This window comes from Microcaecilia unicolor, chromosome 5 (assembly GCF_901765095.1).
Source record: "Microcaecilia unicolor chromosome 5, aMicUni1.1, whole genome shotgun sequence".
Classification (NCBI taxonomy): domain Eukaryota; kingdom Metazoa; phylum Chordata; class Amphibia; order Gymnophiona; family Siphonopidae; genus Microcaecilia; species Microcaecilia unicolor.
Window position 1 is genome coordinate 278,887,682 of NC_044035.1, and position 72,089 is coordinate 278,959,770.

The 72,089-nt window shown below is 41.2% G+C and overlaps 1 long non-coding RNA gene across 1 annotated transcript; it reads right to left on the minus strand.

The window, feature by feature from the left end:
* Positions 1-27,490: 27,490 nt before the first annotated feature.
* On the minus strand, positions 27,491-39,942 carry LOC115471094. Its single transcript, XR_003942277.1, has 3 exons — positions 39,931-39,942; positions 29,428-29,432; positions 27,491-27,573 (listed from the first exon to the last, which is right to left on the minus strand). It is a non-coding gene; the product is annotated as an uncharacterized LOC115471094 (long non-coding RNA).
* Positions 39,943-72,089: the final 32,147 nt, after the last annotated feature.

The window sequence follows — 72,089 nt, forward strand, 5'->3', positions numbered from 1 at the left end:
AGGTATGAAAAATATAACAGGGAGATCAGGAAGGCATTCTATATACTTCATACCCCCCTCCTTAATCTATTGTTACACTTTTAAACAATTTCTCCTTTAGAGAGTTAGTAATGCATCAGTATTCCCGCTAAAACTGGACCCTTCCCTGAGAGCTGATGACCAACTAAACTCCTTGGTTCTGACCACTCCAATACCACCCCAGGGTATTCTTAGAAAGGCCTTATAATTAGGGATCTTCTGTTTAATCCTTATCCTATCTCTTATTATTGGCCGGTTTATCTTTTCTTGACCAAGCTTTACCAACATCTTAATATTACATTTCTTTCTCACTCTCCCCAATCCTCTTTTCCTAATCATTTCTCCAGATGTCAGAGGTCACAGTTCTCTTGCCTGATTTATTTTTGGCTTCTTTTTGAATTTACCCAGGCCTTTCTGCCTTATCTTTTTTCCTGGTTTTTTGGCTCTGAGTTTCTTACCTTTATGCTTACGGGGTATACTCCTCTCAGTTCCCCTACCATAGACTTAAGTGAACCAGATTTTGGGTTTAATGTCTAGCAGCCTCTCCTTGCCACTTCCTTAAGAACTTAGGTTCTTAGTCCTTCTGACCCCCTGTCATTACCAGGCTTCTTACAAGACCTCAAACCCTACCCCCCCCCCCCTCAAGCCTTGGGACCTCTTGTCTGGATTTAGAGTAGGTCAGTGGCTCAGTTGCCATTTCTTTACTTGTTACCTTCACCCTTTAGGGTCTTTCTTTCCCCTTGGGATATATACTTTCCGGAGCCAACTCAGGCATGACCCCTCCTTAGGAATCTTTAGGGACTGCTTCTCCTCAAATAGCTGCTTCTGGACCCTCAATGATTTCAATTTCAAGTCTCTACTTCTTACCCTTCATCCTTGGCCATTCATTAGCCTGGGCCGGTTCGGCCTTAGACCTTTTTGGTTCTGAGGTTCTGCTCTTATCCTTTGCCCCTTCTTCCCCCTTAAATGGGTACAGATTTCTTTGTTTTGCCTAAGGGCAATTGCAGGGTTTTATCCCTTTCTTCCTGCAGTTGAGCCTCACCTGAGTTGCCTCCTGTTCCCTGGACCTTGCTTGAATTAACAAACCACTTATCTCCTCCAGGACCAGTATAAGCTCAAAACTCCACCCCCCCCCCCCCCATTCCAATCTGTTGGCTTCTTCTCTTAGCTTATTCTGGAGATCTAGAATACAGGCTTTTGCTTCCTGGAGCTCCTGTTCACTATCATTCCTTTCCTGGGAGAGTTCCTCCATACTATGGGTCAATGCCTGGCATTTATCTTCCAAAACCTACTTTATCTCTTTTAAACCCTCCTCTACTTCTATCATTTTAGCCAGTTGGGCTCTTAATTCCTCCTTAGACTGTCCATGTGATTCTCTCATCTCTAGAGTTTGGACATCATGCATCATTTTGGCTTCCTTCAGTGTACCTTCTTCTCCTAAGCTAACTCCTGGCTCAGGGCCCTCTATTCCTGATCCTGCTTCATTCAAACAACAGCATTTCTCTGATCTCTGCTGACTTCTTTAGCGAAGGTAATCTTTAAAGTCTGAGACATAATGATCACTGAGGAACAGACAACTCTGCCAAAAAATAGGCAAGCAATATTTCTACTATGAAAATGAAGGGCAAAAGAAGCACATGTGGAAAAGAAAACAGGCAATCACATAGCAGACCTTACTGTGGACTTGAGAGGTGATTTGCATAGGGCATGAGAAGTAAGTGCACTGAGTAGACTGACCTTATACTGTACTTTCATACTTTTATTAAATGCAAATATACAAGACATTGGTAATTTTAAAAATATTAGTTCTATTGCTGTGCTGAAATAATAATGCCCTTTTCAAATACTTATGCACAGGGGTCACAGATTTATCATTTTAAAATATATCTAGAATATTAACTACAATGAAACTGTACCTTCTAAATTCTGCCTGGGCATTACAATTTTTATAATTGAGCATTGCTATAGATAGAACTGTGAAAAGCTGCAGATTAAATGAACTGAAATGATTACAAATAATATGGTAGCTGATTACACACATTAAAGAAAGGAAATATGTCTGTGTGTTGCCTAAAACTGTACTTTATCTGTTTTGCATAAGTGAGGAGTCAGAAAGACAATCAGTAAAACTAAAGTTACCTTTTGTTGTTTCCTAAATTTCCTTGCTCTTCTTCATGGAGTCACTGTGGGGGAAAAAGAGGATCCACAGTGGATGCTCATAAATCTTTGAAAATGTGAAGAGTACAGACAGGTTTGAATCCACCTACACTAAATCAAATTCCCTGGCAGCTGCTGACAAAAATATAACAGTAGCACAGCTGAAGTCAAATCTCCAAAAGGATTTGAAATAGAGTGCGGCAGTCATGAGCATACAAAAATAAAACAGGGAGTTTCAATGAGTATGGAAAATATCTACCAATAGAATGCAGCTTACAAAAAAAAAAACAACAAAGATTTTGAGACCCTTTTACTAAGCTGTGGTAAGCACTAACGCGTACATACCATAGAGTACACTCAGGTACTCCGTGGTAGTTTTGGGATTGGTACACGCTTCCTATGTACTAAAAAATAGATTTTCTTTTTTAGCACTGGAGGCATGTCTGGGGGAGGAGAGTAGGCATGTACTGCGCTAATCGGTTAGCACAGCTACGTCACCACATACTAAACAATTAGCGCAGAATTGGTGCATGAGCCCTTACTTCCTAGAAAATAAGTGTTGATAAAGATATAGTGGAATTAGAAAAGGTGCAGAGAAGGGCGATGAAAATGATAAAGGGGATGGGATGACTTCCCTATGAGGAAAGGCTAAAGTGACTAGGGCTCTTCAGCTTGGAGAAAAGGTGGCTGAGGGGGAGATATGATAGAGGTCTATGAAATAATGAGTGGAGTTGAACAGGTAGATGTGAAGCGTCTGTTCATGCTTTCAAAAAATACTAGGACTAGGGGGCATGTGATGAAGCTACAATGTAGTAAATTTAAAACAAATCAGAGAAAATCTTTCTTCACTCAAGGTGTAATTAAACTCTGGAATTTGTTGCCAGAGAATGTGGTAAGGCGGTCAGCTTAGTGGAATTTAAAAAAGGTTTGGATGGCTTCCTAAAGGAAAAGTCCATAGACTGTTATTAAATGGACTTGGGGAAAATTCACTATTTCTGGGATAAGCAGTATAAAATGTTTTGTACATTTTTGGGATCTTGCCGGGTATTTGTGACCTGGATTGGCCACTTTTGCTAACAGGATGCTGGGCTCGACGGACCTTTGGTCTTTCCCAGTATGGCGATACTTATGTACTTAAGGGCTAATGGCCACGCACTAATGGGGAAATTATTGTGTGGCCATATATAGGGAAAATGGAGCCATTTTACTGCTGCACTAAGGGGCCCTTTTTTTCTAAGCCACGTAGGTACCTATGCGTGCCCAACGCATGCAAAATTGGAGTTATCGCCTGGTTACCACGTGGCCCTTGCGGTAATTTCAATTTTGACGCATGTCCGCTATACACATCCGAAAAATATTTTTTATTTTCTGATGCATGGCAACTATGCTCGCCATGTGCCCTTTGCCTGGATTGGCCGCTGTCGTGGATAGGATGCTGGGCTCGATGAACCCTTGGTCTTTTCTCGGCATTACTTATGTACTTATGTGTGTCAAGTGGCACTTGATGCACGTAGACCATTACTGCCCTGTTACAATGTGAGATATTACCGCTAGGTCAATGACTTTCAGTAAGGTCTCAGACCCAAAATGGATGCGTGGCAATTTTCATTTTGCCGCATGTCCATTTTCGGCAAAAATTTTTAAAAGGCATTTTTTGTAGGTGCGCTGAAAAATAATTCTGTGTGCACCCAAAACATACATCTACACTACCGCAGGCAATTTTTCAGTTCACCTTAGTAAAAGGACCCCTAAAAGTTCCTCAGCATGCGGGAAACATCTATGCTGGGGATAGCACTGGCCACTTTTAGCCCAGCATAGTAAAAGACCCCCTTTATTTGTTCTTGTTAGTATAGATTTGTAGCACAAATAAACAAAGAATAGGATGTGAATGTTCTTTTAATGAACATAGGATCATAATACCAGATTTATATAGTACTAAAAGTTTCTCTTTGTATCTACTATGTTATTAATTTTGAAACCAATAATTATAGCAAATCTAAACTGAAAGCTCAGTGGGGACAATTTTCAAACTATTTGCATTGGGACAAAGGTCTGTGTTTAATAAAATGCACAAGCACGCCAGTGCATGCTATCATTGTTAACACATGCTATTATTAGAATTTATTTTCTTAGATATTTATAAATTATAGATGTTGGTGTTTATTTTCCAGCTAATTTGTGGTTCTTTGAGGGTATACATATTGGTGTTTATTGGTGTTTTCGCACCACAGATAATATTCCTTGGTGACGTTTATGGTTTATTTCAACTTGTTTTACTGCCCTTCCTGAGAACATCACAAGGCAGTTCATAATCAAATTGGAAATAAAATAGGAAAGGAATGCCTAAAATTCATAGGAAAGACCATACTCAGTCTCAAGAAGAAGAAGAAGAAAACAAAACAAAAAAAAACACACACACACAGAAGGGGGTCAGTGGATTCAACAAATCACCACTGAATCCACTGAGTCAACTGAATATATACATTTGTGTCACTTAATTTTCAGTTCAGAAAAATGAACAGTGAAGGATACAAGAAAAGCCATGGGGTTGGTATTAGAAAACTAGGGGAAGTGCTGTTTTCCTCAGTGGTCATCTATTAAAACGTAAAATCAAAATGGATTTATTACTGCATGCAGTAGTAAATCCTATTGCACACTAAAAGGAGAATTCTAAAAATGGTGCTTAAAGTTAGGCACCAGGAAGATTCACACTAAGGGAAACTTTTTCTAAGCGGCGGTAAGCTCAATATGAGATTACTGCTCGTTAAACAGGAAGTACCGTCAGGCTACCGCAGCAGCCTGGTGATAGTTCCCACCCCCACTGCCACTGTGTTTATCCGGCTGTAATCAGGCAGTGCCGTGCGCTGCCTGGTTACCTCTGGGTTAGCGCAGGAACCCTTAATGCCACTCATTGGGTGGCAGTAAGTGCTCCCCCCCTGAAATGGCCAAGCGTCAAGTGCTTCACTTGCCACATGGCCATTTCTTAAAAAGCAATGCCTTTTACCTGCTACAGTAAAAGGGGGCCTCAGCGCCCATCAAAAACATGCACTGACACCAGAGCAGGCTCTTTTCTGATGCAGTTTAGTAAAAGGACTCCTACTATTACTACTTAACATTTCTAAAGCGCTACTAGGGTTACGCAGCGCTGTACAATTTAACATAGAAGGACAGTCCCTGCTCAAAGAGCTTACAATCTAAAGGACACATGAACAGTAAGTCTGATAGGGGCGATCAAATTGGGGCAGTCTGGATTTCCTGAAAGAGTTAGGTGCCGAACGCAGCATTGAAGAGGTGGGCTTTAAGCAAAGACTTGAAGATGGGCAGGGAGGGGGCTTGGCGTAGGGGCTCGGGAAGGTTGTTCCAAGCATAGGGTGAGGTGAGGCAGAATGAGCGGAGCCTGGAGTTGGCGGTGGTGGAGAAGGGTAATGAGAGGAGGGATTTGTCCTGTGAACGGAGGTTTCGGGCAGGAACATAAGGGGAGATGAGGGTAGAGAGGTAGTGAGGGGCAGCAGGCTAAGTGCATTTGTAGGTAAGAAGGAGAAGCTTGAACTGAATGCGGTATCTGATTGGAAGCCAGTGAAGTGACCTGAGGAGAGGGGTGATATGAGTATATCGGTTCTGGCGGAATATAAGACGTGCATCAGAGTTCTGAACAGATTGAAGGGGGGATAGGTGGCTAAGTGGGAGGCCGGTGAAGAGTAAGCTGCAGTAGTCAAGGCGAGAGGTAATGAGAGCAAGGACGAGAGTTTGGGTGGTGTGTTCAGAGAGGAAAGGGCAAATTTTGCTGATGTTAAAGAGGAAGAAGCGACAGGTCTTGGCTATCTGCTGGATATGCGCAGAGAAGGAGAGGGAGGAGTCAAAGATGACTCCGACGTTGCAGGCAGATGAGACGGGGAGGATGAGGGTATTATCAACTGAGATAGAAAGTGGAGGAAGAGGAGAAGTGGGTTTTGGTGGAAAGATGCTGAGCTCGGACATGTTCAGTTTCAGATGGCGGTTGGACATCCAGGCAGCAATGTCAGATAAGCAGGCTGATACCTTTGCCTTGGTCTCCACGGTGATGTCTGGTGTGGAGAGATACAGCTGGGTGTCATCAGCATAGAGATGATACTGGAAACCATGAGATGAGATCAGGGAGCCCAGGGAAGAGGTGTAGATTGAGAAGAGAAGGGGTCCAAGGACAGATCCCTAGGGAACACCAACAGATAGCGGGATGGGGGTGGAGGAGGATCCATGAGAGTGGATTCTGAAGTTGCGGTGGGAGAGAAAGGAGGAGAACCAGGAGAGGACAGAGCCCTGGAACCCAAATGAGGACAGTGTGGCAAGAAGTAAATCATGATTGACAGTGTCAAAAGCGGCGGATAGATCGAGGAGGATGAGGATGGAGTAGTGGCCTCTGGATTTGGCAAGGAACAGGTTATTGCAGACTTTAGAGAGTGCTGTTTCTGTCGAGTGTAGAGGGCAAAAACTGGATTGAAGTGGATCAAGGATAGCATGAGAGGAGAGAAAATCAAGGCAGCGGCTGTGAATGGCGCGTTCAAGTATTTTGGAGAGGAAGGGTTGGAGGGAGATGGGGCAGTAGTTGGAGGGACAGGTAGGGTCAAGTGATGTTTTTTTTAGGAGAGGTGTGACTACGGTGTGCTTGAAGGTGTCAGGGACAGTTGCAGAGGAGAGAGAGGTTGAGGATATGACAGATGGCGGGGGTGACAGTATGAGAGATGATGTTAAGTAGGTTGGTGGGGATGGGATCAGAAGAGCAGGTGGTGCATTTCGAGGAGGAAAGAAGGCGAGCAGTTTCCTCCTCGGTGATGTCGGGAAAAGAGGAGAAGGAGGCCTGGGTTGATTGGTTGAGGGAGAGGGTTGAAGGGTGAAGAGGAGGAGATGGCTTGGTAGTGAACTCAAGGTTGATCTTTTGCACCTTGTCGCGGAAGTAATCAGCCAGTGATTGAGGAGAGAGCGAGGGGGGGTGGGAGCGGAGGGCACTTTAAGGAGGGAGTTAAGAGTGGCGAAGAGACGACAGGGATTGGAGCTGAGAAAATTGGTCAATTGGGTGTAATAATCCTGTTTGGCAAGGAATAGGGAGGAGTGGAAGGAGGATAGCATGAATTTGTAATGAAGGAAATCTGAATGGGTGCGAGATTTCCTCCAGAGGCGTTCAGCAGATCGGGCGCAGGAGCGAAGGTAACAGATGCAAGGGGTCAGCCATGGCTGGGGAACAGTACGCTTAGTGGGACGGGAGGTGGATGGTGCAAGGGTGTCCAGAGCAGAGGAGAGAGTGGTATTGTAAGCGGAGACAGCCTTGTCAACAGACTCGGAGGACATGATGGAGGGGAGGAGAATAGAAATACTAGAGGATAGGGTGGGATGGTCAATAGCCTGGAGATTCCTGGAGGTAGTGGTTAAAGTTGGACGGGGCTGAGGGGGGGGTGAAGAAGTGTGAAGAAGATCAGGTGATGATTGGAGAGAGGAAGAGCTGAAGCGTGGAAATTGGAGGGAGAGCTGGAAGAGGAGAGGACGAGGTCAAGACAATGGCCGTCTCGGTGAGTAGGGGTGGTGGAGCATAGCTGGAGGTTGAAGGAGGACGTTAGAGTGAGGAACTGAGAAGTGTGAGGGTTGGATTGGTCATCAACATGTATGTTAAAGTCTCCGAGAATGAGGAACGGAGATAAGGGTTCGAGAAAAACGGAAAGCCAGGCATCAAAGTCGGTGAGGAAGGAAGAGAGGGATTTATTAGGGGGGCGGTAAATGACTGCCACTCTGAATGGCAATGGGTAGAATAGCCGGATGGAGTGTGCTTCAAAGGATGAGAAGCAGTGAGATTGCGGTAGGAGGAGGGGGTGGAAACTACAGGAGGGCGAGAGTATAAGCCCGACGCCTCCACCGCGGCCAGCTGGGCGGGGAGTGTGGGAGGAGAGATAACCTCCATGGCAGAGGGCCGCTACTGAGGCAGAGTCATCAGGGGAGAGCCAGGTTTCAGTTAGGGTGAGCAGTTGAAGGGAACGAGAGATGAAGAGATCGTGGGTGAAGGGTAGTTTGTTGCAGATTGAGTGGGCATTCCATAGGGCACATGAGAAGGGGAGGGAGGAGGGGGGAAGAAGGGGAATAGAGATGAGATTGGAGACATCATGGAATCGTTTGCATGGATAGGAGGAGGACAGATGAGGGGGGCCTGGATTAGGATTAATGTCTCCTGCGGATAGCAAGAGGAGGAGCAAGAGAGTGTGGAGGAGGGGAGGGGAGGTCGGGCGATGAAGGCGACGAAGACGGGATGCACTTAGGAGGAATGGTGATGGGTTAATGACAGGAAGGAAGTGTTGAAGGTTAAGAGCTATGAAGGAGGAGGGGGACAAGAGAGATGGTGAGGGATGGGGGTAGATAGGGTATTGCCGTAGCGAACAGGATGGGAGGGAACATGGGTGGGCAATGATTTCCAGTGGTAGACAGCGATAGGGGGAGGGGGAAAGATTAGGAAGGGACAGGGCAAGGAAGAGAATGTGGACAGGGGCCATAAGTAGTGATTGAGGTGTAACAGGTGTATGTGTAGTGACTGGGGTGTGAGGCAGATAGATAGAGCAGAAAACTCCTAAACTAGTTTTCAGCAAATGGCACAAAGCACAGAGCACCCTTCATAGAATACTAGTTTAATGTGGCTCTCATTTCTAACTTTAGCCGCTGCACTTATGCCTGCTGAAACCTGGTGTAAATGCTGGCACACAACTGACAGTTGGGCACGTAAATGACCCTATTCTATAACATGATGCCTAATTTCTGAGAATGCCCCTGACCTGCCCATGCCCCTTCCATGGCCATATGCCCTTCTGAGTTATATGCTGTAAAATTTAGGCATGCATTTTATAGAATAGGGGACAGGGCAAATCCATGTGCAAACCCAAAAGAGTGCAAATTAGCACCAATTATTTATTGTTAATGACTCATGAATTAGTTTATGCACAGATATAGAATCCAGGAGTTAGGCAATTATGCATTTTAGTAAATTTAGCCCAGTGAATAGGAATTTTGCATCCATGGACTTCTTGAGCTAAAACTATCGATGGACATCTTGAGGTAAAATTATGGGGCAATTCTGCAACTGGGCACTTCCATTTAGGTGCCCTAAGGCCCTGTAGCAGGAGCCTATTCTATAATGACACCTGGGCACCCAGTTTCCATTATAAAACAGCAGTGTAACTAGGATCAGAATGCCTATAAACCTGGCATAACTACAGGCACCTAAATGAAGCAGGGATGCACATAACGTACAGTTTGTCTTGCCACCATCTGAAACTTAATATGGCCAAGACTGAGCTTCTTATCTTTCCCCCTAAACACCTCTCTTCTTCCCCATTCTCTGTTTCTGTGGTTAACACTCTCAACAGCTCTTAACCTTGAGGTCATCTTTGAATCTTCTCTCTCTCTCTCTCTCTCTCTCTGCACAAATTCAACAGACAGCTAAAGCCTGTCATTTCTTTTTCTATAACATCACCAAAATTTACCCTTCCTTTCTGAACACTCTGCCAAAGTCCTTATCTATACTCATCACTTTAGGTTTAGATAATTGCAACTGGCTTCTCACAGGTCTCCCACTAAACCGGCCCTCTCCCCTTCTACTGCACAATTTATCTTAATCCAGTGTTGTTACACTCACATAACCCCTCTCTTCAGGTCACTTCATTGGCTCCCTATCCGTTTCCCCATACAGTTCAAATTCCTCCTATTGACTTAAAAGTGCATTCATTCTGCAGCTCCTCAGTATCTTTCCATTCTTATATCTCCCTACACCCCTCCCTGGGAACTCCATTCATCAGGTAAGTCTCTGTTATCTGTACCCTTCTCCTCCACTGCCAACTCCAGACTCCATTCCTTTTATTTTGCTATAGGAGTGATAAGTAGAAGTAGTAGTAGTAGTAGTAGTAATTGGGAGCCCCACCCATATCTCACCAATGCTCTACCCATGTATTTGCCCTCTTATATTTAAGTACTATGGGGTCCTTTTGCTAAGCTGCAGTAAGCACTAATGTGTGCTTTCCACAGAAAAAACAGTCTTACTGTAGGGTGTTCTCAGATGTCTTGAGGTAACTTTGTGATTGGTGCACCTTCCCACACACTAAAAAATACTTGGGGAGGATAGTAGGCATGTTCTGTGCTAATTGGTTAGCACAGCTTTATTGCCACACACTAACCAATTATCATGTGATTAGTGTGTGAGCCCTGACCACCTACAAAATACATGGCGGTAGGAGCTTACATGCTAATGTGAAAATTATCAAGTGGCCATTAATTCAAAAGATAGAAAAAGTGGCAATTTTGGCCATGCAGTAAAAATGGCCTTAACACGTGGGAATGACCTATGTAAGGATGAACTAAGGCCACTTTTTACCATAGTTTGGTAAAAGGGCTCCTATATCACTTATGCATGTTGTTTCATAATAGTGCTTAGGTGCTCTGCTGGCACTTTTACAGGTTAAGTCAAAGTATCCATGCATACGTACTAGTATTCATTACATTTACACATGAAAGGAGACATAAAGGTGAGCATCTAGATCATAACTGCCCTTAACTTGTGCACTTTCTCTCTGCAAAAACATTGCGTAAATCCCGGCATGTAGATTTAGGCACACTGGGCCATATTCTATAGCTGCACATGTAAATTCAGAATGCCCACAAAATGCCCATTTCCCCACCTATAAGGGGAAGGGGAAATGGGACTTGATATACTGCCTTTCTAAGGTTTTTGCAACTACCATGCCCCCTTTTGCCTGCGCACATTAGGAGTTAGGCACACTGCATTACAGAATGTGTTTATCGAATTGTGCACATAAATTCTAATTATTGACAATTAGTGCTCATTATTGCTTGTTAAGAGCTGTTATCAATGCTGATTAGCTTATTAAACCAATTTAAGTTAGGCACATTGTTATATAATATGATTGGATTTCGGCACGTTATATAGAATCCGGGGGTAAGCATCAATCTACACAGGCACATATAACTGGTCTAGAGCGTAAGTTCCATGGGGTGTTCAAATGGGAGGGGCATGGGCGGGGTTGCCAATTGACACACATAACTCAGAGAACGCTGTAAATTATGCATGCCCTTGCTGCACTAACGTACTAACAATTGCACTATGTCTATGGCAGGTGTAACTGATAGCATGTTACATTTTTGGTATACCAATGATAGCTTGTGCTAGTATTCAGTAACCAAATCTTGGTGCAAAGATCCCATTATAAAACTGGTGTTCAGCATACATCAATGGGCACAATATTGGCACACAAATGTATAGATGTACCCCTTAACCTTTCAAACAACACTTAACAAGAAGACAGTCTATGAAATTAACAACTAGAAGATTGAAATAATAAATTAGTTTTCCATGCAACATATAATTAAGCTGTGAAATCTGTTGCCAGATGATGAGGTATAGGTAAACAGGGGCATGTTTAATAAAGAACATTAAGATTTTGCATTTAATGTGGGTTAAGAGGCAAAAGCAATGCACCCTAACTGCTCAAGCTCTGCAGCAATATAGGGGGTGCCCAGGACTTCTCCAGCAGTTTGTGCAAAGACAAGCAATTTAACATGTTCACTTTCTTGCACTATGAGTACTTACGTATCTAACACCAGCTATTCAGGTGGTGTAGAGTGAACCCGCCGTTTTAACTGCACATTTGACAGTGCACACTATGTACTGTGTGCTGATCTCAATGTGCAGTCCACAATACTCTCTGCCCCATACTCTGCCGAGTTTCCATCATTTCCTGTGCTAAGTCATTAGTTTCTCTAAATGAGCTATGATAAATACTGTAGGTCTGCTTTTTGGGATCTGCCAGGTACTTGTGGCTTTAACTGGCCACAATTGCAGACAGGATGCTGAGCAGATTGGACCACGATCTGGTTCAACATGACACATTTTATGTTCTTATGTTTAGAAGTAAACCCTAATCCTTCTGGAATACTTTCAAAGACTTAATTAGGATAAGTTATTTTTGGCTTTTCATTTTGACTAATATATGCTTCATAGGGAATAGTGAAGGAGTAGCCTAATTGCTAGTGCAGCAGGTTAAGAACCAGGGGAACTGGGTTCAATTCCCACTGCGGCTCCTAATAACCTTGGACAAGTCACTTAACCCTCCATTTCCTCCAGCTCTGTTGCCTTCAGGTAGATTGTGATCCCATTAGAGACAGAGAAAGAATCTCTAATATGTAACCTGTTTTGGTTGTACCACAGCATATCAAGAATCTAATGTCTTAAAGTTATTTTCAAAACAGTATCATATTTAAATTTCTGGGTCATTTATTGAATCCAGAGATTTTCTAAAGAACTTGAAAACATTTGAAAAATTGAAGATTCAAAATACTACAATTATTTACCTAAGCTTCTCTATCTAAATAACAATGCCAGCTCTCTCAAATGGGTTTTTATAATTAATATTTGATGTTCCTGAAAGATGCTCACCTGCTGACAGACATCCTCTTGGGACTCAGGTAATGCAGTATCACATCAGCAGGGATGGCTGAATTTGATAACACCAGTTGTAACTAATTTGAGGTACACACAGACAAAGCTGAGAAATCAAATCAAAAGTTTTAAACAAAAGATCAATGGGGAAATTATCATGAAAGACCAAGAGGTCCACAGATCACACATTCAAACTAAATTCTCTTACACAGAGGAAGCATGGTCCTCTGTAATGCAGTAGTAAAACCATGATAATTAACTTTCATTATTACAAAAACTTTGGGATGCATTTAATTAAAATGTAGTAAGGTTTCAAGCTATAAGGGAGTGCCCACTCTCATCTCTCCTTACACTCCTCCCCGGGAACTCCGCTCACTGGGCAAATCTCTCTTATCTGCACCTTTCTCCACCGCTAACTCCAGACTCCGTTCCTTCTATCTTGCTGCACCGTATGCCTGGAATAAACTTCCTGAGCTGGTACGCCAAGCCTCATTTCTGGCCATCTTCAAATCTAGGCTAAAAACCCACCTCTTTGATGCTGCTTTTAACTCCTAAACCTAAACCTTCAACTGTCCCCTATGCTTGATATGTCCTGTCTGTCCTAACCCTTATCCCTTACTTGTCCTGTCTGTCTGTCATAATTAGATTGTAAGCTCTATTGAGCAGGGACTGTCTCTCCATGTTAAAGTGTGAAGTGCTGCGTACGTCCAGTAGCACTATAGAAATGATAAGTAGTAGTAGTCTTAGTAGTACCACTGGCTTTAACACTTTAACTAGGGACACTATAACATGGCTGACTGGAGTGAGGGGGTAAATATTGAGAATGGAATAGAGGAGATAAAGGAGTTAAGACAAGGAGTAGGATTATTAGATATGGTATTGTATAGTGAGAGCTGAGTAGATTAGAAGGGTTGCTGTGAAGGGTTTAGAAGCATATTAGATTGGTGAGTTGGTTGAAGCACTAGCTCCAATCAGCAAGAGGAGGGTGGTTAAGAGTTAGGGGAAAGTTTGACTGGGAAGGCATTAGGATCGGGAGTCTGAAGGGAAGAGGGGGGTCATCTGTCCACCTGCCCTGTGGGTAATGGGATGAGAATTTAGGTGTGGATAGTGGGATAGTGAGGCGAGGACAGGGTTGTGGGGTAGTAGGTTGTCACAGCTGTGGGGGCTTTGGACTATGGACTGTGGGGGAATTTTCCAAAACTGAGAGGCTAATGTGGTAGAGTGCTAATGTATGATATAAGCAGTGTGTTTTTTCTAGTGAAAAAGGTGCCGGTACTCAAATGTCAGGCAACCCTTCAGGGGTGGGGTGATGGTTGAGGGACCCACCCCACAGTACCAGTCACCCTGCAACTAGTCACAGTATCTATGACAAGGCAGAGCTCTTTCATTAAAACTTCTCAATAGAAATAGAATAAAATAAATCATAGAAAAGAAAATAAGATGATACCTTTTTTATTGGACTAACTTAATACATTTTTTGATTAGCTTTTGAAGGTAGACCTTCTTCGTCAGATCAAAAATAAGAAAATTTTGATAAGTAACAGCATATATAAGTGAAACATCAAAGTATTTGAGTGACATTGTCTGAAAGGATGAGAGAGGGGTAGGCTAGGTGAGAAACAAAAAGGGCTGAGAGGATAAGGGACATGGAGATATGCATGGTGATCAGAGAGTGGCAAAGCAGTGAAATTTCATGGTTTATAAGGGGCTAGAAAACCCAGATCTTTGTTAAGTCCTGTCTGGTGGGTGTCAAAATATTTAATCATTTTGACTTCAAAGGTCTTGTGTTCCTGTATTGTTTTGAAGTTTCCCTTAAGTATTCTCACCATAAAATCATTAGTACAGTGTTCTGGTTTTGTGAAGTGCTGTCCCACAGATGTAACATCCTGGTTGGCACTGGCATTTTTCATATGATGTCTATGTAAATTAAATCTGTTCATCAGCATTTGGCTTGTTTCTCCAATATAGCATCCTTCGTTACATTTTTTACACTGGATGACATATACTACATTGGAAGTGGACTAACACGGCTACCACATCTCTCTATTAAAATTTGTGGATCATGGGTCAATTTTAGCAGACAGTAGAAAAGGTGTCGGTATTCAGTACCCCCAAGTACCCCCTCAAAAAAAATCCTGGATATTAGGAATAGTTTATGTACAGCACTGTCATGGAACTAAGGGCCTGCGATGTGGGGGGAGGGAGGGGACAAGACAGGATCTTCTGTCACCACAGATCCTGACTAAGAGAGTTAAATTACTAAATGCTCATGGTTAGTTCGTTACTGACTAACTAATGTCTTGAATATTATGAATTCATATAGTTGAGGTTTGGAAAGTAAAGAAATATTTATTGTTAAAGTATTGAATAAAGCTGTGACTGGTTATTGCCAATTTGTATTTATTTATGGCGATGTTTGAATATGAAGAGAGTGCATAACTGTGAGTGCCTATCCTGCTTATTTTCAAAGGAGATCGCCGGCCATCTTCCGACACAAATCGGGAGATGGCCGGCTATCTCCTGAACCGAGCCAAATCAGTATAATCGAAAGCCAATTTTGGCCGGCTCCAACTGCTTTCCGTTGCAGAGCCAGCCAAAGTTAAAGGGGGATGTTTCTGCAGGGTATTTATTTATTTATTTATTTATTGCATTTGTATCCCACCTTTTCCCACCTATTTGCAGGCTCAAAGTGGCTTACATAGTTTTGTAACACAATTATTTTTGGATGTCAGGTACAATTATTGTAGTACAGAGGTTAGTTAAGGGAGAAGTAGAGAGTAGAAGGGAGGCGTTTATTAGGTATAGTGAACAGTAGGTTTTCAGCAGTGGATTAGTAAGGTTCTAGGTTTTCATTGTATGCTTTGTTGAAGAGATATGTCTTGAGCGATTTACGAAAGGTAGTTGTTTCGTTGATTGTTTTCAGGTTTCTAGGTAATGCGTTCCACAACTTTGTGCCCAAGTATGAGAAGGTGGTATCATGCATCGGCTTGTATTTTAGTCCTTTGCAGCTGGGGAAGTGCAGGTCGAGAAATTTTCGGGATGATTTTGTGGCGTTTCTGGGAGGTAGGTCCACAAGGTTCAACATGTAAGTTGGGGCGTCTGCGTGGATGATTTTGTGAACCAGTGTACAGATATTAAATGTAATACGTTCCTTAAGTGGGAGCCAGTGGAGTTTCTCTCTTAAGAGTTTTGCACTTTCATATTTAGGTTTTCCAAATATGAGTCTGGCTGCAGTATTCTGAGCAGTTTGGAGTTTCTTGATGTTCTCCTCTTTGCAGCCTGCGTATAGTGCATTGCAGTAGTCAATATGACTTACTAACATTGACTGTATCAGGGTATGGAATACGTATCTCGGGAAGAAAGGTTTTACTCTTTTGAGTTTCCATATGGAGTAGAACATCTTTTTCGTTGTGTTTTTCACGTGGTCATCGAGAGTAAGGTTTCGATCAATGGTGACTCCTAGAATCTTCAAGTTTTGGGAGACAGGCAGAGAACAGTATGATGTGGTTATGGTGGAGAAGTTTTTTGTGTTATGTTTTGAGGTAAGAACATGACATTGTGTTTTTTCTGCATTTAGTTTCAGCTGGAATGCATCTGCCCAGGAGTGCATTATTTGGAGGCTTTGGTTGATCTCGTTGGTTATTTCCTTTAAGTCCTGTCTGAACTGGATAGAAATCGTGACGTCATCTGCATATATGTAGGGGTTGAGGTTTTGATTTGCTAGTAGTTTAGCCAAAGGTATCATCATCAAGTTGAATAAAGTTGGTGAGAGGGGGGATCCTTGGGGTACTCTGCATTCAGGTGTATGGAAGGCGGGACAGGGGTGTGGTTATGAGATGGCCGGCTTCGGCCGATAATGGAAAAAAAGAAGGCCGGCTCTGACGAGCACTTCGCTAGCTTCAATTGGTCCATTTATTTTTAGGACCAAGCCTCAAAAAAGTGGCCCAACTGAGCAGATGACCACCGGAGGGAATCGGGGATCACCTCCCCTTACTCCCCCAGTGGTTACCAATCCCCTCCCACCCCCCAAAAAATCATTTTTTTGCCAGCCTCTATGCCAGCCTCAAATGTCATACCCAGCTCCATGACAGCAGTATGCAGGTCCCTGCAGCAGTTTTTAGTGGGTGCAGTAGAGGAGTGTGATAGCCGTGTTAGTCCACTCTTAAGGTTATCAATAGAACTCAAACAAAATAAAACATGGAAAAGAAAATAAGATGATACCTTTTTTATTGGACATAACTTAATACATTTCTTGATTAGCTTTCGAAGGTTGCCCTTCTACGTCAGATCGGAAATAAGCAAATGTGCTAGCTGACAGTGTATATAAGCATTACTGACAGGGTGGGAGGATGGAGGTGGGTACGAGGTATGTATGGGGACATCAAAGCATATCATTGATATTCTAACAGGATGGGTGTGGATAATTGAGGGGTGGGGTGATCAACAGAGACATACAGCTTTATGGTTTATAATGGGCTAGGAACCCCAGATCCTTGTTAAGTCCTTTCTGTTGGGTGTTAAAATATTCAATCATTCTGACTTCAAAGGTCTTACGTTCTTGTATGGTTTTAAAGTTACCTTTCAGGATTCTCACTGTGCAGTCACTGGTACAGTGTCCTGGTCCTGTAAAATGTTGACCAACAGGCGTGGGAACCCTACTGGCACCAGTATTGTTCATGTGATGTCTATGTAAATTGAATCTAGTGGGTGCAGTGCACTTCAGGCAGGTGGACCCAGGCCCATCCCCCCTACCTGTTACACTTGTTGTGGGAAATGTGAGCCTTCCAAAACCCACCAGAAACCCACTGTACCCACATGTAGGTGGCCCCCTTCACCCCTTAGGGTTATGGTAGTGTTGTACAGTTGTGGGTAGTGGGTTTGGGGGGGAATTGGGGGGCTCAGCACACAAAGTAAGGGAGGTATGCACCTGGGAGCAATTTTTGAAGTCCACTGCAGTGCTCCCTAGGGTGCCCGGTTGGTGTCCTGGCATGTCAGGGGGACCAGTGCACTACAAATGCTAGCTCCTCCCATGACCAAATGCCTTGGATTTGGCCGGGTTTGAGATGGCCAGCATCGGTTTCCATTATCGGCGAAAACCGATGCCGGCTGTCACGTTTTCAAAGCTGGAACTATATTTGTGAGCCCTCGGCAGCGGCAGGCAAAACCACCCCACACCAGAGGCAAGGCAGAACTCTGACAAACAGTGAGACTTCACCTGCACATGGCCACCTTTCACCAAGAGTTGAACCCCTGGCTGCAAGTGGCCGGCAGGGCTTACTGGGCAAGGCAGGACTGGATACCCACTAGGATGAACCAGGACTGAGGGTCAGAGGGGAAAGGAACATACAGGGGCAGCAGGGAAAGGAAGGGAACGCTAAAGGGCAGGACTGAAAGCTGCAGGCAGCCACTAAAACAGGGAACAAAACACTGTCAAACAAGACAAAGAACTGGAAGCTGCAGAGCAGCCACAAAGACACAAACAGACAAAGACTAAACACAAAACTATAACCCAGAGACAGGACTAGCAAACAAACAACAACCTAATCGAACTACCCACTGGCTAACTAAAACAGACAAGAGTCAAGGCAAGGAACTAGACTGAGCAGAAGTGCAAACAGCACCCCAACAAACCTCAGGGCCTTAGGCGATGCAAAGGCAAAGGCAGAGAATATCTAACTGACTAATAAGCCCAGCAGTAGCTGAGGCTCAGCTGCAGCAATCACCAGGCAACTACGGGTGCTGTGTAGGTTCAACCAAAGCAAGCAAGTCTGGCAGCCCGGAAGATCCGGACCGGACTGGGCTGAAATCTGGAACGGGTGACAAACCAGCCAGTTCAATGCAGCCACCAGGTCTGGCCACCAGGTGGCGAGATGACTGAGAGCCTGAAACATGGGCAGAATCGTAACACCGGCCATCTCAAACCCGGCCATCTCTGACATTTGGCCAGCCCCAACCGTATTATTGAAACGAAAGATGGTTGGTCATCTTTTTCGATAATGTGGTTTGGGACCGCTGTTTGCGGCGCCGGCCATATAGTTGGCCGGCGCCATTCGATTATGCCCCCCCATGTTATGTGTAACTGAAAAACCTCTGTGTTAAATTTTAGAGATGTTCCCAACAGTTTCTTTATTCAGTTAAATCAGTGATGTTATTGCTATGTGTTGACTTCATTACAGCTAATGTGATGCAGTTAGTTATGGGGCTTATTTTTTAAACAGAAAAACCATCCAAAAAGCAGTATAAAATATTTTTGAAACCCATTTAAAGATTTTCTTTTCTATTCAGTTTATCTGAAGTGCATCCAAATCACAAGAGGGCATGTTGGGGGCAAGATTTGAGCATTCTTAACACTTGAATGTTTTTCTGCCATAATGGAACAAAGCAAAAATGTCCAGGGCCTAAAACCTAGACATTTTGGGTTAGTCCTAATTTAATAACAATTAAGTCACAAAAATGTGTCCCAAATAACCACTGGAAGTATTAAGACATTACCCCCACCTTACTTCCCCAGTGGTCACTAACTCCTTCCCACCCCCAAAGATGTAAAAGAAACAGTACATACCAGGTTCTATGACAACTTCATAAGCTATAGTGAGTCCTATTAGAGCAGCAAGCAGGTTCCTGGAGTAGCTAGTGGTCAGTGCAGTTCACCGTGGAGATAGGATCCTAGGCTCATAACCCACTCTAACTGTTACACTTGTGGTGGAAAATGTGAGGCCTCCAAAACCCACCAAAACCCCACTGTACCTACATATAGGTGACACTTGCAGACATAAGGCCTATTATAGTGGTGTACAGTTGGGTACAGTAGGTTTTTGGTGGGACTTGGAGGGCTCATCATACAATATAAGGGGGTAACAGTGAAATGTGTACCTGGGATCTTTTATGTGAAGTTCATTGCAGTGCTTCCTAGGGTGCCCACAGCTCTGCTGGGATGGCCAGTCTACTATGAATGCTGGCTCCTATATCCCAATGGCTCGATTTTGTACATTTTTCACTTGGACTTTTTTTTTGTAATGGTCTGAAAAGATAGATGCACTGAGCACAGCAACATCTAGCAAACAACCATTTTTGAAAGAAACAAGATAGACGTTTTTCAGGTTTGAATATGGCTATGTTCGCTATTGGGTTTTAGACATTTTCTGCAAATCGTCCAAAGTTGGATTTAGATGTTATATTGTTATCAATAGAAATCAAACAAAATAAAACATGGAAAAGAAAATAAGATGATACCTTTTTTATTGGACATAACTTAATACATTTCTTGATTAGCTTTCGAAGGTCGCCCTTCTTCCTCAGATCGGAAATAAGCAAATGTGCTAGTTGACAGTGTATATAAGTGAAAACATTCAAGCATTACTATGACAGTCTGACAGGGTGGGAGGATGGGGGTGGGTAGGAGGTATGCATGGGGACATCAAAGCATATCATTGATATTCTAACAGGATGGGTGTGGATAGGTGAAGGGTGGGGTGATCAACAGAGACATACAGCTTTATGGTTTATAATGGGCTAGGAACCCCAGATCCTTGTTAAGTCCTTTCTGTTGGGTGTTAAAATATTCAATCATTCTGACTTCAAAGGTCTTATGTTCTTGTATGGTTTTAAAGTTACCTTTCAGGATTCTCACTGTGAAGTCACTGGTACAGTGTCCTGGTCCTGTAAAATGTTGACCAACAGGCGTGGGAACCCTACTGGCACCAGTATTGTTCATGTGATGTCTATGTAAATTGAATCTTGTCTTAAGCATCTGGCTTGTTTCTCCAATATAGCATCCTTTGTTACATTTTTTACACTGAATGATATATACCACATTGGAAGATGAGCAAGTGAAAGATCCCTTTATGTTGAATATCTTTCCTTTGTGGATGACTTTGGGGTCCTGTGAAACATTTTGGCATAGTTTGCAACTGGATAAATTACAGGGAAGTGTGCCCTTCTGTTCCTTTTCCGACTGTGATGGAAGTTTACTTATGATTAGCTTGTGTTTTAAGTTGGGTGGCTGTCGGAAGGACAGTACTGGTGGGGATGGGAATATCTCTTTCAGTAATTCATCCTCCTGGAGTATAGGTTGTAGATCTCTTATGATTTTCCTTAATTTTTCCAGCTCTGGATTGTATGTCACTACAAGGGGGATTCTGTCTGTGGCTTTTTTCTCCTTGTACTGTAGCCGATTCTCCCTGGGTGTTTTGAGGGAGGAGGCAATATTCTTGGAGATTATTTTGGGGTTGTAGCCTTTCTGTTTGAAGGATGCACTCAGGCTTTTAAGGTGTCTGTCTCTGTCCCCTGGGTCAGAGCAGATAAGGTGGTATCTTGTGGCTTGGCTGTAAATGATGGATCTTTTTGTATGTGAAGGATGGAAGCTGGAGTTGTGGAGGTAGCTGCATCTGTCTGTGGGTTTCTTGTATATAGATGTTTGTATACAGCCATCACTGATTGAGACCGTGGGAAGTAGTCAATTTTGAATCTGATTGTAGGATGGTATGTATTGAAAGCAGAATAAAATTGTTTCAGAGTTTCTTCACCCTCCGTCCAAATCATAAAAATGTCATCGATGTACCGGTAGTATTTTAGAGGTTTGGTCTGGTGTGTATTCAGAAATGTCTCTTCCAGCTCAGCCCTAAAAAGGTTGGCATATTGGGGTGCTGTCCTGGTGCCCATCGCAGTGCCCATTATTTGCAGATAGATATCATTGTTAAAGCGGAAGTAGTTGTGAGTTAAAATGAATTTGATTAATTTTGTAATAGTTTCTGGTGAGTATTGATGGTCCAGTGTGGAATTTTTTAGGAGTCTTCCACATGTGGAATGTTGCTGTATAGTGATTCTACATCCATCGTGACCAGAAGGGTGTTAGGTGGTAGTTGCTTGATATTTTTCAATTTATTCAGAAAGTCTGTGGTGTCTTGTATGAAGCTGTTAGTTTTGTGTACGAGAGGTTTCAGAATTCCCTCTATGAATCCAGATATTTCTTCCGTGAGTGTGCCAATACCTGATATGATTGGTCTGCCAGGGTTTCCCGGTTTGTGGATCTTGGGTAGCATGTAGAATGTGCCCACAGCAGGCTGGTTTGGTATGAGTTTCTTCAGGCGAGGTTGCGCTTGTGTAGGAAATGTTTTGATAAGGTTTTTCAGCTGTTTTGTGTAATCCTGTGTGGGGTCCTCAATTAGTTTCCTGTAGTATTTATTGTCTGAGAGCTGTCTGTGCTCCTCTTCAATGTATTTTTGTATGTCCATAATTACCACTGCGCCTCCTTTGTCTGCGGGTTTGATGATAATGCGTTTGTTAGTTTGTAGGGTTCTTATGGCCGCTCTTTCTGGTGGGGTAAGATTGTACAGGATTCTCTTTTGTTTGTTGTAAAGTTGGGATTTCACCCTATGTCTGAAACTTTCTATGTAATTATCCAGCTTGTAGTTTTGTCCCTCCTGTGGGGTGAAATAAGTGTTCTTTTGAATTAAGACTGTATTCCGGTCTGTTTGGTGTCCCTTTATTATAGGTATCATCTTATTTTCTTTTCCATGTTTTATTTTGTTTGATTTCTATTGATAACCTTAAGAGTGGACTAACACGGCTACCACACTCCTCTACTTAAGATGTTATATTGAAAATGCTCCTCCACATGTAATAAGGTGGTGTTAACTGCACCAGATTATCTGCCACATTAATAGTCACCACATTATCTGCCACATTGTAACTACCCTCCACAGTCAATATCTTTAAGCAGTTTGGCTTATGTGGTCAAGAGCTGAATATTGGCTTAACCGGCTATGTGTTAGCTGGCTCAAAAAATGGATATTCAATGCCAAAGCCCAGAAAGGGCCTGACATTGAATATACAGAAATAATGCCGACAGCGGGCAACAAAACACTCACCACTGGTGACTGAATATCAGGGGGTGATATTACTACAAGCTAAGTACTTCATTAACTGTTAATGAGGCACCCAAATTAATTGTTAGAATGTGTTAATTGCCAGGTTAACAGCTATTGCAGCTTAATAACTAAGGCCTTTTGTTGGCTTCCAATTTATAGATTACAAAAATGAACTATAATCAGTGGCGCAGCCACAGGTGGGCCTGGGTGGGCCGGGGCCCATCCACTTAGGGCTCAGGCCCATCCAACAGTAGCACATGGTAATGAAAATGCTGCTCTCCACAATACTGGCACCTTCACATGCTCAGTTCTCAGCGCATGCCTGCTGCAGACTACCAAGGTGGAGACTGGAGAGAAGTATTTTCCCACCAGCTGAGATATTTTTTTAATGTGGGGGTGGGGGAGAGAACATTTGGTGCCCACCCACTTCTTGCCTTGGCCCATCCAAAATCTGCTGTCTGGCTACGCCCCTGACTATAATATGATTAAAATTTTGAAAAAACAACAGTCAGAAATCATAAAACAATAGCAGCAGATGTGCTTAGCTGGACCTTAGGTCATGACGTTTAGTTCTTATTGTAATTTGCTTTAAAAATGTGATATAAGCCAACGTGAACCCAAATAAATAAATAATGTCATCTAAAAAGGTTCATCACAAGATGGCTATTACTGCATGGCTTTCAGTCTTTCCTTTCACTTTTCTAAGCTATTGAGGAGAGATGACCAGTAACTAAGATTTGCTAATGGTAGTAGGACATTTTCCAGCAATGTTGAAACAGAGGTCTTGGGGGCAGGCTAGTTGCCATCATCTTCCCTCTTCTCTGTGGCTCCAGGGCTCATATACATTAGAATTATTTAATGGTCTGCAGTGCTGCTGGGTTAATTTGGGAAGTCCCTCATGTCTTTGTCACAACATAATTGGTAACACAGCAAAATCTTGATGATGGAGTTTGATTAAGCTTAGGATATGTGCCTTAATAGCACTTTTGGTACCCTTTTATACAATTACCCTTGATACCTAGACAGGGCCAAGCCTAGGGTCTCTGGTGCCCCCCTGCACACTATCAGTTGGCGCTCCCCCCCCCCCGCCCCGAGTGGCACAAGATGCAAAGGAAATAGGAGCTGAAAGATGGAGCGCAACTTTGTGGGATTGCTCAACAAATAGAGGGTTTACAACCACTTAGCTTTGCGTGCTTTCATGTTCACAAAATTAGTAATTAAATCTTTGATATCTAACTGGGCACATATATCATTCTCAATAGCAATCATGGCAAGGCTTACAAGCCTTTCTTGCAAAATACTTGATCGCAAATACTTTTTTATGAATTTTAACCGTTAAAATGATCGCTCACCACTTGCCACACTGACAGGAATTGTCAGCAGTATTCTTAGAAACAAATTGCCATACATTGCAAAATAAGATAGCAGATGTAAATTCTCAAAGTGGTCATATTCCAAACACTAAAATGAAAATAAAATGATTTTTTTCTACTTTTGTTGTCTGGTGACTTTCTTTTTCTGATCATGCTGGTCCAGTATCTGATTCTGCTGCTGTCCTCTTAACTCCGTTTCCAGGGCTTCCTTTCCATTCCTCCTTTCTTCTTCATTTCTTGCTCTATATCCATAAGTAAAAATTGGGTCCTCCACAGACTTGACTGTCTAGTGGATCCAGCTTCTGCCTATTTTCTCCATCCATGTGCAGTTTTTCTCCTCTCTTCCTTTTCCCTCATCTCATCTCCTTCCTCTCTCTTCCCTCCCCTCCATCCATGCCCAGCATTTCTTCTCTCTCCCTTCCCCTCCATCCATGTGCATTTCCTTCCTCTGTCTTCCTTTCCATCCCCTCCATCCATGTCCAACAATTCTCCTCTCTCCCCTCCATGTCCATCAATTTCTCCTCTCTCCCTGGGCCATGCCCTCCCATTCATGTCCATCCTTGTCCCTCTCTGCCCTTTCCTCCTCCATCCATATCCAGCAATTCTCCTCGCAGGACGTCCCAGCAAAGGGGTGGGGAAACCCGTATTATCGAAACAAGATGGGAGTCCATATTTCGTTTCGATAATACGGTCAGGGACGCCCAAATCTTGACATTTAGGTCGTCCCTAGAGATGGTCGACCTTAGACTAGGTCGTTTCTGATTTTCAGCGATAATGGAAACTAAGGACGCCCATCTCATGGGAGGAGCCAGCATTCATAGTGCACTGGTCCCCCTGACATGCCAGGACACTAACTGGGCACCCTAGGGGGCAATGCAGTGGACCAGAAAAAGCTCCCAGGTACATAGCTTCCTTACCTTGTGTTCTGAGCCCCCCAAAACCCACTACCCACAACTGTTCACCACTACCATAGCCCTTACAGGTGAAGTGGGCACCTAAATGTGGGTACAGTGGGTTTCTGGTGGGTTTTGGAGGGCTCACATTTCCCACAACAAGTGTAGCAGGTAGGGGGATGGGCCTGGGTCTGCCTGCCTAAAGTGCACTGCACCCACTAAAACTGCTCCAGGGACCTGCATACTGCTGCGATGTACCCGAGTATGACATTTTAGGCTGGCATAGAGGCTGGCACAAAATATTTTTAAAGTTCTTTTTTGAGGGTGGGAGGGGGTTAGTGACCACTGGGGGAGTAATCGGAGGTCATCCCTGATTTCTTCCAGTGGTCTTCTGGTCAGTTTGGGCACCTTTTCATGCCTTGGTCGTAAGGAAAAGTGGACCAGGTAAAGTAGCACAAATGCTCGTCAGGGACGCCCTTTTTTTTCATTATGGATCAAGGACGCCCATATGTTAGGCATGCCCAAGTCCCGCCTTCGCTACACCTCCGACATGCCCATGGGAACTTTGGTCATCCCCGCGACGGAAAGCAGTTGGGGATGCCCAAAATCAGCTTTCGATTATACCGATTTGGGCGACCCTGTGAGAAGGACGCCCATCTTCCCATTTGTGTCGAAAGATGGGTGTCCTTCTCTTTTGAAAATAAGCCTGCCAGCCACCCACCTGGGGTTAACCCTGTGTCCACTTAGAAGGTCTGCCCTCAGCACTACTCAGGCCTGCCTGCACCTGGGCATGTGCTCCCTCCTACCACCAACTGGGTCCTACTTTCCTCTGGGTGAGTCTCCCACTCTCAAGTTATTTCCCAGTGACTTCTTTATTACTGGTTCCACACTCTCAGGAGTTCCACAGTTCCTGGAAAGCACCCACAGACCCAACACACAAACCACCAGGATTCATAGTCAGTCCAGGACAACAGAGCCAATAAACGAACAGGTTTACCGACACAGTAGAACCATGAATGCTTGAAAAAACAGGTAAAAAAGTACAGAAAGCAGTAACAGATAACCAAAATAAGGATCAACATTAAAACAATCTAATACTTGTTACTACCTGGGTAGCACCTGGGGAGTTTCAGGAAATTAATTGCTCACAAGTCTTGAACAGGATCTCAGGACAGAGCTGCTTCTCCTCTGTACTCCCAAGCAGAGACCAGGGACAATCCAGTACATCCTGGCTAGATTTGAACTCCAGGGCCAATCAGAGCCCAGGGCACCAACTTGGAAAGTATCTGGCCAATGGTACTTCAAATTGCCTTTTCACAAGCTTAAGCTGGAAAAGAAAATAGTCATTTATGCAACAGCTTTAAAATACAAAACAGATTCCATCTGATGGCCAATTAGGAGAAATACACTTCATGAAATAGTACAGTTCACAGTCTTAGAAACCCACTGTTTTGTCACACCAGCATAGGTTAAATATTGCCCCCATGAAGTGCAATTCTATTACTGGGAGCACAAATTTATGCACCCCTTGTATGTGTAAATGTGCAGAATACTGTCATTTATGTATGTAAGTATACACTTACCAGCAACAGTGACAGCAGGACAAGTGTGTGTAAGTGGCAGAGCATGCAAATTGGAGAAGCTATATACATAGATGGATCTTGGATGGGAAATGAGTGGGAGTCCCACTTATGCATGTAATATATAGAATAGTGTAAATAATGTGCATCTCTGCCATATTTATGCAACCAAAGTTATACCAGGTTGATGGCTGGTGTAATAGCAGGTTTGTAAATATAAGGTGTGTAAATATAAGGTGTGCTTATACAGGGCTCTGCTACTATTCTATAACAGAATCTGGGTGCCCAGATGCTGTTATAGAATAGACTCTGACTGTGAAGCACTGGGATGCCTAATGTTATAGAATAGACTCTGACCGTGAAACACTGGGGTGCCTATATTAGGGCAACCACTTATGTGATGTGATGTGTTATATTTCTTGTATATCGCTAACTCCCTCTAACCAGAGGTTCAAAGCGGTTTAACAAAAGTACGCATAATATTGGCACTTGCATTGCATCCGTTCCTGACACACACATGAACAAAGAATACCATGACAACCTTATACATTGGAAAAATAATTTTGGCCACAGCTTTATTAACAAATAAAAAATTCATAACCAACACAAATTAAAATGTTATTATTAATATTTCAATGCAACCTTCACTTTTCTTATTATCTTTTGTAAAGTTAGTCGGTGCCAACCTAGCTGCACATATTTATTCCATCAAATGTATTAATACTCCATGAACCACCTTGTAAAGTGAGACCTGCGGTAATGTCAAGGCCACACTTCTGCTTCTGGCGGTTTCGCACGCAAGTAGGATACACTGTAAAATCCATATAGCCAGTAAATTCATTGTCCTTAAATGAAGGCTGCTTTAAAAATTCTCATTTAAAATATCGCAGCTGCAACTTAAACTACCCCTTTTAACATCCCTAAATATTGCTATCCCAACTACAAAATTACCCAAGATCCCAGTCCTAACTCTCACTCTTCTAAATTTTGGGAGGGATGAAATTTCTTGCTTCAGTTCCCTCAACTAGCTTTCTTCCTTCCTGTCCATCAATTCTCCTCAGCCAGGAGCCCGCCAATTTTCCTGATGTACTCATGCTCTTTTGCTCTGTCCCAACCTTAAAAAACCCCAAACAAACCAAAATTTACATACCCTTTGAAGTCACCATTCTTTCTGCTCTAATTTGAATGCCTTACTAAACCTCAACATTTCTTCCCAGTAAATCCCTTATTTTGTTTACACCTTTTTGCTAATTAATTTGTTAATTAATTAATTAAATTACATCAAATGTCATTAATTTTGAATTTAATTCCTCAAGTCTTTATAAGAATCCCATTGAAAAATAATTAAATTATCTCCTTATCGAGTATATATCTCCCCCACCACCACCCATTTTTCTTTTAACCCTTCAACATAACAAAATATATATAGGCACTATTGCAGCAATGCCAATATTATCCATCCATAATTGATCTTATGGGTTTTCTTTATAACCAAAAATGAGAATTATGACATAGACCATATGAACAAGTAAGTGAATCAAGAGGAAGGAAAAGCCAAAAATGTGGTGCCTGAAAACAGAAAGACAATTCCAAAAATCTGTTTGTATCTAATGCCAATAAAAGAAGGCAATGCAAGTTGTAACAGATCCCTTACGTTCAACATTCTACAAGCAAAAGGAAAAGAAATCAAGTTTAAAAAAATACTCTGGGGGCAGAGCCATCAAACATTTTGAAAATTAAACAGGCTATTGAAGAAAACTCTAGAATGAATAGAAAGCCAATGTAAAGCAACAGAAGCTGCCGCTGATTTATCAGATCTTTTAAGGCCCAATATAAGTTTAACTTCTGTATTCTGTAGCAATTGTAATTTAAGTCAAAGCTTTATTGTAAGAGAAACATAACAGTAATCCAAATGAGTCACGATACATGCCTGTACTAAAATAGTAAAGGGACATTTATCAAAATATCGTCTAAAATGATGCAGCTGATGTAGCTCAAAAAAGAGTTTGTGATAAATGATTAACCTGAGGCTCTAAGGAGAGAGAGAAGAATCCAAGATGACACCAAGAACTTTAGAAAACAAATAAGAGTTAATTCCTTTGATAAAGGAAGAGTTTAAAGGATAATACTAACCTTACGTGCTAATCAAAGTAATTTGGTCTTGTCTGCATTTAATTTAAACCCATGAATAGAACTATAGGGTTTAATCATACTAATACAATGAGCCACTTTCCCCCCATATTCAGCTGGCAGCGGGCAATGCTTTGACTGCTTGCTGCTGGCGTTCAACCTGGATATTCAATGCCAGGGCGTTTCCGGCGACCGACATTGAATATCCGGGTTTTTCAAAACTGGCTAATGGATGATAGGTTACGTCGATATTCAGACAACCAGCCATGGCTTAGCAGGCAAAGATAGGCTGCTTTCTATGTGGCCTTATTTGGCCATTAAGCCTGGCCGGTTAAGTTCCGAATATTACCACTACTACTACAACTACTACTATGAATCACTTCTATAGCGCTATCAGTCGTGCGCAGCGCTTTACAATTGAACATGACGAAGACAGTCCCTGCTCAAAAGAGCTTACAATCTAAATCAGGACAAACAGACAGGACCAAAAAGGAGAAGGGGAGGACAGACAGAAGGACACATAAGGATAAGATAAAAGTTGCAAGTCAGGAGTCGAAAGCAGCATCAAACAGGACAGGTAGGCCTTTAGCCTGGATTTGAAGGCAGCAAGGGATGGAGCTAGACGTAATGGCTCAGGAAGCCTATTCCAGGATCAGGCGACTCTCAGGGGGAGGAATGCTGGCTTCGGCCTAACCCCTGGTAAGCCTTTCCTCAGCTGAGAGGTGCCCAGCTCTACCACCGGCTGCCTTTCAGGTGCTGTGGAGGACTTGCAGCTCATCTGCATATCCTTACAGCCTTCTCCGGGGTGACACCCAGGTCCACTCCGATCAACTCAGGGCCTCCGCTCTAGGTGCCCAGCGCCTAACGGCGCGCGGGGCAGTTTTCTCTTTACATCTAATCTTCTTCCCAGTTGCTAAAGTACCTCAGTCATTTATGGCCACTATTCACATTCTCTTCCTAGCCCTGTCCCTTCCTAATCTTTTCCCTCACCCCCTACCTCTCTCCGCTACAGGAACTCACTGCCCATCCATCGACTTCATCACCTCATCTTCTCTCCTACCCTCTTCCTCCCTCTTGGCTTTTAATCTCCGCCTCTTTCTTCCGTCCATTTTGCCTTCCCCATTCCACCTAAATACCTCTCGCCTTCGATGCCTTCATGGCCACACCTCTCCTACTCTCCTCCGCTCTCTTTTATTCCTTCTCTTACTCTCAGCTGATGACATCAATCCCAATCCTGGCCCCCCTCACCAACTATTATCCCAACTCTACAGATCTCACCGCGACCTCTCTAACCTCATCTCTATTTCTCTACTCCCCTCCTCTTCTCTGCCCTTCTCTTGCGCCCTATGTAATGCCCGCTCTATCTGTAACAAACTCGCCTATATCCAGGACCTCTTTATCTCACGTCACCTCCATCTGCTCGCCATAACAGAAACCTGGCTCTGCCCTGATGACTCTGCTTCAGTCGCAGCCCTGTGCCATGGCGGTTATCTATTTTCACATACTCCTCGCCCTGCTGGCCGTGGGGGCGGTGTTGGACTACTTCTCTCTCTCCCTCCTCCAGATTTCAACCCCTTCTTCCACCTCAATCTCACTGTTTTTCCTCCTTTGAAGTCCACTCTATCCGCCTTTTCTCTCCTCTGCTTCTTCGAATAGCGGTCATTTATCGTCCCCCTGATAAGTCCCTTTCATCCTTTCTCAGTGACTTTGACGCCTGGCTTGCCTTCTTCCATGATCCTTCCTCCCCCTCTCTCATCCTTGGTGACTTTAATATTCCTGCTAATGATCCTTCCAACTCTTATATTTCCAAGTTACTCGCTTTAATGTCCTCCTTTAATCTCCAACTATGCTCCACCTCCCCCACTCATCAAAATAGTCACTGTCTTGATCTCATCTTCTCCTCCAACTCTTCACCCTCTAGTTTCCTTGCCTCTGATCTTCCCTCCTCTGATCACCATCTTATAACTTTCACACTTAAATCTCCTCCCTCCCAGCCCCGTACTATCTTATCTAATTTATCTAGGAATCTTCACGATATTGACCCTTCATCTCTATCCTCCCATGTTTCAAACCTCCTCTCTACTGTGGCACCATCCACGTCTGTCAACGAGGCTGTTTCTTCTTACAATACTCTATCCTCTGCCTTAGACACTCTTGCACCTTTGATGACCCGCCCTGTAAAGCGTACAAAACCCCAACCTTGGCTGACTTCTAATATCCGCTACCTACGTTCCTGTACCCACTCCGCCGAACACCTCTGGCGGAAATCTCGGGCCCTTGCTGATTTCTTACACTTTAAGTTCATGCTGACCTCCTTCCAATCTGCTCTTTTACGTGCCAAACAGGATTATTATATCCAACTGACCAACTCTCTTGGCTCTAATCCTCGACTTCTCTTCACCACATTGAACTCTCTCCTCAAGGTGCCCCCTCCCCCAACTCCCCCTTCATTATCTCCTCAGACCCTTGCTGAATTCTTTCCCAACAAGATTCAAAAGATAAACCTTGCTTTCTCTACCTCACCACCTCTCCCTCCACTAGTCCGTTCCCCTCTCTCTCCTTCCCCTCATTCCCTTTCCTCCTTTCCTGAAGTTACTATTGAGGAAACTACACTTCTCCTTTCTTCCTCAAAATGTACCACCTGTTCCTCTGATCCCATTCCCACCCACCTTCTTAATGCCATCTCTCCTGCTCTTATTCCTTTTATCTGTCACATTCTCAACCTCTCACTTTCCACTACGACTGTCCCTGCTGCCTTTAAACATACTGTGGTCACACCTCTCCTTAAGAAGCCTTCACTCGACCCTACTTGTCCCTCTAATTACCGACCCATCTCCCTCCTTCCTTTTCTCTCCAAATTACTTGAGCGTGCTGTTCACCGCCGCTGCCTTGATTTTCTCTCCTCAAATGCTATTCTTAACCCACTACAATCTGGTTTTCGCCCTCTCCACTCAACCGAAACTGCGCTTACTAAAGTCTCCAATGACCTATTACTGGCTAAATCCAGAGGTCAATATTCCATCCTCATTCTTCTTGATCTTTCCGCTGCTTTTGACACTGTCGATCACAGCATACTTCTCGATACCATGTCCTCACTTGGATTCCTTTCCTGATTCTCTTCCTACCTCTCCCTCCGCACCTTTAGTGTTCAGTCTGGTGGATCCTCTTCTACTTCTATCCCTCTGCCTGTCGGCATACCTCAGGGTTCTGTTCTTGGTCCCCTCCTCTTTTCTATCTACACTTCTTCCCTTGGTTCATTAATCTCATCCCATGGCTTTTCCTACCATCTCTATGCTGATGACTCCCAAATCTACCTTTCTACCCCTGATATCTCACCTTGCATCCAAACCAAAGTTTCAGTGTGCTTGTCTGACATTGCTGTCTGGATGTCTCAATGCCACCTGAAATTAAATATGACCAAAACCAAGCTTCTCATTTCCCCCCCCGAAACCCACCTCCCCGCTCCCCCCGTTTTCTATTTCTGTTGATGGCTCTCTCATTCTCCCTGTCTCCTCAGCTCGAAACCTTGGGGTCATCTTTGACTCTTCTCTCTCCTTCTCTGCTCATATCCAGCAGATTGCCAAGACCTGTCGTTTCTTTCTTTACAAAATCCATAAAATCCGCCCCTTTCTTTCCGAGCACTCTACCAAAACCCTCACCCACACCCTTGTCACCTCTCATTTAGACTACTGCAATCTGCTTCTTGCTGGTCTCCCACTTAGTCACCTCTCCCCTCTCCAGTCGGTTCAAAACTCTGCTGCCCGTCTCGTCTTCCGCCAGGGTCGCTTTACTCATACTACCCCTCTCCTCAAGACCCTTCACTGGCTCCCTATCCGTTTTCGCATCCTGTTCAAACTTCTTCTACTAACCTATAAATGTACTCACTCTGCTGCTCCCCAGTATCTCTCCACACTCGTCCTTCCCTACACCCCTTCCCGTGCACTCCGCTCCATGGATAAATCCTTCTTATCTCTTCCCTTCTCCACTACTGCCAACTCCAGACTTCGTGCTTTCTGTCTCGCTGCACCCTACGCCTGGAATAAACTTCCTGAGCCCCTACATCTTGCCCCATCCTTGGCTACCTTTAAATCTAGACTGAAAGCCCACCTCTTTAACATTGCTTTTGACTCGTAACCACTTGTAACCACTCGCCTCCACCTACCCTCCTCTCTTCCTTCCCGTTCACATTAATTGATTTAATTTGCTTACTGTATTTATTTTTTGTCTATTAGATTGTAAGCTCTTTGAGCAGGGACTGTCTTTCTTCTATGTTTGTGCAGCACTGCATACGCCTTGTAGCGCTATAGAAATGCTAAATAGTAGTAGTAGTAAGGTGCGGCAAGATAGAAGGAGCGGAGTCTGGAGTTAGCAATGGAGGAGAAGGGTACAATTAGGAGAGATTTGCCTAGTGAACGGAGTTCTAGGGAAGGAGTGTAGAGAGAGATGAGGGTGGAGAGGTAGTGAGGGGCTGCTGAGTGAATGCACTTATAGGTCAACAAGAGGAGCTTGAATTGTATACGGAAACGGATAGGGAGCCAGTGTAGTGATTTAACTAGTCATGCTCCTGGAATGCCCCCAACATTGCCGGTTTTATTTTTGGCACTAACCAGGCATTTTCAGCAGCAATAATTGGTTAAATGCCACTAAAAATGACTGCTTATCCACCGAGACACAAGTTAACTGGTTGGTGACCATTCCTGGCTGTTTAATTCACGCTGAATATCGTGACCTTATATATTTTTATAAATGTATGCTTTTGTTTGTATCTGTATGGTCACTGAGTATACATGTTCTATTTTTGAATATGTGTGTTGTTATGTACTCCACTCAGATTTATATGGATAGGCAGGATAGAACTGTAATAAGTAATATGAAATCCTTACAAGTGCTGCAGCTGAAAATCCATATATAACATTAAATGGACATTATATCCATTTAAAATTATAGTTGTTATATATGTATTTCTGTGTTTGTACATAAAAGCATAGGTTATCTATTCTGTGACTGAATGTATTTCCTGAATGGCTAATACTGCTCTCGTGCCACCCCTTTTTTAAATGGAGAACCTTGGCATTTTAGCCGTTTATATAGCTAAAAGTATCTGACTAAAAACGGTGATCTCTAAGATCATAGTCAACGTGAAACTTGTTGGAGACATCACATGCTATGTATACTTATTGCAATTTACCTGATAAGAAGGAAGTAAACCACTCCTGGAAAAAAACAACAAGTTGAAACTCTGCTAAAATAAATTTAACAGAATATCATATCAAACAGAATCCAAGGCAGCAGCCAAATCCATAAATATCAAAAGGTACACAGAATAATATTTCTCAAGACCAGTAATAACAGTATCAAATAACAAAATGTGGAGGAGTAGCCTAGTAGTTAGTGCTGCGGACTTCAATTCTGGGGAACTGGATTCAATTCCCACTGCAGCTCTTTGTGATTCTGGGCAAGTCATTAGCCCTCCATTGCCCCAGGTACAAATAGGTACCTGTATATACTATGTAAACTGCATAGAATGTAGTTGCCAAAAAAAAAAAAACACAGAAAGGCAGTATATCAAGTCCCAATTCTCATTCCATTTCAATACTACAGTGCTTATGAAAACTATGCTGACAATCATATAATAAAGCATTGGAATCCCACCCGTAACCTCCGCTCTCAGAACAAATCACTCCTATCTGTACCCTTCTCCACCACCGCTAACTCCAGACTCCGCCCCTTCTGCCTCGCATCACCTTATGCCTGGAACAGACTTCCCGAGCCCATATGCCATGTGCCCTCCCTGCCCATTTTCAAGTCCTTACTCAAAGCTCATCTCTTCTCCCTTGCTTTTGGCGCCTAACCACCTTCCCCATTCATGATACCTACACTGACTACATAGTTTGTTACCTTTAGACTGTAAGCTCTCTAGAGCAGGGACCGTCCTTCCCCATGTTTAAACTTGTACAGCGCTGCGTAACCCTGGCAGCGCTATAGAAATGCTAAGTAGTAGTAGTAGTAGTAGTAATACTACAGTGCTCATGGAAACTATGCTGACAATCATATAATAAAGCATTGGAATCAAGACGGTCTTAGGGGTTCTTTTACTAAGTTGCGGTAGCATTTTTAGCTTGCAGTATAAATCAGCTGGCAGTAAATGCTGAGACACCCATAGGAATATAATAGTCTTCTCGGCATTTATTGCCTGCTGATTTCTACTGTGAGCTAAAAATGCTACCGCAGTATAGTAAAAGGCCCCCTAAGTTGCTGAAGTACAATGTATTCAACCAACTTACTAAAAAATGGTTAGAAATAGGTTGAAAGTTTGAGCAATTCAAAACACTTGCAGATTTCTTTGTAACAGGGTACTTCAGTGTTTACATTTACTGAACATAATTCCATTTTGTAAGCTGGAAAGTATCAACACTGAAAAAAAATTAAGCAAAGGGGTTTCTAAGTAATTGAGATATTATCTTATCCAAATCACAATATGTATTACACATCTTTTCAATTATAGCCAATATTTCATAACATTCTGGTACAACAAACAAACCCTCCTGTTTACAAAGCTGTGCGGCAATGCCAACACAGCCCATTGAAATGAATGGGCTGTGTCGGCATTACCGCACCAGCAGCTGCTAGTGTGGCTTTATAAACAGGAGGGAAAGTCTACAGTATAGTGGTATAGTGGTTGTTATTTTTTAAAATGTCTTTGTATATTTGACAATATTTGATATACCACCATTCCAAATTTTAAAACAATATCATGGTAGTTTACAAACCCCAAAACCTAATAAATTCACTAAGAAAGAAAGAAATTGATGATATAAAACCAGGACCTCACACAAAAAGCCTATGAATAATGGTAGGATGAAGAGAGACAAAAGGGGTGGAAGAGGGAACTGGAAGAGGTGGAACCATTAGGCTACAACAACTACTACTACTTATCATATCTATAGCGCTATTAGACATGGACAGCTCTGTATATAAAATATAAGAGACAGCCCCAGCCACAAGGGATTCTCAGTTACTAAAGAATAAATATTCAAAAATCGATGTTTGTACACCAGTCTTAAATTTGCAGTTGGAGCTTTCCATGAGCAAAGCTATGGGCAATGAGTTTCAAAGGGTTGGGGCCATGACTAAGAAACAAGCATGCTGACTAATATGTAGACAAAGTTTGGTATGAGTAGGGACACCCAACAGATTGACCTGCAAAGAATGCAAAGATCATTGAAGCTGGTATAGGATCAGCTTGGAGTTCAGATTGATGAAAAGACCTGAATAAAACATAAAATGAGTCAACATTAGTAGTTTAAATACCTATCAATAGGAACCAATGCTGTTTCATCAAAAGGGGTGTAATGTGATCAGATTTTTTTTTTTTGCATTATAGATCTTCTTTACAGCTGAATCAGTTTCTGAAGTTTCAAATTAGAATGGGTAACACCTACCAGTAATCAGTTACAATAGTCTAACCTATTAATTACAAATGTGTGAATTTTCAGCAGCATTCATAGAGGTAAATGGGTTTTCTAAACTGAAAGAAGTAAAGCAATTAGCATAATCTACCCTCTCTTTGGAATGTGCTTCTATTACATCTTCAATTGGAAACGTCCCTTACTAAATTGAAAATAGGCCTAAAAACCTTTCTCTTGTTAGATGAATTCCATGACCATTATTAAGTTTGGTTTCTGCTTGGATTGGTACACAGAAGCAAATGAATATGCTACCATCACCCCCCCCCCCCCCCATCTATTCTTTCTTTGGCCCCCATGACCTTCCTTTTCCCTCTTCCTTTCCTTACCATTTGCTTTGTTGTCCTATTGACAATGTAGTTTGTTTCAGACTTGTAATTATAATTTTTACATGAAAGCTGCCTAGATACCACCCCCCCCCCCCACCCCGAGTGCAATATATCAAATTTAAATAAAACTTGGGAATGTGGAACTTGGAAGAAAAACTACCCAGGCAATTCATGGCCATAGAAGAAGTCTGAGAGAGAGGTGTGATCCTAGATTGAATTTAAAAAAAAGATAAGGAAGTAGAAATAAAGATTTCTACTTCAGTAATCTTCTTCAATAACTATTAGCAAACCGATCAGGAGTACTTTCTAGAAAGGAGCCACAGCTTGTAAAGGAGCAGTAGAGTTGATTGACTACACTAAATAACTGTCGGGAGTAGTTTTCCTTAGAATGGAGTGAGAGATGTACTTGCTTTTTTTGCCAGTTTGACTATAATGCTGTACCTGTGCTGTAGATGTTTGCAATTAGCTAAAGTAGAGAGAAATTTGATCTTGTGCCATTGACACTCAGCCTGCCATACCTGTCAGAAAGTACACTACAAACAGAAAGATCAACAATAGCTGCCATGCATGTAACCTTAGCTTTAACATCTTTTGCAAATTCATCCACCAAGAGGATCTCAGAAAGTTAATCACTCTGCAGCACTTTTGTCAAATCTCTAACTATCATAAATAATTCAGTTGGCCTATCAGATGCTGATTGAATTTTAGCTATGTAATAGCTTTTTTGCCTGAAAAATGGTGAATTTATACTCAGCAAGCAAAAGCATATACCTTTTCTATTATCCAAGCTCCTATCTTTGCACCATTTCATCTCTGATTTAAGCAGCTGCTGCTTCAGTGGTCTTATAACTTTACTATGCCATGAAACATATGTGGGTATCTTATACATGAAAGTTATGTGATCAGCCTATTGCTGACCCAGTATGTTTAAAAAGAAATAACAAAACTTCAATATGAAAAAGTGAAAACACTATGGGTATTTTACTAATGTGTGCTAGTGTTTTTAGCTCATGCTAAAAACCAGCTGGTGCTAAACGCTGAGATGGGCTAAAAATGCTAGCACACCTTAGTAAAAGATACCGTATATATAGAAAAGGATTATGATTTCTATAATCAAGCTATATATCCAGAATTTTCCCTCTATAGTTTGATAAAATATATTTTAATTTTGAAAATTACAATGAATCTACCCTCATCATAATATATTAAAATGCAGAGGCATATCTCACAGGTGATAGCATCATATCATTTGTATTAGATAAAAGGGGATGTAACCAAGAGCATGTAATACTTTCTATTTGATTATCCCAGTCTTGTGTTTTAGACAATATGTTGGATATGCTATATTATTGTAATTTCCTTCTAATGTGCTAAAAAGTTTGTGCGTCTACAGCACGGCTTAGTAAATAGGGTCCTTAATCTTTTCCTGCTTCTCAAATTGGTCCTGTTAACTGTAAATGTTAAAAACTGCCATACCATTTCTGGATTTAAACCATAAAAACTATCATAAACCATACATACTACTTTAAAATAAAGGTTATATTCTATCTTAAGCCAACATTCAAGAGCGAAATAGCTTCATGGAATTTCCCCAGCTTAAAAATGTCTTGATGCATTTTGCAACAGTTGTAACTTCTTCCTTAATTTCAATGTATTTATTTATTTATTTATTTGTTACATTTGTAACCCACCTTTTCCCACTTATTAGTAGGCTCAAAGTGGCTTACATAGTTCCGGAGAGGTGGTTACAGATGTGAACAAATACAGTATAGGGTTACTATTACAATGACAAGTACAGTAAAGAAGTATTGGTAATAGGTTGGGGTGATTCAGACAAAATGTTAGGGTGTGATCATGTGTCAGGGTAGAAAACTGTCCATTTCCTGATTAAAATGTAATAGAATTTTCCGGAGATGGGAAGGCGGTAGAAGTAGAGGACATAAAATGAGATTGAAGGGGGGCAGACTCAAGAAAAATGTCAGGAAGTATTTTTTCATGGAGAGAGTAGTGGATACTTGGAATGCCCTCCTGTGGGTGGTGGTGGAAATGAAAACAGTAACGGAATTAAAAAATACCTGGGATAAACATAAAGGAATCCTGTTCAGAAGGAAAGGATCCTCAGAAGCTCAGCAGAGATTGGGTGGCAGCACTTGATGGTGGGAGGCGGGGCTAGTGGTTGGGAGGTGGGGCTAGTGCTGGGGAGACTTCTACGGTCTGTGCCCTGAAAATGGCAGATACAAATCAAGGTCAGGTTTACACATAAAGTAGCATATATGAGTTTATCTTGTTGGGCAGACTGGATGGACCGTACAGGTCTTTCTCTGCTGTTATCTACTATGTTACTATGTAGATAATGTTTCACATTAAGGGGGTCTTTTACTAAAGCTTAGCTTGAGTTATCTTCAGCAGAGCCCATTTTATTCCTATGAGCCCTGCTGCAGATAACTCAAGCTAAGATTTAGTAAAAGACCCCCCTAAATAAAGTATCAATAAGAGTTCAAAGCAGTCAAGTATCTTCCCTGGAGGACCCCACAAATTAAGGACCAGCTTATTGATTCTTTCCTATTTTTATAACAGTATACATTCTATTCTTCAAAAATGTTTCATACCAGTTTAAAATTAAACCAGTAATTCCCTTCTCACTTAACCTACTCAATAATAAGCTATGATCAACAACATCAAATCCTGCTGAAATATCAAACTGTAAAAGAATTACATTTTTGCCCACAGCAAAGGATTTCCTTTCTTCTGTAACCATCACCTCATTTATGCTGTCTCAAGGGGCTTTTCTCAGCAGAATGTTTCCATAATACTTACCCCAATCCTTAAGAGTACCCAGCTTCATTGGGAGACATTAATAATTACAGGCCTGTCACTTCTATCCCATTGTTGACTAAGGTAATGAGGGAAAAGTTGGTACTCAGCTTATGAATCAGGTCTTGACCACCTTAGTATCTGATTTTAGGAAGGCAATCAGTCTAGGCTTTAAATTTTTAATGTTACAATTCGATATGGCAAGTGCCTTTGACCTTCTTGATCATGAGTTGCTTTTAGACCTGTTGGATCAGTTTGGATTGTATGGGAAGGTCCATCAATGGTCCTGAGGCTTCCTAAAATCTAGATTGTATCAGGTGAAGTTGCCAGGTTTCTCTCACCTTCCTGGGTTCCTGACTGTGGGATGCCACAGGGCTCACCACTTTCTCCATTTTTATTCAATATTATGATGGTTCCATTAGGTGAAAGGCTAGATGCAGTGGGGTTCTGCACTTCTATTTACACAGACAATGTCACAATCTATATCCCTTTCAAACTGGTCTTCCAGAAATTGTCCCTAAGATTAAGCTTGGTCTGGATTTGTTGGAATCCTGGGCTTCTGAATTTAAGTTTAAGCTAAATAGAGGCAAGACTAAATTTCTTGTCGTAACCAACCCCTTTGACTGTACCACATATAATAATTATACTATTGACAATGTTTCGTACCCTCTAGACTCTATGGTTAGGGTACTGGATATATTAATTACCAGTCACCTTACATTTGAGCCTTAGGTTTCATCAGTAGTTAAAAAATCCTTCAGGTCTCTTTGGAAGCTGAAGAGAATCAGATCGTATTTTTCACCAGACATCTTTCGGCTGCTAATTCAATTCTTAGTTTTAACTGTTTGATTACTGCAATTCCATCTATGCTGAAAGTAAGGAGGGTGTCCTCAAAAGGCTACAAATGGCCCAAAATGCTGCAGCTAGGCTTGTTCTCAAGATATCATGTTTTTATAGATCCACTCCATTATTATGTAAGCTGAACCGGTTGCCCATTAAAGCCAAGATTATTTTTAAATTATGTGTTTTTGTCTTTCAAATATTACTTCGCATGACACCAGATTATATGCAGCCCTTAATAACTATTTCTCTATGCAATATAACCTCTGGTTCTAGGGACTACTTCAATCTCCAGATTACAAGAGATTGTGTTATAAGATAGTTCACTCTGCTGACTTTAGATACCAGGGTGCTAAATTGTAGAATTCACTGTAAATGGCAATCAAGGTCAGCCTGATTACTTGGTATTTCATGAGACTGAAAACTCTCCTCTTTGAGAGGTTTCTATCCATTGATGGAGTATCTTAGATTGCAGCTGGCCATCAATGGTCTGTATTTGATATTTTGGTTATAGCTCTGTAAAGCTTGTCTGTTGTTTTTTTACTGTTAGCCACATTGAACTTGAGTATGTTCGGGATAATGTTGGTTATAAATGTCAAAATAAATAAATAATAAATAAATTACAGTTCCGCTTTACCAAACTGTTGTTAACTTTCAGAAATTACCTAGGTTATTCCTATAAAATGATTAGTGATGAGCAGCAAGTGATTGTTGCTAGCTATAGCCATTGTAACTATTATTACATTCACATAAGGAAACCTTGTTTTCTGTTTCACTGTTGTTGTGATATCTCTTCTGAAAGATTCCCTTTCTTTTGTCAGGAATAAGCATAAAAATCAGCATTACAATTCAATACAAAGCTGGTCATAGTCAGCAGCATTCAATCAGAACAGTAAGATTTGTTAAGTATGCAATAATCTACATTTGGTTATAGGTATTAAAATGGGTTTGTTTTCTCACCAACTCTTTTACTCTTGGGGATTAAATTATAAACATAGAAGTGAATTTTTGAATTGTAATGTTTAGGACTGAGTGGGAGGGAAGGCAGACAGCTTAGTTAAAACAGTTGGATACACAAGATATGATGTCAATGTTGCAGCTTCATTGATAAAGATCATAGAGCAAAATTAATGCTTAGACTATCCCGTGGCATAACCTGTTGGGTTTTATTGTTATCACTTTATCATGCCATGAAACTGCCTAAAAACAGAACATAAGTATAAGTAGGAAAATGGCATATGTAAAATGTATAATTGTACAAATATTTTATGCTAGCATTTATATGAAACACAATATATATCACAAAGAAACAAAGCAGATATGAGTACAGCATCAACCAAGTTATCTGTAAAATGATGTAAATCATTCAAAAACAAAGTCATCAGAACTGTATCTGAACAGCAAATGAATAAAAAGGCCTCTAAGAAGACTTAAAGCAATATGAAATAAGAAACATATTTCAATTTCTAGGGGCAGCTCAAAGGCCCTAATCCTCACAGATTATAAATCTGTTTCCTAATCAGCTAGATGGATCTAAGGATATATAAGGGTCCTAAAGGATATGGAGGGAGGGAAAATATGGAAGTAACAGTTCAGAAAATTTATCAGTACTTGTAACTCTTAGAGCTCAGGGGTTAATGTAGTGTATTCTGAGCAATATGAATATATTAGCAGTTGAATCATGGTATTTTGCAGTGGGCACAGATGATTTGTTTACTTCTGAAGAACCTTCATGAAGCAAAGCAAATACACAGGCAGATGGCCAAGCATACTCATCTTGGCCGTTTGCCCACTTCCATTTGGCTGAGGATGCAGTGTTATTAATACATGTGCCCATTTGAATTGAATAGATTGTGCACTTATCAATTAATATGTGTGCAACTCAGTCATTTGCTTAAGCAATTGTTACTGGGTATTTTAAACTTTTTTTTTATTATACATTTGTCCAAAGAAACCATCCATTTACAGTACGTGAGTAACCACAAAAACAGACTCAAAACTGGTTTTTGAAACCAGATCCTGAAGTCTATAGAAATAAGCAAGTCTCAAGGTCTTCTTTATAAAGAATGAATAAACTTAAATACTAGTGCATACTGTGACTTTTCACCAGACTATATTCAGTATTTCACAAGCTCCTGATTGTCAATATAGAAAGAAAAGCAATGTGCAGCAAGGTGCTTCAATGTACCCTGCTAGCATTTTGCACTTACCTCCCTAGGGATTGCGGCATGCATAATTATAGCATGCAGTCAGCCTTCCTTCATGCTCTCCTATAAGAGTTGTAACTCCTCTTTCTATCTCCTGTTATTATTTTTTTTTTTGTTGGCCATGAGCAGAGTAGCCAGGAGAGTGTCTTCATCACTGAAATTTGGCTGCCTCCTGCCAGTTGCCATCTTTCCTTAGTGTCTGCACAGATGACATCATCACGCAGTTCGCACTGAGATTGATGCCAACATTTTAGCATGGAAGTATCATGTATAAAATGGACCTGTAAGTAGGCACCGATAAACACAGAATGTAGACACAGTGCTTGAGATCAGCAAGGATATTTGCGACCCCTATTCAATAATGAGCACAGAATAAATATCTGTTATTGACTCACACGTAAATATCCGCACCCATTTTTTGTACACATATCTAATTTTTTAGGAACCATTTATAGAATGGCATGTAAGTCATGCTAACAAACCAAATACACATCCCTATCAAAAAGCCAATTTACCCAAATTACCTTCTAAATGATGATATGATATAGTTTTTCTATACTGTATCTGAAGTTCAGGTGGTAGTGGTTTTAGTATTTCATTGTATCTACAGCATCAATGAATTAAAAAATCACACACACAAACACATTAGTGATGTACTAGAATAGATGCAAAGAATGTCAACTGCCAAAATGGGATTGCTCAGATACCATCTGTGATATTTATTTTACTCTCTAATAAATCTTTAGAAGAACTACAAGCATGTTTTAAAAAATAAGATTTGTCCTTGTTTTGACACTATCTTCTGTCTAGATTTAAAGTTTTGTTTTGAAGTTCCACATTTTACTAGAATTTATAAGATTTTGTTGTCTCAAAGAATCAATGCAAGGCTGAGTGTGCCATTCCAAAGAGAGGTACTATTGCACTGGAGTATAAATTTAGAGTTCACATTTCTTGTGCAACAGCCAAGTAAATGGATATATTAGAACAGCAGGTCATTTCTAACCCTGTATATTTTAACAATTGCTAAAAGATATTTGTGGATCGTTGATGATGGGATCATTACAAATCATGGGGTCCTTTTACTAAACCGCGGTAAAAAGTAGCCTGCGGTAGTGTGGGTGTGTGTTTTAGGCGTGTGCTGGGCCATTTTTTTTACCGCAGCTGGGAAAAAGTGCTTTTTTTAATAGACTGGGAAATGTGCATGCACCTATTTATGGCCTGAGCCCTATTGACCTTGTAGTTAGAGCTCACATGCTACCATGTGGTAACTATGCAGCACGCCAAGTGCTGATTACCGCCTGGAACACCTCCCATGGTGGAAAATAGAAAATTATTTTCTACCATGGGAAGTGGCACATACTAAAGTCAGAATTACCACTGGGTTCACATGCTAGCTGGGCGGTAGTACCAATTTGGTGCGCTCTACCCAAGCATTAGCCCTCCCGCACCTTAGTAAAAGGACCCCTATATGATGGATTATAATGGCTGGCATCATTACACTCCAATTATGCAATCTGGTGCCTTCAGTTTGTAGAGGGGACACCCCTTGTGCACCCAAATATCCCCTGGCTGCAACTTGGATTACAGGATCCAAGGCAACATGGTTTCACTACAGGCAGGTCTTGTCAGACATACCTGATTAATTTCTTTGACTGGGTGACCAGAGAGTTGGATCAAGGGAGGGCACTAGATGTGGTATATTTAGATTTTATCAAAGTCTTTGACATAGTTCCACATAAATAACTAATAAATATACTGAGTGCCCTCAGTATGGGCCCTAAAGTGACTGACTAGGTTAGGAACTGGTTGAGTAGAATGTGACAGAGGGTAGTGGTAAACATGTATACTTTGGAAGAAAGGAGGGAGAGGGGAGATATGATAGAGACATTCATATACCTACACAGCATAAATGCACAGGAGGTGAGTCTCTTTAAATTGAAAGGAAACTCTGGAACGAGGAGGCATAGGATCAAGGTGAAAGGGGATAGACTCAGAAGTAACTTGAAAAAAATACTTCTTCACAGAAAGGGTGGCAAATTCAAAAAAAACTTGAGACAAATACATAGGATTTCTAAGGATGTGATAGGGAGAGTAGATGGCATGGGTGAGCAGACTAGATAGGACATATGATCTTTTTCTGCTTTGATTTTTTTTCTTTTTCAATTGTGATTGCTTTTTTTTGGTCTTGACTTTTTCTTGTATTTACATTTTGAATGTGTAAATCTTTTAGAATTGAGGAATACTACTACTAATAATAATAAAAATAATAATACTGTATAGAATTGAATGAAAAGTAGATATAATTGGCATCTCAGAAACTTGATAGAAGGAGGATGACCAATAAGGCACTGTGATACCAGGATACAAATTTATATCACAATGGTAGAAGGGATCAAATTGTTGGAGGAAGTGAAGCTATATATTAAAGAGGGCATTGAGAAAAAGAGAATAAAAATTCTCCAGGAAACAAAATGCAATGTAAAATCTTTTAGATAGAAATGTATTTATTTATTTGTTTATTTATTTATACCCCACATTAGCCCGAAATAGACTCTAGCTCAATGTGGCTTACAAACAAACAATAAAGTGAATAAAACAGAATAATATACAGAATATAATTCAAATTACAATATCTTCAAGAAGCAAATAAATACATATGCAATAAGTAACCAGGAATTTAGACTATCTCAAGGACAAACAAATAATTTAGGGTGGATAGGTGAGAGCATAATTAGGTTGGACTAGATGGGAAACAAGATTAAGAAAAGGGTGTGGGTAAAATTCAAATAGAGTTCCTTGTATTCAGAAAGGCCAGACTAAAGAAATGTGTTTTTAGAAGACTTCTAAAAGTTAGGTAATCATTTGTAAACTTGATTGATTTAGGAAAAGAATTCCAAATTTTGGTGCCTTGATAGGAGAAATTAGCAGAGTGAATTGTTTTGTATATCACATTCTTATAGACAGGGAAATGTAAGACAAGATATTCTCTAGATGATGAAACAGCATCACGAGGGAGTAATTCAATAAGATTATTGATTTATGATGGGGCCTGACCAAACAGGATTTGGTGAATGAAACATATAATTTTAAAGATATTCTATTTCTTACTGGTATCTCATATAAAAGAGTTGTAGCTTTGGTGAAGTGAAATCTACATATAAGACAAGCAGCAGCATTTTGAGATGTTTGTAAGTTTTTGAGAAGACCACCTTTAAGTCCAGCACAGATGGAATTGCAATAGTCAAATTTTTTGAGGACAAGGGATTGAACCAAATTACGAAAAACAGATTTAGAGAAAAATGGCCTCAATCTCTTTAGCTTCCAAAGTGAGTGAAAGACACTCAAGCCAGCTCATAATCGAAAGTGATCGCCGACCATTTCCCGACACAAATCGGGAGATGGCCGGCGATCTGGGAAAAGCGGTGAAATCGGTATAATCAAAAGCTGCTTTTTTTGACAGCATCACCGCTTTCCCGTCGCCTAGCCGGCGAAAGTTCAAAGGGGCGTGTCGGCGGTGAAGCGAAGGCGGGACATGGGCGGGTAAGGGCATGGCTACCAGATAGCCGGCTTTCGCCGATAATGGAAAAAACAATACGGCGTTAAGCAGTATTTCACCAGGTTTACTTGGTCCTTTTATTTTCACAACTAAGCCTCAAAAAGGTGCCCAAACTGACCACATGACCACCGGAAGGAAGCGGAGATGACCTCCCCATACTCCCCCAGTGGTCACTAACCCCCTCCCACCAAAAAAAAACCCACTTTAAACACTTTTTTCCCAGCCTGTATGCCGGCCTCAAATGCCGTACCCACCTCCATGACAGCAGAATGTGTTCTGTCCTCTGACAGCCATTTCCTGCTTGTGATGTGGCTCTGGGGTGAGTGTGACACCTTTTCTGTTATTTGCACTGCAGAGTCACATCAGCAATGCATTGTGGTGGGTGTAGGTATTGGTAGTTGGTACATCCCTGGTGCTTTCCCCCCTGCTTACTGGGTCAGAGTGTGCCCTGTTTTGTTTCCTATTGTAGTCCATGCGGTAGTGGCCATTTTTGTAAGCCAGTTTTAGTTCCCTTTCCTGTGTTAGCCATGTTAGAGAATGTAGTTCTTACCTTGAATGGTGCTGAAAGAGGGCATTGTACACCATTGTGCCAGCTCTGACCTACTGCTCATCTTAGTACCTGGGGACTCTTTGCCAGTGGGGCACAACCTCTGATCTGCAGTTAACTGTGAGTAAACGTGCTTATTCAAATAAAGGACTTTTTCAAAGAGATTAGTCTTCAGGTGTGAACTGGTGTGCCAAAGTTATACAGCAGCAATAAGTCCTAGAGGCTGTATGCAGGTCCCTGGAGCAGTTTTAGTGGGTGCAATACATTTGTGGGTAGTGGGTTTGGGGGGGGGGGGGTTGGGGGGCTCAGCTCCCAAAGTAAGGGAGCTATGCACATGAGAGCTTTTCTGAAGTCCACCGCAGTGACCCCTAGGGTGGCTGGTGGGTGTCCTGGCATGTCAGGGGGACCAGTGCACTAAAAATGCTGGCTCCTCCCATGGCCAAATGCCTTGAATTTGGCCGGGGTTTGAGATGGCCGACATAACTTTCCATTATCGCTGAAAAACAAACCCGGCCATCTCAAACCCGGCGAACTCCAAGGCATTTGGCCGGGCTAAACCGTATTATCGAAACAAAACATGGCCGGCCATCTTTTCGAAAATACGGGTCTGGCCAGCTGTTTGCAGCACCACCAAAATACATCGCCGGCCATGTAATTTGCCAGCGCCTTTCGATTATTCCCCTCAAGGTCAACTTAGAGACTTGGTTTTCAAGGGTAAGGAAATGATCTATTGTGACTCCCAATATTTTTATTGATTCCTCAAGGGAATAGGTTTTGTTTTAAATAGTAAAGTTACTAAGATTCATAGATGGTGAGGGTTAGTTATAGTTAGAAACTTAGTTTTATCTATGTTAAGTTTTAGTTTGAAATTAGAAGCCCATGATTCATAAGTTTTATCTCTAGATTAATCATTTGAGTTATGTCAAGTTGAGATGGCCGCTTTTAGTTTCCATTATTGCTGAAAAACAAAACTGGCCATCTCAAACCCGGCGAGCTCTGGCATTTGGCCAGGCCAAACTGTATTATCAAAAGAAAAGATGGCCGGCCATCTTTTTCGATAATACAGTTCAGCCAGCTGTTTGCGGCGCCGCCAAAATAGATTGCCGGCAATCTATTTCGCCGGCGCAGTTCGATTATTCCCCTCTAAGTAACAATTCTATAAGGGCAATTCTATAATGACAATTGCCATTATAGAACAGATAGTAAGTTGGTATGCATGCACTTAACGTTAAATGTGAGCACTTACAAAGGCCAGTTTAAAAGTTTGTGCAGAAAGTTGGCAGTTGTGCACGTGTTAGTAGTTTATAACTTATGAGCACAACTGTAACATGCCTAACCTGCCCATGTGCATGCTCCCTTTCTAGTTATGCACTTTAGTATTTAGGCGCTAGGGGGAAAATTCTATACATAGTACCTAGAAAATCCGCATGGAAAACAATTCCACCTAAGCATATTCTATAAGGGGCACCTACATTTAGGCGCGGTACATAGAATATACTTAATTGGTATCCTAGCGCTGAAAACTAGGTGCCTCCATTTACACCAATGAAAATATGGTGTAAATCCCGGGGCATAGATTTAAGCATATCAGGCCATATTCTATAACGTAAATTTTGTTATGCACATGAAATGCCCATTTCCCCACCTATAACTAATGCCCCTTTTTGCCTGTGCACATTAGAATTTAGGCACAGTATGTTAAAGAATACACTTAGCAAATTATGCAAGTAAATTCTAATTATTGCCAATTAGTTCTCATTATTTATTTATTTATTTGTAGCATTTCTATCCCACATTTTCCCACCTATTTGCAGGCTCAATGTGGCTTAAATTGTTCCGTAATGGTGACCACCAATTCCGGAAAACAGAAATACATAGTTAAGGTGGAGGAGACAGAGAGGCATATTTTCAAAGCACTTTGGGAGGCTAAGTTCCATAGGTTTCTATGGAACTTTGGGAGGCTAAGTGCTTTGAAAATGAGCCTCTTGGATTAGGTATTCAGGTAAAGGAAGTTCATTTTCATAATAAGAAATAAAAGGTATTGGATTAAACTTCATTCGTGATAAATTAGCTTGAACAATCAGGACTATTAAACTTCAAATCATGATAAATTAGTATGGACAATCAGGAAATAGAGTTACGTTTTGTGTAGATCCGGTGTAAATTTTGTTAACTGGCATTTAGGATGGATTATTTTGGTATGCTTTTTTGAATAGGTTGGTTTTCAATAATTTATGTAGAGGAGTGTGGTAGCCGCGTTAGTCCACTCTTAAGGGTATCAATAGAAATGTATTGGGTTGTGTCCAATGGGAAAGGTATCGTCTTGTTTTCTTTTCCATGTTTTGTTTTGTTTGATTTCTATTGATAACCTTAAGAGTGGACTAACACGGCTACCACACTCCTCTACTTAGGAGTTACCAAGGTAATCAATAGAAATACAACAAAATAAGGCATGGAAAGGAAAGCGGGATGATGCCTTTTTTATTGGACATGACAATACATTTCTTGATTAGCTTTCGAAAGTTTATTTATTTATTTATTTGTTACATTTGTATCTCACATTTTCCCACCTATCTGTAGGCTCAATGTGGCTTACATAGTACTGGAGAGGCCTTTGCAGTCTCCGGTGTGAACAAATACAGGGTGATGTTGCGGTAAGATCAAGTTCATGATTAAATATTTTGACACCCACCAGACAGGACTTAACAAAGATCTGGGTTCTCTAGCCCATTACAAAGCATTAAATTGTATTGCTTTGTAAATTGTATTGCTCTTCTGTCTCCCTGACTCTCACCTATCCACCCCCATCCTGTTAGACTGTCACTGAAAGGCTTTGATGTTTCACTCATATATACTGTCATCTTCCAACTTTTGCTTATTTCCGATCTGACGAAGAAGGGCAACCTTCGAAAGCTAATCAAGAAATGTATTAAGTTATGTCCAATAAAAAAGGTATCATCTTATTTTCTTTTCCATGTTTTATTTTTTTTTATTTCTATTGATAACAATAATTTATGGAGATTAATTATGTCGTAGATTGTTTTTATGGTTTTACCATTATTGCTTGTTAAGTGCTGTTAACAACACTGTTTGGCTTGTTAAGCCAATTAAGCTATGCATGTTGTTACAGAATATTCTTGGATTTTGACATGGAATGCCAGACACATTATATCGAATACTGGGGTAAGTTTATAGAATTGTGCCTAAGTGCAGTTATGCACATATCCACAAGTTATTGTCAATTAGCACCAATTAATGTCAGGTAAGGGTTATTATCGGTACATAAAGCTAATTGGAGTCTAATTAAATAATTGAGGGGATCTTTTACAAAGCAGCGATAAGCCCAATGCGAGCTTACCACTCGCTAAACCGGAAGTACCGCCGGGCTGCTGTGGTAGTTCCAACCCCCAGTGTGTGTCGGTGTTTACCTGGCAGGAATCAGTCGGTGCTGCATTCTTTCTGGTTACTGCCAGGTTAGAGAGGGAGCCCTTACTGCGACATCAATGGGTGGTGGCAAGTGCTTCCCCTGAAATGGCTGTGCGGCAAGTGCTTCACTTGCCACACAGCCATTTCTTAAAAAAAAAACAAAAAAAAAACAGCCTTTTACCCACTGTAGTAAAAGGGGGCCACAGCATACATCAAAAACCTCTGAGTTAGGTGCATGTTTGGCACAATTCTGTAAATTGTGTGTGCAAAATTAAGCACTAAGGGATTTGGGTATGCAATCTTATAAAATGAGGCATGTTTGTCCCTAGAAAACCGTGCATATGGTTTAGAAATTGTAGAACTATATATATTAAAACCTCCCTGACCTAACCTGAGCTCTTATCTCTTACTTTTCCTATGAATAAAAGTACATGTGATATTGATTCCCCCAAAAGTAATTTTACCCCCACACAAGATGGACTATTTTCAGACACCCTATTTATTTAGGTAAATGGCTTTAGAAAATTACTCTGTAAGTGACATGTTCATGGTTGTATGATGAGTGAATGATAATAGAAATGAAACATATTTCCAAGTTTTCTGCTCTGCAGTTTATTATGTGACATTGACATAGATTTACAGTAGAACCATAAAAAAAACCCTGCTGCTCAGTTATGAGACATCCATTTCCTTCATTACATGAAACTGTTGAACAGTATATCAATGGTTTTAATCCTTCAGGAGGAGATGGAATTAGCTTGGCCTTTTAGCAAAACATCTTGATATTCAGAAAAGTATTTCTCAAACAGAAATTACCTCCAATACCTAAAGAATTTAGGCAATCCATTTAATCTTGTTGGGGTTTACTTATCTGCCTGAAAAGAAAAACTGAATGCAACATGGTTAGGACTACAGAAAAGTAGAATTTCTTTTGTTCTATATGTAGATATACCCCCTAATTCTATAATCTTGTATACCCATTTTGCTCATAGCAGGCAAAATTATGTGCACAGTTTATAGAATACTGCTAACCTTATGCACATAACTTCATTTTTAAATTAGACACTAACTACCATATTCTATATAACGCGCCTAGCATTCCATGCTGAAATCTAACCATATTCCATAACAACGTGCATAACTTCATTGGCTTAACAAGCTAATCAACATTGATAACAGCACCTAACAAACAATAATTAGCACTAATTGGCAATAATTAGAGTTTATACATACAACTCGCTAAGCCTATTCTGTGATGAAGCTTGCTTAAATTCAAATGCGCGCAGATCAAAAGGAGTGTGATTGTGGGCAGGGAAATGGGCATTTTGTGGGTGTTTATGTAGTTATATAGTATGGCCCAGTACACATAAACCTACGCACAGGGATTTATGCCACATTTTCATTGGTGTAAATGAAGGCACATAGTTTTAGGTGCTGAGGTATTAACTAAGCATATTTTATATACCACACCTAAATATAGGTGCTGCTTAAAGAATATGCTTAGCCGGAAATGTTTACTGAACGGATTTTGTAGGCGCCTTATGTAGGATCTGGTCTTAAGTGGTGGTAACAATCAATAATTGACTACAATTGGATTTAATTGACACTAATTGGCAGTGAACCACATAACTGCACTTAATTGATATTCTATAACCTTAGCACATAATTTGTTTAGTGCACAACTGCTGGGGAGGGTGTGTAGACAGGAAGGGCATGGGCAGGTCAGGGAAATGTCTAGCATTTACACATTAAGGTTACATAGAATACTTTCAGTTACATGCCTGACAGCTGCTAGGCGTGAACATTTATGCCAACCATTGAACTAGTGTAAGTGTTTGCACCTAAAGTTAGGGGCATAACTGCAGGCTTATACTGGTGTTCTATAGGCATGTGCCATTATAGAATTCACACTCTTTTTCTCATTTAATAAAGTTGCATGCCCAAGTCTCTAAATAGCATGCAAATTTACACACATTCCACCCTCAAATTCTGTATATGGTGCCTTAAGTTGTGAGCGCTAATTTGGCCGCATGGCCAAATTGTCCATGCAACTTAATTAACAAGCCAATCAGCTAGGATAATTGGTACTTAACAGTCACTAATTGGTTTCAATTAGAATTAACATGTCCAACTTTTGAGGTGAAATCTATAATGCAGTGCACATAAATTCTAATGCATACAGTTGAAAGGGGGGCATAGCCATGGGTGTGGAATGGATGGATTGGGGGTGTTTCAAAAAACTATGCTCACTATTATAGAATACACCCAATCTGCACCTAGGTGCATGTATTTAGACCTGGTTTTAGGTGGCCAAAACGGGTGTGCCTAAATTTTAGTTGCAAGAATGGCAAATGAGGGTACTTTGTAAATTATGTGTAACTTTAAGTGTAGTTTATAGAATCACGCTAACTGTGTGGTTTTATGGTTCTGATTTCTAAGGTGTCATATATAGAATTCCTCCCACAGTTTTTATAATAGTTCCAGTTGCACACTTAACTTAGGTCCTCGTTTACTAAGCCACGCTAGAGGTGTGCTACCATTTCTAGCACATGTTAAAAATTAGCACATGCTAACCAGTAGAGATGCCCACAGAAATATATGGGCTTCTTTAGCATTTAGTGTATGCCCTAAAAATGTTAGCGCAACTTAGTAAACAGGACCCTTAATTGTTTAATTAGGCTCCAATTGGCTTTACATGCCAATAATAGCCCTTATGTGGCATTAATTGGTGCTAATTGGCACTAATTTATAGCTATGTATGTAGTTGCACTTAGACCCTATTTTATAAATTTAGCACCTATATGCCATAGCATGCAACTACAAAGGGTGCGTGCACATGGGTGAGTCAGGGGAATGTCTTGCAGCTGCACCCATATATTATAAAATACTATCACTTATAATTTCAGCTGACAATTTTAGGTGTGAACAATTTTAGGTGTGGAGTGGAGGAGTGGCCTAGTGCTTAGGGTGATGGACTTTGGTCCTGGGGAACTGAGTTTGATTCCCACTTCAGGCACATGCAGCTCCTTGTGACTCTGGGCAAGTCACTTAACCCTCCATTGCCCCATGTAAGCCGCATTGAGCCTGCCATGAGTGGGAAAGCGCGGGGTACAAATGTAACAAAAATAAAAAAAAAATAAACATTTACATCAGCCTATGACATGACACATGAGCTTATGCTTAAAGGGGTCTTTTTACAATGCAGTGCTAGGGTTAACATGCATGTAGTGCACACCAAATCAATACTACCACCCAATTAGCGCGCTCACCCGGCGGTAATTTTGAAGTTGGCACACACTGTTTCCCATGGGGGCATTCTTGGAGGTAATCAGCAGTTCGGACACATTGGCGTGCGCTACATGAGTACTGTGCATGTAGCAAGGGCTCAGACAGTAAATAACCACATGCTACTTTTAATTTTAGCACATGGTTATTTACTGCCCCGTAACAACAGCCTTTTTTTCCCAGCCACAGTAAACAATGACCCCAGCACACACCAAAAACATGTGTCCACATTACCACAGGCCACGTTTACTGTGGCTTAGTAAAAGGACCCCAAAGTTAGATGTGTGCTTGCCAACTTATATTCTGTTCTCTAATGACAATTTTGCTTCCAATTGGCATTAAGGTATTCTATAAAATTCTATAAAATTGGCATTAAAGAATTCTATAAAAGTTACCAAAAATTGCACATGCAAATTTGGGTGCGTGCTCAATTTGGCAAGTGCAATTTAATTGAATAACGAGCTAATTAGCACCAATAAAAGGGTTTTTAATAAGCAGATATTGGCATAATTAGATTTAATTTGCATTTACACTTGCAAATGTGTGGGGTCTATGCCTAAAATTTGCATGCGATCTGAAAAAGGGGGCACGGAAATGGTAAGGTCATGGGCATAATGGGGACATTCCTAAAATGTACGCAGGTTGTTATAGGATAATGAGGATATGCACCTAATTTTGGTGTTTACATTTGCAGCACATTTCAATTAGTGCAAATGACCACACCTAAAGTTAGGCACAATTCATGGGCATAAGTGCTATTCCATAAACTGTGCCTAACTTTAAACGTGGCTTATAGAATAGTGCAGTTTTCAGAGCTGATGTTTTTGGTGCTATATATAGAATCTAGCCTTTACAGCCCATATTGTTTGCAGCTGCTTGAAGCTACCCCTTAGTGTACACACTTTAGGTGTCTAACTTTAGGCAACCTTTTGAGAATTACCCTCATACTGCATAATTGTTACCATTAAAATACTATAAGCCATATGCTTTTATTAGCTTTCTTTTAAGATTGAAACTAAGGGGTAGATATTCAGCCAACGATGATCAGTGTTTTGCTGAAATTCAGTGCTGGGTCATGTCTGGTCACCAGCATTGAATTTCTGGATTCCAGAGCAGGCTAAACCTAGACCTCAAGACTCACCTCTTCTGGAAAGCCTACCCAGCAGACCCGAACTAATTCATGAACAATGCATCACATCTATCAAACTAAGAAATGAACAATACCCCTTCCACATAATCCTATTACTTCAAACTGTATGAATTTTACCACTCTAGTTTTATTTATGTGTACTTCTACCCTTATCCTACTCCGTATTGCTCACTAGAAGCTGTAGTCCCATCCCTGGAGACTTATCAGCCTCACTGGGATTACTTCTCTCTATATGCTACTATATATTCGTCCCAGAGTTGTATTCTCTTTTCCGGAACCTTATCAGCTTCCTTGCACCTACTGTTACTCTATTTTCCACTCTGTATATATTGAGTCTACTGCTATGCGGGAAAATAATGCATAGCTAGTTATGTGTGATATTCAGCTATGGGTTATTACAAAAAGATAGGACCAACTATTTCTGCGGTTAACCTGGCTGGATGTGTTGAACATTCGAACTTAAGTGGTCAAGTACCGACTCCACCTCCAGAAGGCCCCTAAAATAGTCGGTTTTCATTTCATTGCTAACCAATTATTTTCAGCAGCACTAACTGGTTAAATACCACTGAAAATTATGGGTTAGCCCCAAACAGACAATTTTACCAACCAGGAGCCATTTCTGACCCCTAAAATGCCCTAATTAGTGCATCTAGCTATATAATTAAAATGCAGTGCTACAGTGTAACTGTATATGGTTTACACCTCCTTTGCACCAGCAACAAAGGAAGCTGTGTCTATAATTATCTCACAATTTACTTCAGTTGTTTCAAATGTAGTGAATATGTCAAGGGCTTGGGCCACAAAGCTCTTCATTGTATGTCATGTCCTCATTTCACTGTACTTTATTGTGGATGAGAAAAGTTACACCCATGCCTATGTTCTGAAATTTGCTTTCAAACCACCTACCAAGTCATATCATGGTAACTTACTTATCCTCATCTTAGCTTCTCCAGTGCTCTAAGTCCCAAGGAGATGTTGTGCCATCTGTGCTCCAGCTGCACACAAGTTGCACAAGAGAGATCCACAAAGACGTTTATATCAAAGTTTCTAAAATGTCAGAAGATAAAATACACTAGCAGGAATTAACACTGTTCTGTCAACCGGTGCTTTGCTTCAACCTTTTTCAAAGCATAATCCTCGTCATCTCAGCAGGGAGAACGGTGGGGACACTCTGGCATTTCCTGAGCAGCAAACTGACAATTGTTTGAATTGTGTCAAATTGTAAGGTGGCTTTGTGATGTTGGACATAAATCCCCCTGGAAACCAGAATGAGATGACCAAACTCATTTTATTTGTGACCTAAACCTGATTTCAGCCTTAGACTCCAGAAGTGAAAGCCTATTGTAGTATATCCTACAGCTACAGTACTGCACCTCTCAAATCACTTCATATTAAAAAAGAAAATGCTTCGTTTCATTCCAAACAATCTGATCAGATGGAACGTGAGGATATAATCCCTAGATACAACCCATTCTGCAAACTAAACTCTGTGGAACATTTGCATTTTTTTTTTGTTTCTTGACTAACAGTATCATACAAAATAGCCCTTAAAGCCTCACAATAAGCCCTTCTATGCAAAGAGTGAATTTTGAGGAACTATAGTATCCATAATAGATTTCTGCTGGTCTAATATAGTACAGCCTACCACAGAATAGGGCAACTATGATTGAATTATAGAGTAAAAGAGGGTGCAGCTGTGCTCTTAATAGATCAAGCTCTACATTGTTTCAAATAATTTTTAATGTAATTTCCTTTCAATCTTTAAGTTGTATAAAAGTGGAAATAGAATACACCCACTATCCTTTGACATTGATTTCTGTTGGTTTTCTCTCCCTGACTTGCTTTTTTTTCTTTCTGATACCTGCACATGAGAGTTGGCACTAGCCAATGAGCATTTCTCATTTAAAGTTCTATCTGATGCATTCCACAACATTTTTTCAAGCACCAAGTTGGGTACATATTGTTCTCTGCAATTTCACTGCTCTTCCAACTTCAATTGACTTGTAACCATATAAAACGCTAAATTCATTTGCATGGTGATCAGCAGGACTTTCTTGCATTCTCAGATACCAGTTATCCAAGACCACTGCCATTTTCTTTGTAGCTATTGACAAATAAACTTGAAAGACTATATATTCCTCCAGATTCTATATATGGCACTTAGATTTGCACACCAAAATGTGGGTGTGCTCTGAGATGTGAGCACAAATTAATTAATGAGCCAATTAGCATTAATAATTAGGTACTAGCAATCAAATATTGACATTAAATGGTACTCATATCTGGCTATGCACTATTCTATAAGGCATGGTGCCTAACTCTATTAGTAGATAACTCAAGGGGGTTGTGGCCATGGGAAGAGCATGGGCATGTAAGGGGTGTTCTGATAAGTTATACGCATTCTTTCAGAATAATGCCTTAGTGTGCCTAACTTGAGTACCAGCCTTTATGCCAGGTTTCATCAGGTGTAAGTCAGGTGCCAAAAGCTAGACATGGGAATTGGTGCTGAGTGTGATTCTATAAATGACACATACCCTTTATAGCATCATGTTTAGCATTGATTTATTTCCGGCCCCCATTTTTGAGCACCACTTATAGAATTCCCCCCATTGGCACCAGAGATTTAACAGGGCAATGAGCAGTGCTTAAACTTTTCTGCTTTAAGGGCAATGCTCTGGCTACTGCAGCAATGCCTGGGTAGTGTCAGAAGGTCCAATGGCCATGCTCCCTTTTTGAATCTGCATGAAAACTTTACATGCAGATCCAGCAGCATAAATGTACATGTGCAAATTTAAATTAATACCAACTGACACAATAATTGACTGTTAGGGACCAATTATCAGTGCAATTAGCTCATTCAATTCAATTGCATGTGCAAATTGGGCAATCTTAAAAGACAGCACAAGATGTAAGTCACTTACTATGTTTACTATGGAACTTTGGAAGGCTAAGTGCTTTGAAAATATGCCTCATAGTAATATAGTAAACATAGTAAGTGACAGCAGAAAAAGACCTGCACAGTCCATCCAGTCTGCCGAACAAGATAAACTCATATGTGCTACTTTATATGTATACCTGACCTTGATTTGTATCTGCCATTTTCAGGGCACTAGCCCCGCCTCCCAACCACTAGCCCTACCTCCTAACCACTGGTGCTGCCACCCAATCTCTGCTAAGCTTCTGAGGATCCATTTTTTCTGAACCGGATTCCTTTGTTTATCCCATAGGCGCCCGGTATAAGAGGCTTGGACAGGCTAAGCCTCCCCTGCTGTGCTCTAAGGGGTTTAAATTGTTGATTTACCTCCATCCTCACAGCAGGAGCTGCAGTGAAAGCCCTCTAGCCTTGTCCTGTTGTAGAAATTGGTTTATGGTTAGTTTACCTTACTGCTAGGAGAGCAGGGAAGGGGAGGGGGGTTGGCTGGAGGTGTCCTGGGTTGCCAGGGAGATATTTGATGAGGGCAGTGCCGTAGCGAGGGTGCCTGACACCCGGGACAGGTCGCCGCTGCGCACCCCCCCCCCCCCTGGGTGCAGGGCATAGTGCCCCCCCCCCTCCAGAGCGCAGCCCCCTCCGAAACGCACCCTACCTTTCAGCGGGGGGCAGACGGGAGGGCCGATCCGCCCCCAGTGCACGTCACTGGGAGCTGCATCGGCTCTGCTGCTTCCCTGCTTTCTCTGCCCCGGAACAGGAAGTAACCTGTTCCGGGGCAGAAAGAGCAGGGAACCAGCGAGCCGATACCCCCGCAGCGTGTGCACCTGGGGCGGACCGCCCCACCGCCCCCCCCTTCCTACGCCACTGGATGAGGATGACTTCCTGACCTGCACTGAGAACAGATAGCAGCAGATACTGGGCCAGCATGATCAGAAAAAGTCAGACAACAAAGGTAGAAAAGATCATTTTATTTTCATTATAGTGTTTGGAATATGTCCACTTTGAGAATCAGGTGCTCAACATTAAAAGTTTATATTTATTTACTTATTTATGGCATTTTATCCCACATCAAACATGAATTAGGATGTTTGGTGGCTCTACATGAGAATTGTGATGATATGATCCCTTGTTTCATATTGTTGACGGTCTGCATTTTCCGTATGGGTGGTATATTGGTGGATTAGGTTCTGCCCAGTGTAATATTTATGGTACAGTAAGGTTCTGAGTGTGTTTTTGCACAAAGTTGTGCAAAGTGTTTTGCAGTTGAGCGATTGTGCTTAGAATATGCTTTGAGCAACCACTTTATTCTTTGACATATGATACATATCTAATATCTAAATTTAATAAAAGGTATTAATTGTGACTTTTATTTTTATTTATTTATTTTTTCTGTGTGTTATCAGACAATTATGGATTTAAGCTCCACCCCTGGCCCACCCCTAACCCCGCCCCCTTTAGCCTCCCCAAACAGTTGGGCCACCGACCGCCTATGGTTTATCCCACGCTTTTTTGAATTCCATTACCGTTTTCCTCTCCACCACCTCCATCAGGAGGGCATTACAAGTATCCACCACTCTCTCTGTGAAAAAATACTTCCTGACATTTTTCTTGGGTCTGCCCCCCTTCAACCTCATTTCATATCCTCTAGTTCTACCACCTTCCCATCTAGGGAAAAGGTTCGTTTGCTGATTGATACCTTTCAAATATTTGAACATCTGTATCATATCACCCCTATTTCTCCTTTCCTCCAGGGTATACATGTTCAGGTCAGCAAGTCTCTCCTCATACATCTTGTAACACAAATCCCATACCTTTTTTGTAGCTTTTCTTTGCACCGCTTCAATTCTTTTTACATCCTTAGCAAGATACAGCCTCCAAAACTGATCACAGTGCTTCAGGTGCAGCCTCACAAATGACTTGTACAGGGGCATCAACACCTCCTTTCTTCTGCTGGTCACACCTCTCTCTATACAGCCTAGTAACCTTCTGGCTATGGCTACCGCCTTGTCACACTGTTTTATCACCTTCAGATCATCAGATACTATCACCCCAAGATCCCTCTCCCTGCCTGTACATATCAGACTCTCATTGCCTAACACATACATCTCCTGTGGATTTCTATTCCCTAAGCTCATCACTTTGCATTTCTTCACATTGAATTTTAATTGCCAAACAGACCATTCTTCTAGCTTCTGCAGATCCTTTTTCATGTTTTCCACTCCCTCTGGGGTGTCCACTCTGTTACAAATCTTGGTATCATCCGCAAAAATGCAACTTTGCCTTCTAACCCTTCGGCAATGTCACTCATAAATATATTGAACAGAATCAACCCCAACACCGACCCCTGAGGCACTCCACTACTCACCTTTCCCTCATCCGAGTGAATTCCATTAACCACCACCCTCTGGCATCTGTACGTCAACCAGTTCCTAATCCAGTTCACCACGTCAGGTCCAGTTCACCACGTCAGGTCCTATCTTCAGCCTGTCAAGTTTATTCAAGAGCCTCCTGTGGGGAACTGTTTGCTGAAGTCTAAGTAGATTATATCTATAGCACATCCTTGATTCAGTTCTACGGTCACCCAGTTAAATAATTCAATGAGATTTGTTTGGCATGACTTACCTTTGGTAAAACCATGTTGTCTAGGATCTTGCAACTTATTGGTTTCCATGAAATTCACTATCCGTTCCTTCAGCATCGCTTCCATTACTTTTCCAATAACCAAAGTGAGGCTTACCGGCCTGTAGTTTCCAGCTTCTTCCCTATCACCACTTTTGTGAAGAGGGACCACATCCGCTCTTCTCCAATCTCATGTAACCTCTCCCGTCTCCAAGGATTTATTAAACAAATCTTTAAGAGGACCTGCAACATTTCAAGTAGCATACTATAGGAGGCATTTTTGAAAGAATGTCCAATCAGAACTGTAATGTCCTGCTCATAACATTCAAAAACAGAGGACCTGCAACATTTCAAGTAGCATACTATAAGGGGCATTTTTGAAAGAATGTCCAATCAGAACTGTGATGTCCTGCTCATAACATTAAAAAAAAAAAAAACATCTATCTCACAGCCAATTTCAAACAGGAAAAACATCCAGATTTTCTGTTCAAAAATAGCTGTGGAATGGACATTTTTGTGCTGAGAATATCCAAAATGTAATAACCATTTTCCAGAATTAAACATCCAACGTGATGGAAAAAAAAAACAGGGATAGGAATGTCTCTCTGGCATCATTTTGAGAAAAATGGCTACACAGACATCCGAAGCAGAGCAGAGGGGTAGCTAAGTGGTTAGTGCAGTAGAATTTAAACCAAGGCACACCAGTCCAAATCCCTCTTCAACTTTTTTTTGTAATTGTGAGCCCTTCAGGAACAGAAAAAATACCTACTGGACCTGAATGTACACCACTTCAATAGCCTTCATGCTAGTAGGTGGCTTATGACCACACACCCCACCCACCCACTGGTTGATTCCCCCTCAAAAAATTATACCCCCTCACCAGGCTTCTCTAGCCACCTGATGACCCTCCCAGGCATCCCTTAAATCATCCCTGGGGGGTCTAGTAGGAGTAGGAGTTTGGGCAGTAGAGATCTCCACTTACTCCTGACCTTGCTGGCACTGGAATTAAAAATGGCACTGGCAACCCCTAGCAGTAGTCACTAGCAGTAGTCAGTCTAGTACAAAAACATGACACCTAGTGGTAGTATCTTGAGACTTTCTTTAAGGTCACCTGTTCCAATTTAAATCATGGCGCCAGTGAGGATGATATTTTTATTTCTGTAAAGTACATCAGGCTATTGAAACGTTATGTGATTATATTGCTATGGATTTACAGCCTGTCTTACTGACACAGACTACTCAATAATTATCATGGATTCTTTTGGATTTGTACTAGGTAAATGAGACCTTTATTAGAGGTGCTAAAATCTACAGTGATTAAGATATATGCAATGATTAAATCATCTAACTAAAATAAAGCTATAAGACAGATATATACAGTACATATTATACATACAAAATCACTGGTCAGAAATGTCAGGTCCTTATCTCATCAGCCGGGAGGCCCGTTGCAGCGAAAGCCTGAAGTCTCCTTATGACCAGGAACAAGTCTTTTCTGCATGATGCGTCCACCCACAGATGAGCCTCAGAGCTCTGCTGCAACAAGCCCCCCCCCCTTTTTATTAAGCTAAAGCTTATTTTCAGAGCCAAGGAAAATTAAATTACAGAATGCTTGAGAATAGGTAAAAAAGCCATACTGTGGGAATGTGGTCATGTTTCCAAGTCCAGGTGGCCAGTCTGAACTTCAAAAACAAGTGCCATCCTTCTCTTCACATACCAAATTAATTAGAGCTGTGTCTTATCTTCTGCATTCCAACTTGTTTTCACACAATCAGTTAAACAATCATTTTTAAACAGAATTATTTCTAATCACAAATACAGACCCCAAGTGCACTTGTTGATCAAGGCAGATAGAGTTGAAAAGCGATCTCTAAAATCCTTTTTATTACAGTGATCCATAAACGGAGTTATATTTTAAACAAAATAGTGATGTGCATTGAAAATTTACTCTATTGTATTTTGGCTTATACTATAGAAATCAGTTAGAAAGCATCCTATGTACTGTAATCCAATAATTCATAGAAGTACCACTAACTCAGTGGTTCTCAACCCAGTCATTTAGACACACACAACTAGTCAAGTTTTCAACATATCCGTAATGAACATTCATGAACAGATTTGTATAAAATATAAGCAGTATATGCAAATATATCTCATTCATATATAACCCTTATTACGATTTCTCAATTATTTGTGCAGAGGTCCCTTTAAGGGTCTGGTAGATTCCTATTCAGGCGTTAGTAGCCTACTGCTGATGTTCTCCTCAGCATGGAGAAGCCCTTAAGCAGACTGAACCAGGGAATCTTTCTTAAAGCTAGATATATTTAAAAAATCCTAAAGGAATTATAATTATTTTATTTGAAATAAAGTAAGCAGCTTATGTTTGTATTGTACTGCTGGTTGAGGGTACTAAGAAACTTTGATCAATGATATAATTACATTTAGGGGGTAATTCTGTACAGACATTTAAACTTATGTGTCTAAAGTACATAGGAAAAACATGAATTCTATGATGGCAATTAAGCAGTTAATGAACCTTATAGAATACTAGTGTAAGACTGTATTACTTTAGGCGCAAGCACTTAAACTAGCTCTATGCTAAGCGTAAATCTGCACACTTAAATGTGTCAATTATTTGTATAACTGACAGTATCCCACATCCATGCTCCTTTCACAGTTAGCATGCTATAGAACTTTGGCACTAAACCCTAGATTCTATATATCATTATTTAAGTTGTGTGTGAAAATCCGGTCATGTTCTGGATTTCTGTGCACAACTTAATTAGTTAACAAGCCAATCAGTGCCAATAATTTCAATTAACAAGCAATTATTGACACCAAATGACATTAATTAGAATTTCCACACACAACTGTCTAACAGTATTCTGAAATGTGATGCGGATAAATTCTAAGTCACTTGGAGGGTCATTTTCAAATGGGGATGACCATCTCTAACAGCGCCCAACTATAAAGACGGTGCTGCGAAGGGGTGGGGCAACGCATATTATCGAAGCAAGATGGACGTCCATCTTTAGATTTGATAATACGGTCGGGGATGCCCAAATCTTGACATTTAGGTCGACCTTAGAGATGGTCGTCCTCGGTTTTCAGCGATAATGGAAAGCAAAGATGTCTATCTCAAAAATGTCCAAATCCAAGCCCTTTGGTCGTGGGAGGAGCCAGCAGTTGTAATGCTCTGGTCCCCCTCACATGCCAGGACACCAACATGTGTAACTGTACTATCTTTAAAACTTCCAGAATTGTCTTTCAATGTCTGCTGCTTTAACACTATTATCTATTTCACCACCATGTAACACATAACCCTCTGTGAACTAAATGTATATTCTCTTCTACTGCCAGTATCCACGATGAATTGTAAGCCACATTGAGCCTGCAAAGAGGTGGGATAACGTGGGATACAAATGCAATAAATAATAAATAAACTGGGCACCCTAGGGGGCACTGCAGTGGACTTCACAAATTGCTCCCAGGTACATAGCTCCCTTACCATGGGTGCTGAGCCCCCCAACCCCCCCCCACCCCAGGTGCACCTGCCTGAAGTACACTGCACCCACTACAACCGCTCTAGTGACCTGTATACTGCTGCGATGGACCTGAGTATAGCATTTGAGGCTGGCATAGAGTTTGGCAAAAAAGTATTTTTAAACTTGTTTTTTATGGTGGGAGGGGGTTAGTGACCACTGGGGGGGGGGTAAGGGGAGGTCATCCCCGATTCCCTCTGGTGGTCATCTGGTCAGTTCGAGCACCTTTTTGAGGCTTGGTCGTGAAAAAAAATGGACCAAGTAAAGTCATCCAAGTGCTCGTCAGGGACGCCCTTCTTTTTTCTATTATTGGCCGAGGACGACCATCTCCTAATCACGCCCCAGTCCCGCCTTCACTACCCTGCCGACATGCCCCCGTGAACTTTGGTCATCCCCGCGATGGAAAGCAGTCAAGGGTGTCCAAAAATCAGCTTTCAATTATGCCGATTTGGAAGACCTTGCCAGAAGGACGCCCATCTCCCAATTTGTGTTGAAAGATGGATGTCCTCTTTCGAAAATAAGCATGATAGTTAAAAAGGGGACATGGTCATGGGCGTGGAGTGGGAGAGTCATGGGCATTTCTTAAATATATGCACAATGTTATAGAATACACCCAATCTGCGCATAATTTAGGTGTCAGCATTTACACCAAGTTTTACTTGGTGTAATCGATTTAGTCACATGGACAGGAACTTGGCATATTATATAAACCGCATAGAAATTTAAGTGTATTCTATAAAGTACACCTAAATTTAGGAGTACTTTTTGGAATACACCTAGGCATTTTTTTTCAGCACCAATTTTTTTAGGAGTGACATATAGAATCTAGCCCTAACCTTATAGATTGGCTCCTAAGTTTAGTTATGTATGTAACAGCAAATTAGGGGCAATTAACTCCAACAATTATTGATTATTGGTTGTTAGTGTCAATTCACATCTAATTAGACAGATATGTTAACATGCACAACTGACAGTTGTGCATGTTAACATATTTTTTATAAGAGCAAAACTGTGCACACAAGATTTTTAAATGAAGGAGTTACTCTGCAGTTTCTTACGTTAAAGTCTAGTGATAGTTTTTGCAATTATATTATGAGTGGCATTTTAGAAAAAAACAATCAAATTGAAATTGAGACGTCCAAGTCATGATCACTGTTCCCTCTGAACTGAGTGAAAGTTCTCCACCTACAATCCTGCCATTGGCTGGTGCTATTTCACTATCACATTTTCAATAGTGAAGGACAGGCAAGGCTTAGATGACTCCAGGGAATGTGCCTCCCCTTAGCAATTGAAAACATAACATTGAAGCACCACATTCCCCCCCCCCCCCCCCCCGGGCAGCAATGCAGGTGGAGGACTACTGCTCAGCTTAGAGGGAACAGTGGTTAGGATGTCTCAAGTTCTGCTAGTATTTTATAACAGGATCTCCTGATGTAGAGTCTTTTCTAAAATACATGGAGAAATTAACATTTATGCACTGGTAACATGTGACAAACATTTTTAGAAAAATAAATGTATAAAATATCAACAGGTCAAATGGACACATAAACATTTATTTTGTAGAATAGCAACACAAACATTTTATGTGTCTGAAGATAAATATTTATCTTAACCATTTTAGAAATATAAACATTTATTTTTCCTGAAGAGATGGCTGAGGGGAGATATGATTAAGATCTACAAAATCCTGAGTGGTGTAGAACAAGTAAAAGTGAATCAATTTTTTTACGCTTTCAAAAAGTGCAAAGGCTAGGGGACACTCTATAAATTTACATGGAAATGCTTTTAAAACAAAAGGGGAAATATTTTTTCACACAACAAATAGTTAAGCTCTGGAACTCATTGTCTGAGGATGAGGTAATAGCAGTTAGCGTATCTGGGTTTTAAAAAGGTTTGGACAAGTTCCTGGAGGAAAAGTCCATAGTCTGCTATTTAGTCAGATATGGGGAAGCTACTGCTTGTCCTGGGATTGGTAGCATAGAATGTTGCTACTATTTTGGTTTCTATCAAGCAATAATTAAGGAAGAGTAGAACTAAAGTGGCAGCAAAAGACCAACTTCTTCTGTTACAATTTCTAAAAAAGAAGTAAAAAAGCCTGGAGGCATCAGATAAACATATAAATGAGCTATTGGAGCTCTTATAGCCCAAAGCTGTTTCAAATCCAAGCTCCTTTCAGTTTCATCAATCACTTGCCTCCAGAGCTTTAAATAAACCTTCACTGTGCTTTAGCACGTAAAACTTACAAACAGGCAAGACACAAAATAGCCATCAACAATTATACACAAACTAAAACACAAATGTGAAACATAATGCAAACAGGTATGTACTCAAATGTGCAAAACAATGGCCACTTAACTTAAACCACTCCTGTGGATACAGCGCTTCAAGTTCTCAAAGAGACGCCCACTGCATGAACAAGGCGTTTCGGTCTACATGACCTGCCTTGGGGGATCAAAAGCAGTTGCTGTAAAAAGCAACAAATTAAATTAATAAAATGAGGAGCTGCCACTACAGCCTAACATAACATTTAGACTTGCCAAAAAAGCAATCACAATCAGTCACTCAGCCATCATGGCAATCAACTGATGTAAGACGCTGCCAGTTCAAATTCAAGAAATGTTAAAGACTCATCATCAATATGATGATGTCACCCTCCACACGGAGACAAGATGCATCCCTATGCAAATTAGCCATGTGGGATACCTGCAGTAAGGCAATACTGCACAGATGCACTCACTGTCTTAAAAGTTTTCATGTTTCAGGATAAATATTTTTTCCAGACAAAGGGTACAGCGATGGAAGCAACAGTTGCTCCAGATGTGGAAAATCTTTATGTAAGTGAATTTGAAATAGCACAAACACTTGATACAGTGTTTCTGCTATTTAATTTTCAGGTTCTGCTGTAGTAATGAACACTTGTTTCATCACCCTCAAGATGCACACTTCCTGTATTTTCACTCAAGTGGTTTATGCTATCTGCTGCTCTTGTGGTTTAATGTATGTGGGCAAGACCATGCATTCTGTTAAAACGAGACTGTTGGAACACATGAGTCAGCTGCAATGTCATGATGATGGAACACTGCATGAAATATCAGCATACCTTTGAACAGTTGAAGTTTGTGGTACTGGAGCAGATTTTTCAGTTACAACATGGGGCGATCTTGATGCTCATCTTTGATATAAAATAATGTTGTTGGATTCATTTTTTGGCTACCCTCACTCCTGGTGGTTTAAGTAGGATTTCAAATAGTTGATTAGCTATTTGCCTCCCCTTGAGTTTTTTCATTTCATTTTATTTTTTCATTTCATTTTGTTTTTTGTTTCTTCGATTCTATTTTATTAGGTTTTTTGTACTTTTTTTCTTTTTTCATGTGTTCTTTTAAGACAGTGAGTTCATATGTACAGTATTGCCTTACTGCAGGTATCCCATATAGCTAATTTGCATAGGGCTATGCTTTGTCTCCATGCAGAGGGTGATATTGTCACACTGACACCAAGTCTTTATCATTTCTTGAGTATGAATTGGCGGCATCTTACTTCAGTTGACTGCCGTGATGGCTGCATGATCGATTGTGAGCACACACACACACATTCATTGTAAGTAATACTTTTTTGGCAAGTTTAAACTCCTACTCATTTTATTTTATTTTTTTATTTTGTATTTATAAGTTTTACTTATACATTTTTTTTATTTGTACCCCGCACTTTCCCACTCATGGCAGGCTCAATGCGGCTTAGGTACTTATTTGTACCTGGGGCAATGGAGGGTTAAGTGACTTGCCCAGAGTCACAAGGAGCTGCCTGTGCCTGCAGTGGGAATCAAACCCAGTTCCCCAGGACCAAAGTCCACTACTCTAACCACTAGGCCACTCCTCCACATTTATATAATAAAGATAAATGCTCAGCAATTTCTGCATTACAGAGAAAAAGGAAAATAAAACATTTAGGAAATTGTCCTTTAACTTCGTCCACAATATTTAGATCCAGATACAAGGGGAAAAAACAAAGTAGAAAAAGAATGAAAATCAATATAGTAGTGAAGAACAACTAACACTCGCTAGCCAATATACAGCATTATTTTAACTAATGGAAGCAACCGAGGAAACATCTCTTCCGTCTTCTTTAGAATTAATAAATTCCTGTAATTTCTTTGGAACAAAGAAAACACAATTAGTCATATTTAGAGACACTAAACATCTATAAGGAAAATTTAATACAAATAATCCACCTAGGTGTAGAACTTTCAGTTTTAAAACCTAGAATTCTCTCCTTCTTTTTTGTGTCTCTAGCCAAATCTGGAAAAACTTGACCTTTAGATCCTAAAAATACAGCATTAATATGGCGAAAATACGAAACGAAAAATATTATTTCTGCCGGGCTATAAAGTGAATGATACTAGAAGGGTAGTCCGCTCCATTATAGTTTCTAAAGAGCTTTCCAGAAATTCAGTTAGATTTAAATCAGGTTGAAGTCCCACAGAAGAAGGTCTTGAAAGCCCCGTTATATATTGGGCTCTGACTATAGGTGGATAGGCCTCAGCCGGAATGCCCAATATTTCACAAAAATATTTTTTCAGCATATCCATTGCGGAAATAAGTGGTGATTTAGGAAAATTTAGGAATCTTAAATTGTTCCTTCTTCCGTGGTTTTCCAGATATTCAAGCTTACGAGCTTGAATGTCTCTGTCCCTGACAACTGTTTCGGCAAAGTTCTGTATTTGCTTAATTTCACCTTCTAGAGACACAGTCTTATTTTCTTGCAATTCAAATTTGCCAGACAGAAGCTGATAAGATTGTTTTAACTTCAAAACCTCTCCCCTAAATGAGTTAGACACTTGAAGAAGGGAGGAGTTCAAACCTTGAATTGCATTCCATAGAGACTCCATAGTCACCACAGCTGGTCTCTTCGATCCACCATTCCCTGGAAGCGGTTCCCTGGTTAGATATAGGAGAAGGCTGGAAACCTTGACTATCCCCTGATGTTTGAAACCCAGGAGACGACGTGGCGATGGGTCCTCCTCTTGCAGGGGAAGCTTGACTCACTTCGGGTGCTTCACCTCACTGCATCTCTGTCAGCACAGACCTGCTTCCGGGTCGTGGGGGAGCTGCAACTGAGGGAGGACTTAGTGAGACTCCCTCAATGCTGTGGTCCGCTTCAACATCCGCGGATCCCATTGAGGTGGGTGTCAAAATTCTCAAGAGTGGCCTGGCATGAGATAGGGTTTCCAACCAGGCTCACGGAGGAAGCAGCATTAGTTTTCCCTTTTCTTTTCCCCATTTCCAGAATGGGGAAAGATTCCAAACTCTTGGTTCACTCATTAAGATTCAGGAGCTCACCGAACGCCTGTCTACTCCAGGATGCCATCTTAGATCTCCTCTTCTCATTTTATTAATTTAATTTAATTTAATTGGTTGCTTTTCACAGCAATAGCTTTTGATTCCCCAAGGCAGGGCATGTAGACCGAAATGCCATTTTCATGCAGTGGGCATCGAGAGCTCTTTGAGAACTTGCAGCACTGTATCTACAGGAGTGGTTTAAGTTGTCATTGTTTTGCACATTTGAATACATACCTATATGCATTATGTTTAATATTTGTGTTTTAGTTTGTGCATGATTGTTGATGGCTATTTTGAGTCTTTTCCTGTTGCAAGTTTTAAATGCTAAAGCACGGTGAAGGTTTATTTAAAGCTCTGGAGGCAAGTGATTGATGAAACTGAAAGGAGCTTGGATTTGAAAAAGCTTTGGGCTATAAGAGATTCAATAGCTCATTTATATGTTTATCTAATGCCTCCAGGCTTTTTACTTCTTTTTTAAGAAGTTCTGACAGAACAAGTTGTTGGTCTTCTGCTGCCAGTTTAGTTCTACTCCTCCTTGATTTTATTGCTTGGAATTTATCCTTTCAGGAGTTTGATAGGTTCCCTCCCTTTTTCCTTATACTATTTGGGTTTCTGTCAGGTACTTTGGCCAGTGTTGGAAACAGGATATTGGGCTACATGGACCATTGGTCTGACCCAGTATGACTATTCTTATGTTTTTATATTCTTTTGGCACAGATCCCAGTATCCCTTGCTAGTTTGGCTTTCAGGGGGTGAGAAGGGGGGCATTAACACTGAGGGATCTCCCCTAATCCCTGTAGTGCACTTTTCTAGTCAGCAGTATCAATCCTGACATGGATCTATTAGGACACAAACATTCATTCTTAGTATTCCATACCTACTACTCTCACCCCACAAGGTGTGAAGAAAATGGTAGTAGACCATGTAACAGAAATCATAACAGCAGCAGATGAACTGAGCCTTACTGTACACAGAATTAAAAACTTTTCAGGCAAGCAGCTTAAGCCAAGTGATGATGGAGATTGTGACAGATGGAACCTTCAATTTAGGAAAGTTATCAAGGATCCAGATTTAAATGCCAACGCAAAGAGGCAAACGTTTTTGAAAGTCTGCTTCCACTGCTGACAATGCTGTATTTGTACAGAATAATGGAGAGGAAGATATGGTGTAAGAGTACATGGAAGTGCTAGAAAAGTTATATGGCAATGTGGTGGGATCGGGAAGAGCTATTTGTTCAGCTTCTTGAAACCCATCACATTTCAAAAAAAAAAAAAAACAACTCTGACTAGCTCTGAAAGCTACATGCTTTGTTACAGAAAGTGTTGTATGAAGGTACTGTTAGACAAATGTCTTATTAATTTGTCAGCATTACTGTGGTGGCAGTTAACTTTTGAAAATGTTGTAACTGATCTTCTAGTCTGTTGGAAAAAACCTTTGAGCAGGCTGTAAAATGAAATTGAGTTAGATTAGCTTTGAAATGTCAAAAAAAGCCTAAAGGGATCTTATTTCATTTTTCCGAAATAAATACTTGCAAAAGTAGCAAGTGATTTAGACTTATCTATACTTGTTTTTCAGTAGTAGCTTGAGACAAGTTACATTCAGGTAAGTAGATATTTCCAAGTCCCCAGAAAGTTTACAATCTAAGGTAGGGGGTTACTAATCAGCAGTAAAATATCACATTTTACCACAGCTTGGTTTACCACAGAAGGCACTAATCTGCGGTAACTCAGTATGCAAGCCAGTAACTTCCACAACAACTTTCTTTTAACCTCACAAGAATCATTGGGTTTTTTTTTTTTTTTTTGGGGGGGGGGGGTTTCCACAGGAGTATCAGGCCTGGGTGCCTTCTTGAAGGAGCCAGTAAAAGTCCCTCAAACTCCTAAAAGCACACCCGAACCTACCTCTGCAGTCTATAGTTTCTTGGGGGGGGGGGGGGTTGTGAATAGAATGATTCTCAAGTTCCTTCTGCCCTTGGATTGCTGGTTCAAAATGGTGCTGGTCAACCCCCAGCAGTGGACTCACAGTACTACTATTAGGGGCCAAGCTGCTAAATAAGAAGTGATAGTAACCACTTAAAATGGCAGCTTGCAAAGTTTAACACAAGCTGCATTGTCCAATTTGTATACTAATGAGGTACGTACTTTTTATCTCATTACTATGTAGTATCCATTGCGGCAAAAATAATGTGTGTTATGATAAAATAACACAAGATTTTGCATTTAGGGGCAATTCTGTAACACAGTGCCTAGAATTAGGTATCTGGAGGATGTGTGGTAGGAGACTATTCTGTGTAGGAAAATAGACACCTACTTTTCTTTAAAGAATGCTAGCTTAACCCGGGACATTTGTGCTTAATATTTAGATGCAGCACACCAGGCACAGAGCTGGTATGAGTGCCTAAGTGTGGCAGATACCAGTAGATACCCACTTAACTTACAGTATTCTGTAAGTCACACATATAATAAGTACGAACCCCACCTATGTCCCACCCCTGTGTATGTCCCTTTTCAAATACACGCTATCAGGCTTATTTTCAAAAGAGAAGGATGCCCATCTTTCAACACAAATCGGAAGATGGGCGTCCTTCTCCCAGGGTCACCCAAATCGGCATACTCAAAAGCCAATTTTGGGTGTCCCCAACTTCTTTCCATCGCGGGGACAACCAAAGTTCCTGGGGGCGTATTGGAAGCGTAGTGAAGATGGGACTTGGGCATGCCTAACAATGGGCGTCCTCGACCCATAATCGAAAAAAATAAGGGCATCCCTGACAAGCACTTGGACAACTTTACCTGGTCCTTTTTTTGTTACGACCAAGCCACGAAAAGGTGCCTGAACTGACCAAATGACCACCGGAGGAAATTGGGGATGACCTCCTCTTACTCTCCCAGTAGTCACTAACTCCCTCCCACCCTCAAAAAATTCTTTAAAAATATTGTTTGCAAGCCTCTATGCCAGCCTCAAAAGTCATACTCAGGTACATTGCAGCAGTATGCAGGTCCCTGGAGCAGTTTTAGTGGGTGCAGTGCACTTCAGACAGGCAGACCCGGGTCCATCCCCCCTACCTGTTACACTTGTGGTGGTAATTGTGAGCCCTCCAAAACCCACCAGAAACCCACTGTACCCACATCTAGGTGCCCCCCTTCACCCATATGGGCTATGATAGTGGTGTACAGTTGTAGGTAGTGGGCTTTGGGAGGCTCAACAGACAAGGTAAGGGAGCTATGTACCTGGGAGCAATTTCTGAAGTCCACTGCAGTGCCCCCTAGGGTGCCCGATTGGTGTCCTGGCATGTCAGGGAGACCAGTGCACTACAATTGTTGGCTCCTCCCATGACCAAATGGCTTGCATTTGGTCGTTTCTGAGATGGACGTCCTCGGTCTTGTTTCGATAATACGGGTTTCCCCGCCCCTTCACAGGGACGTCCTGCAAGGACGTCCTCAGAAAAACTTGGGCTTCCATTTCGATTATGCCCCTCCACATGAGTTAAGCGGGTATTTGCAGAATAGTTCTTGGGTGAGGTTTAGAGAGGGGGACAGTCTTCCTGATTTTGTAGGAAACATGTTA